Here is a 72,089-nt window from a genome sequence, read left to right as displayed (position 1 = left end):
TGTGGAAAGGAGACAGTGGGGATCACAGGTGGATGAACTTGAATCTGTTCTTGCTGTGGTTGTGGTGGTAATTGATTTGGTTGTGACTCGCTCTGCATAACCACAGCTTGTTTCTTTTCCTTCTTCTTATTATCCACCAACTGTATTTGGTTGAGTTTTCTGAGAGTCTCCTGGTCCTGTTCCTTCTGGTCATGCTCGTTTTTCCGATATAGCTCCACTTGATGTTCTATGTGATCCGTATTAACACCTTTGGTCATGCTTCCAAGACCAACCACTTCTGCCAATTTGCTCCTCACTTGTAGAGGCAGCCCCTTCTGTATTTTGGCTCGGAGAATTGATTTCTCCATTTGATTCAAATCTGGATCATTTGCTGTGACATTTCTCCACACTTGATGAGCCCTTGACACATAAGCTCTTGGATTTTCCTGTGGGCCCAATAACTCAATAAAGATGTTGTCCGAGTGTACGTTTGTTGGAAATACATCTCTCAATGCTCTCCACATCCGACCTCTACTTGCAGCAAACAATTCTGGATCATACACTGCAGTTGCCAAATATCTGTTAAGGTCTGCCGCCTGCAGGATCTCCTCCATTGCTGGGACACCTATGAGGCTAGCCAAAAGTCTCTTAATATCTCCCATGGCAGGCTATGTTCCCACCAAAACCTCTTCCAGCTTTGAGATCCACGGATATGCTCTATCTTGACGAGTGGGTAACTTTTTTGTAGCTTGAATGTTATTCTCCCTTGTAAGTCGCGTTGGATAAAAGCGTCTGCTAAATGACTAAATGTAAATGTAAATGTAAATGTAATGTTTTTACGTTAGACATGTCTGTATTCTGCCAAGGCTTGTACTCTAAATTTTGTCCTCCAATTATCACTGGACACATTTTGTGGGGTCTCTTTCCTTTTCTTGGACATAGTCCATACCTCAAAGTGTCTGGCTTTTGAGGATTTTTCTTCTGTAGTTTCTTCTCCGTTATCAGTAATTCTTGTAATTGTTTTTCCAATACTTGTTGAACGTCAGGACATATGGAGAAACGTAGGTCCTCGAGGCATTTGTCTATTCTCCTCTCAATCTCTCTTAAAACCTGCGTCTGACCTTCTTTCTCCGATTCTTCATCACTTTCTTTCTCCGATTCTTCATACTTTAACCCTGTTCACTCTCATCCGTGTCGTCCGTTCCTGGAACCATTTTCCTCACTGGCCGATCTCCTCTTTTCTCCGCTTTACCCAACATCCGTCTGACTGCTGGGTCGTATGCTCCAATAGCTTCGTCTGAATCACTCACAATCTCTTCTCCTATTTCCAGACTTCTGACTCGTTGTCTGCTTCCCAAACGGTTCCTTCTCTTTATACTGTTGGAGCTCGGGTAAAACTTTATGGTTGTTTTAGCCTTGCCCAGCTCTATTTATTTGCTCATTCTCATCTTTGAAGAGATAGTTCCCCTCCTGTGTAATCACTGGGAGCTGTGGATGAGCATCAGTGAACTTCACCTCCTTCTCATAAAGCAGGGGCTTCTTTACAGATGCTGTATCTGAGAAGGGTGCAGTAATCTTCTCCATCAATTTTTCTTTATTTCTTGTATACCCCGTCCCCTTTTTTCTTTTGCAGCTCCGAACAATTTCTGTCCCTCCTTTTCGAACAGCTGCAGAATGCCAAGTTCGGTTTGTCTTTTCTCCGTACGTCTCTTTCCTTTCTTACCTTTCTTTTGATTTGCTTTATATGTGGACACAAGCACCTGCATTGTTTTAATCACATCCGGGTTAAGAGTTCCTTCAACTGGCCACGGTTGTTCAATGTCAGGCCAACGCTTGCTCCTTTTTCCTGATATTTTTGCAATATCTTGAATAAGGGGATTATTCTTTCACACTACATCAACAGGAGTGATTGCTTTTGTAATTTGAGTATCCATTTTTGACATTATAATGACCCTCTTATTTTCTTTTATTGTAGATCGAATCGAATTATTAAAAAATTATTTATAAAGCACTGTGTAATCACACTCACCCAAAAACAACTGAATTTACCAACCCCAAAGGAGACCAATAGCTACCCACTTATGAAAGCAAATTCACTTGTTCATCATCTGATACATCTGATTACACTAATTTATCTTAAATTATCAAAATTATATCAATGTTCAATCTCAAAACAGCCTCAATCAAGGTAAACCATACTCAGATAATGAAACCAATATTCACAGCACTCAACAGTATTTAAATCAAATCAGCTTTTCCACAAGTGATCAATCAAATCATTGATACTCCATTAATTAGGCAAATGCCTTAATTAGTCAGTCCGTTGCCAAGGTTCCCACTAAAAAATTGCAAATGCAATATATGAAAAAGAACTACTGTAAGCCTATGTGTGAAAACAAGCTAAACATGCATCAATTATGTAGGTTATAACTAAACGTATACACATATAGGTAATTGCACGTGCCTATTGAAAGAGTTTGTGGATAAAACCGCACTGGCCTTGTTCAGATGGATTCAGGATTCCAATTGCCTCCTTTTTTACTAACAAAGTGGCAGCCATCAGCAGCCAATTCACTAAACAACTTACTCACAACCTGTCTTCTCCAGCACTAGGCTCATTGTTCCTTGGTTTCACCCCCCTCGCTGAAAGTGAGGTATCTAAACTACTAACATGTAGCCGTCCTACTACCTGTCCGCTAGATCCGATCCCATCTAACCTCCTTCAAGCCATATCACCGACTATCACCCCGGCAATCACACATATGATTAATTCTTCCCAAACTTCCGACACTTTCCCCTCCAAGTGGCTAGGGTCGCACCACTGCTCAAAAAAACCCTCACTCAATCCCACTCAAATAGAAAACTATTGGCAGGTCTCTCTCCTCCCATTCCTTTCTAAAACATAGAGAGGGCGGTCTCTAGACAGGTAACAGAATACCTGTCAAAAAACAACCTTCTCGATACACTTCAATCTGGCTTCAAAAGTGGTCACTCCACCAAAACAGCCCTGTTGTCTGTGACAGAGGCCTTAAAAACTGTTAAAGCTGCTGCTAAATCCTCGGTTCTCATTCTGCTAGACTTATCAGCTGCTTTTGACACTGTCAATCACAGCATACTCCTGTCCATACTCTCAAGTATGGGCATATCTGGCAGTGCACCCTCCTGGTTCGAATCTTACCTCACCGGGCGCTCGTTCAGTGTGGCATGGCATGGCAAGGCCAGCTGTCTGTGCCTCACAACCTCACCACAGGGGTGCCCCAAGGCTCGGTGCTGGGACCCCTCCTCTTTGCCATATCTATACCTCACTGGGCCTGATCATCCGCTCGCATCTCTTTTCATATCACTGCTATGCGGATGGTGCTCAACTCTATCTGTCCTTCCCGCCCGACGACCCCACTGTCTCGACGTGGATCTCGGATTGTCTCGCTGACATATCCACATGAATGAAGGATTATCATCTTCAACTAAACCTGCCGAAGACGGAACTGCTGTTCTTCTCGGCCAAACAAGGTATTTATAACAACATTGATATTAAAATTGACTCTCTATCTCTTGTTCCTACCAAGGCTGCAGGGATTCTAGGTGTCATTATTGATGACCAACTGACATTCTCGGACCATGTTGCCGCCCTCTCCCGGTCCTGCCGCTTCGCACTATTCAACATCCAAAAAGTCAGGCCGTACCTGACCCAATATGTCACTCAACTGCTGGTACAAACCTTGGTGATGTCCCGTCTCGACTACTGCAACGCTCTCTTAACAGGCTTGCCGGCCTGTGCGGTGAAGCCACTGCAGATGATACAGATGATACAGATGATACAGAAGCCACTGCAGATGATACACCAGTCGCGGCGGCGCGACTGTTATTCAACCAGCCAAAGAGGGCACATGTCACTCCGCTGCTCATCGAGCTCCACTGGTTACCTGTAGCCGCTCGCATCAAGTTCAAGTCTCTTATGCTGGCCTACAGAGTGATTGTTGGGAATGCTCCCATCTACTTAAATGCTCTTGAAAAAGCACATGTTACCCCCCGGACGCTGCGCTCATCAAATGAGCGTTTTTAGTTCCATGTTGCGGAACGAGCTGCCAAAAATGACCAGAGCAGGGGCCTCCCTCTCTGTCTTTAAGAAGCACTTGAAGACCCAGCTCTTCAGAGAGTACCTCCTCTCCTAACTTACAATTACTTAGCACTACCTAGCAGTATTTATTATTACACTAATGTCTCTGTCGCAATGTAGCTTGAATTTTATTCTCCCTTGTGAGTCACTTTCGATAAAAGCGTCAGATAAATGACTAAATGTAAATGTAAATGTAAAGCGCTGTCATCCGCAAGCTTCAGTGTCTGTGATGTACTGCCAGATGTCTTGTCATCTGGCCTTTGGATGATCCAATTCAGACACATTCAATCTTCTCTGTCTTTCCTCAAGCTTTCACTCAGCATAGTAAAAGAGAGGAAGAAAGAAAAAAAGAAATAGAACAACACAAGTGTTCAGTGTCTTCAGACCACTCTAAATTCTTATAAACACTGTAATACAATTCAGTGAGACATGCGTTATCAGCTTTCTCATTTCTCACGCATTTGAAATAAAGCAATGTTTACTTTTATTCATAAAATGCATTTAAATCCAAAGAGTATATAAGTCAATCTGATATCACCTAATTAATTATTTTTTATTCTATTTATCTAATTAATTTTATTTTATTTATATTATTTTTTTCTTTTCTTCTAACATACTGAGAGAAAAGAGTAGAGGGGGGGCTTCTTCACACCCCCTCTTGTCAGGAGGAGTTAACTAATCTCCACTCTGTATGAAGCACCACCCCTTGCTCCACCTCTTAAATTTAGCCAAGACTTCCGGTATGGACTGGTCGTCAGCGAGTGAACATCCTGTAACCAGCTTCTCCTTCTATTTCAATAAGACTATCTATTCTTTTAACCAGACAAAACTCACAGCAAGCACATTCACACACACACACACACAACAAGCATGAAAAAGGCAAAGAAAGAACCCACACACTAATCAAACAATCCACAAATCCTACTTTCAAAATCAGAACAGGAGACTTTTCTTTCTTTTTCTGAATGTGTACATGCATGTGTAAGCAAACGGTTGTTGGTTGCTCTACTCCTTCCCTCAGAAGGCTCATATCTTTATCAAATGTATAACGTCCTGTAAAAGGTTCATATTTTTTTTAGCACTAAAGAGGCAAAAATGTCTTTCCTTATGTATTAATCAAACCACTCACCACCTATGTATACCTGTTTAATGAGACATATATTCTCTATATAATTTACTCATACACACGAACATTACACAAATCTCTCAACTCATCTTAAACCGTGCGGCACACACACACACACACACACACACACACACACACACACACACACACACACACACACACACACAGACACACACACACACACACAGACAGACAGACACACACACACACACACACACACACACACACACACACACACACACACACACACACACACACAGAGACACACACACACACACACACACACACACACACACACACACACACACACACACACACACACACACACACACACACAGAGACACACACAGAGACAGACACACACACACACACACACACACACACACACACACACACACACACAGAGACACACACACACACACACAGACACACAGAGACACACACACACACACACACACACACACACACACAGAGACACACACACAGACTGTCTGTCCTGCAGTACATCTGATCCTCCAAAGACTTCAACAGTGCTTAACCTTATATTTTAACGTTGACTTATTTATTATCTTCTAATTGCATTGAAATTTTCCCTTTGGCCAAACTTTTAACAAATTATCTTTCATCATGCATGGTCAATGTACACTAGTTCTCCTTGGCTGGTACAGCCCTGTTTTTCCCACTTTTCTCAAACTTCATTTTTCATCTTATTTCCTCTTTTAACCCTTTGACTTTTAACTATTTTTCACTTCACTTTCATCTTTTTCATATTATTTCATATTATTTCACATTTAGCCAATTCCCCTCGCCAGGGTTATTTTCTCTGTTTTTCTTACACAGATTTGACTATGCTATATTTTCAAACGGCCAACTTTCACTCAGCAGCTAATGTACACATCTTACCGTTAAGAAGATACGGGCCCTGTCTTCATTAATATTGCATGGTTATTTAGCTCCTTTTTGTTCCTAGTTCTGCCATTCGACTATTACTATTTACTTCAACTTAATTCTCTTTTAAATTATTTCTTATTTCTCTTGTCTGTATTCTCTATTTCTCTTTTTCTTCTTTTTTACGACTTAAAAAACCCCAATTTAGACGGAAACCCACTTCACACATCAACACATCATCTCTCATCTCCACACAATCTGCTCTTGTCAGTGTAGCCTTCCTGCACAAAACACAACTGCTTCACAGACCACACAGCAGCTCGTATTTGTGAGAGAACGCTCACCCTGAGGTGTTTAAAGTGGTAACTTCGCTGAAGCTGACAGCAGTGGCAGGTGAGGCCCAACAGATCTTGGTCGTGACGCCAATTTGTAGTTTCTTTGTTGTCCATGATGTGCAGATGAAGAAAGAATCCCCGCTGACGCTGACTTGATTATAATAAAAGGTTTATTACAAGGAAAAACAGCATCAAACCAGACTTTCCATGGATGTCTGGGAGAGAAGGGAGCCAACGCGTTCTCTCCCGAATGGTACTAGGGAGTGTCCTTTATACTTGTACAGAGATAACGTAGCACATCGGATTCCAATCTGTGGGTCACAGTTCAGCGCCTGGCTGACATACATCTAAGCACATTCCACCTCCCTTATCACCGGGACCCCGGGCAATGGGCCCTCTCTCTTGGGACCCCGGGGCCCTTCTTCACCCCAAACATTCCAGACACCTCATGGAAACATGGCGTATGCAGGTCTGCCCAAGAATTGGACTGGCATTTGCACACCAATTATGTTAGATATGCCAATTTACATGTATAATCTGACCAAGACCCATCGAGATGTGCATGTAAGACGATCAGGAACATATGTCCGTGACATCGGTTCCAGCTGAGTATAGGATTGTAGGTGGAGCAGAACATTTTTATATGTCTATATTAGCGTCCGGATGTACATCTACAGCTTTTAAGTGGCTAAATATCATACATTATAAGTTGTTACTGTTCATTAATACAACTATCCTAGCAAAAGAAGCTAGAAACAAGAATTCACTTTGATCCGTTTAATGGTTCTCCAGAATTGTATGGTACTAGACATATTGAGTGCGGCTCAAGGAGGTGTAATTATTACATTTCATTGCATATATGTATGAAAGTATGTATATGTATTGTATATGATCAAGCTAACACTTGGGACCCTTTTGCTTGGCTAAGAAATGCACTGGGGCCATGGATTTCTACGTTCATAAAGATATTGATTCCTGTAGTGATAATGCGTTTAATGCTATGTTGCTGTCTAGCGTGTATAGTACCTATCCTTTGTAAAATGATCACTAATATGGTGACGGGACAGTTTGCCTCCATACCACTAGATGATTGGAAACCACCTTATGATGATGAAGGAGATCTTGAGACACGGAGATGTTGAAATTTGAAGATGTTTGTCTAATTATGTTTCTCCTTACTTATTGGATGCGTTAGTCATTACGTGCATAATTAATTTGCTGTTGTCATCATTAAGTGATAACCATTGATTAATCGGAATAGAATTATTAATTAGTGAAATCTCTATGTTTATTTTGTTTATTTCATTATGTGATTCATGATTTTTTCTTTTTCTGTTTTCTAGTTAGAATTGTAAGATCGCCACACAGGATTTTTTCTCTGTATGACCAGTGCTTTTTGTCCTGTGCGTTGTCATAGTATAGTAGATAACCCTTACTGGTGTTTTACTTTTCTCCAGCCAAATGTGAGAAGAGAGGTTTGGCCCATTTGAGGTGGAGATATCCTTGAATTATATCTGGAATTTGGTTATGAGTTCATATAGTTAAATTTAGTATTAGATGTAGATTTTCCCAGTAGATTCCAGTAAGATAGAATTGAATGATATCTCTGAAGTATAATTGTATTGTATCCAATTTACATTATATGGAATTTAAGCATTATTGCATTTTTCCTTAAGGTGTTGTTCCAGTAGGAATAAAATGAGGAAATGCGAGAGAAAAATGCTTCTGATCATTGTTTTTTTTTTTTAAAACATTGTCTCTGTTTTTGCAGGAATCCCCCAACTTTATGTAAAGAGAAATGTTCTTTCTCTCTACAATGTCAATTCTATATGGAAGAACCAGATCACATTTGGTCCTGTTTACCTTGTATGGAGATGGAGAATAACCACAGGGTGCACTGTAAGGGATTGTAGTCCCGTCTTCTAGGTCATTTACAAGTTCCTGTGAATTTACTGTTTGAGGTTGGCATCCAGGGAGACAGTTGAGGGACACAGACTTGTAAATGACTTCTGACCCAAGCCACCCCCTCTGTTGTTGTATAAAGCCCTCTTGATCAGAAATAAGATTAGAGTGATCAGAACACTGCTTTGGAGCAGTACTGAGCCTTTCTCTTTATTCTGCAGAATAAATAATCTTGAATATTCACAGTTTTTGTTTTCTTGTAGCGGGCAGATTAACCTCACCCATCATTGCAGAAGAATTTCTTCCGCACCTTCCACAACGAGTCCATTGAGCAATCCGACCGTTTGGTATTTTTTATCGACCCTTTCTCTCACAATTGGCCAGTGCCATTTGTGAGAATTGGCCTCATTCATCATGTGTGCCCCGCCGCCTGAGTTCGGGACAGCGCGGGTGTTTGTTTTGGGAAGCTCTTGCAACCCCCCCCCCCCCCCCCTCCAAAATCCCTATTCGGAATTCTGACTTTGAACTTTTTCCCCGGAAGAGGGTCGGGAGTCTTCAGAATTCCGCTGTTGGCTGAATGTAGCATCCGTCCGCCTGGCTCGACGGCCTCAAACTTCTCCGCTTGAAACTCGTGTTGCCCCGCGTCGAGACGGGCGCCGCTGGACAGCACCGAGCAGATCCACAAGGTGTGACGAGAGCGACCTGAGAACCAGACCAATCAGATCTTTATTATTATTATTTTTTTACCAGTTAAAACGGCTCTGACTTGTATATATATATTTTTTAATTAAAGTGGTAATCCAAACGATAATTTTGTTAAAAAAATATAAAAATAAAAAAAAATCTCATATTTGATATGGTATGATTTGGTATGTTGGCAGCTGATAGGAACAGGCGTTCAATGTACTCACGTTATACACACGGATCAGCCACAACATTAAAAGCAGTGACATGTGAAGTGAATAACAATGATCATCTGGTTCCAGTGGCACCTGTCAAGGGGGGGGGGTATATTAGGCAGCAAGTGAACAGTCAGTTCTTGAAGTTGATGAGTTGGCAGCAGGAAAAATGGGCAACTGGGTCAGAGCATCTCCGAAACCCAGGTCTTGTGGGGTGTTCCTGGTATGCAGTGGTTAGAACTTTCCAAAAGTGGTCCAAGGAAGGACGACCGGTGAACCGGCGACGGGGTCATGGATGCCCAAGGCTCATTGATGCATGTGGGGAGTGAAGTCTGTCCTGTCTGGTTTGATCCCACAGAAGAGCTACTGTTGCACAAATTGGTGACAAATTTATTGCTGCTATGATAGAAAGGTGTCAGAACACACAGTGCATCACAGCTTGCTGCGTATGGGAGCGGTCACAGTGTCCATGCTGACCCCTGTCCACCACTGAAAGCTCCTACAATGGACACGTGAGCATCAGAACTGGACCATGGAGCAATGGAAGAAGGTGGCCTGGTCTGATGAATCAAGTTTTCTTCTACATCATGTGGATGGGCGGAGTTTGGGCCCAATCCGATGGAGCATCTGTGGGATGTGCTGGAACAACAAGCCTGATCCATGGTGTGTAGGCAAAATCCTCCTTTTCCGCTTCCACAATAACATGGTTGCCAAGCACTATCTGAACAGCATGCACCCTAGGCAAGGATGCACTATTCCCATAACAAGCAACTCCTCGTTTTCCGCAGTTTCGATTCCAGCTGCGCTCTCTCGCTCTTCTTGCCCTCGGCTCATTCGCTCCGGGTTATTGTACACTGTCAGCTAATTAAACATACCCGGTGGAGAGTCCAACTCCGGCTTCTGTTGACAAGGAAAATAGCAGGAGTGCTGTTTGGAACTACTTTGCATTTGAGGCCAATGAAGAAGGAAAGGCAAAAGACACAAGCAAGCCCATATGCAAGGGATGCTACAGAGCAGTGCTCACTAAAGCTGCTTCCACAACCAACTGAACAAAGCACCTGAAGGACCGACACGCAGACTGATATAAAGAATTTTCGAGAGGTTGGTGACAGCTTTCAACATCACTGCAGCATTAAACAAGATGGCCCAGTAAAGTGTTGTTGATCAGCGTGTGGAAGAATAGTAAATACTTCTATTTGATTTATTTATTTGTTAACTCATTTGTTTCTAAAAATGCATAAGATTGCTCTGCTTTTCTTGTTACTTGCACTGTCGTGCTCTTTGAATGTATGAGGCTTTTGAACAAGTGCACTGCCTCAAGAATATTGTTTTCATTAAGTTAAAAAACGTGTTATTATTGTTAATGTTTACCACAGGCATTCTGCTGTTCTCTGCTTCTAACCAAGAAAACAAAATCTGATATCTTTCAAGGTATTGTATCAAAGTTAAAAATCCAGTATCGGGATAACACTAGGAGCTACACAATATTAGTGTTTATTAGTGGTGGTTATACTGCTGTATACTTCTATGCTGCCTCCATTGTTGGTGGCGGGGTCCACCGTTCCAAAGGTCGTTGATTATTAACTGGATTTTGTCTTCATTGTAAATAATAAGGTTTAGGCAAACAGTGAGCAAATCCTCCTTTTGGTAGGAATAATATGGTACATAACAGTGTGGAAAACTCAATATGGCTCGCACTTAAAGACCACAAGGTGGGCCAATACCAACAAAAGACAACCATTAAGAAGTCATTTCCCCCCTTGAGACCATAATAACATGTGTGTATCAATTCTGTTATTGGAAAGCATATGTTCGGATGCAATTTTCTGAGTTTTCTGCTTGTTTATTTATTTTTCATGTATTTTTAAATCTTTGTACCCCCTCTCTATCATGGTGCTTTTATTTCATGACATTTGAGGCACTTTCTAACTGTTTGGAAACAATATGAATGAGGTTAATTAGGGGTCCGGTCCCTAACCCCAGCCCTAACCCTTACCCTATTGCTATTGCTCTGCCTTTTTTAAAATGTTTAATCTTGCCATTATTCGGGCTAAAAGTATCTGAAATACAAAGGCAGTATGCAGAGACACGGTTGAGGTCTCGTTAGAACCGGGACGTTTCAGACGTCTTGTCGTTCGGCTTCAATAAATATTGATCTACGTTTTGAGCAGGAATGAATAATACAGCTGTCGTAAATTCATTTGTTTTAGGAGCGGGACACTTTGTGACGTCATCATCCCAAGTTATTTAAGCCCAGCCTCTGTCTCTCGGACGTCATTCCCCGCCAGCCACTTGCGAGTGCGACGCCTCGACAGACAACTCGAGCCGGTGCTGCGTTTAAAGGAAACTCTGAAAACTGTAACTCGTGCTGTGTTTTACAAAACATGCAACACAAACAAGCCAATCCTACAGAGCAGAGAAACAATCATGTCGCACGAACGGCGAATCGTACAGCAGACATTGTTATTACCATAACATCTTAATCATAACAGTTTATTATAAGGTGAAGCGCGATGTTACGCTACAACTTAATATCAATCTTAAACCCAAAGCATTGTAAATAGCTTCACAATAATCTGCTGTGTTAACATATGCTTTGTTTATTGCGCCTACATTAATTGGTTAGTACTTTATCTGGTGTGATGAACCGCGCAAAGAATGATCACAAAATCAGAGTTCAGTTTCCCTGAGTTAATAATTATTTTCAAAGTATAAGAAATTAGTTTGTATATAAGAGTTGAGCCTTCAACATTTGTTTGCCCTTGTATGAAATGTGCCTTATATTTAAAGTGCAACTTCACTTGACTTGTATTTTCTCCTCCCAGTCAAACCGTCGCCATGAAGCCACGGCAGGGCCTGTCTGCATGTCTGCTGCTGGTTCTTTGTGCGACGGGGTACACTGACGGCAGTAACATTTTGGTCTGGTACACCGAGGGCAGTCACTGGATCAACCTGAAGCCCGTCCTGGAAACGCTCGTGGACAGGGGACACCGGGTCACGGTGCTGAAGCCCAGCTCCTCGCTGTTCATGAACACCAGCGAGCCCTCGCGCCTCCATTACGAGCCCTTCAACTCCCCCATCTCTAAGGAGGCCTTAGAGGAGTTCATGGAGGAGTTTATCCATTTCTCCATGTATGAGATGGACCATTTGAATTTCCCTGAGGGACACTTTAGATTCATGGAATTCATTAGAAAACACATGAACTACGCTCTCCAGTACTTGGAGGGTGTGGTGAAATCTGACACGGTCATGGGTAAGCTGAAGGAGGCCAGGTATGATCTGATGCTGGCTGACCCCATCTTTCTCGGCAGTGAGTTGGTGGCTGAGATGCTGGGCATTCCCTTGGTCTACACTCTGCGCTTTTCCATAGCCCACACCTGGGAGAGGCTGTGTGGACAACTACCTGCTCCACCCTCGTTTGTCCCTGGTGCTTTGAGCAAACTGACTGACAAAATGAACTTCCAAGAGAGGCTGTTTAACTTTGTCTTTTACGCCTCTCAGGACATATTGGCGTACTATATGTGGCCAGATGTGGATAAATACTACACAGAAGTAAGAGGTGAGTGACTATGCCGGTTAATGGTGGCAATAACTCAAACTTGGATAGGCCAGTTACTATGCTATTTGTGCATCAAAGAGCTGTGTTAGGTTAAATTCATTTTTATGGACCATGGTTACAATCTGAAAGAACAATGTTCAGGGTCACCATGAGCCCTTAGATTCTTAACTCCAATGGGCGGCCATTGGAGTCGAATACAAGCATTGGACATCTATAAATAACACATATAAAGAAAGTGCTCCTAACCTGAAGAATTTAGACCAGGCAGCAGGGGGCCTGGAAGTCATCGTTGCTACTGCCGTTTGAAATTTGATTACTGTTCAAATCAATACCCATAGTAAATCAATACGGATACAATATGGAATGCCTGGACATACAATAATACACAGCATCTAATGTGAAGTCCCTTGTACAATGATGATGATAAGGGGGCTACACACTGAAGCCCTGTTTAACCAAACACCTTGACACATGTGCCCCTACGCTGAAGTAGAGTACTTGAGGCAGCGCTGTTGTACATCCATCCCCGAAAAGGCTTAGTTGGCTACCAAGCTCAACAACTACTACAAGTGCTCGCTGGCCTCATTCATGACCTCATTCATGACCGTTTGGCACAGGATTCATCAATATTTTCCTCCTTAAATTTGTTCTTAGTGTACAAATAAATTCTGTGGAACTGTAGAAACGGTAGAACTGTAGAAATTTTGAATTGAAGTCCCCCAAGTCATACAATATGCTATGACCCATGATAATATTTACTACAACTAATGACAATAGTCCGATACTTCATGTGTTATGTTGTTTTTAGCTTCCATTCATTGCTTCCATCCATTCCATTCAAGGCAACTCCATTCAATTTATAAATCTAAAAAGAAACTTTCATATCGAACCCCTTTATTATATTTCAGCCAAAATGTGAATCTCGAGGTAACAAGCATTGGTAGCACCCAAGTGGCGTTTTCAGGGCCCTTCCGGCACAGAGACACAGATGACGATTGGTTGTAGACACCAGTTTATTGTAGAGAGGAGGCGAGGTGGAATTAGCCAGGAGCAGATAGAACATGTCATGACAGGGCTCCTCTCCTCAGTGTGTGGATGGGGGTTTTAACCTGCGGCTCGTTAGCCCAACCAATCTGCAACTGCTATGCAGCCACCCTGACCCAATCACCTAGATCCAGGTCAGGTTTGGCTGCTCGAACCATGCCATCACACACCACACCACACAGACAAAGCCAAATATGTGTACCTCAAAAGGAGACGCTACGGGAGGAAAAACACACACGTTCCGGCTTCATCTTCTTTTACAATTTTCATATTAGTGAATGTAAATGAAAATCTCCAGACACATTAGGAGCTACACATGTGAATTTCTTTGCTTTTTTCGTTGTGACAGGTAAGCCCACCGTTTTTTGTGAGTTGGTGGGTAGAGCTGACTTGTGGCTGATACGAACCTACTGGGACTTTGACTTCCCCCGTCCTTTCCTTCCCAACTTCAAATTTGTTGGTGGGATCCACTGCAGGCCTGCCAAACCTTTACCTGAGGTAAAAGAAATACGACGAGTTAACCATCAATACCAGTAGAATCTGCCTGTTGCTGTTTGAACTTCAGTTTCTACTGTTTATTGGTCGGATGCTAACAAATAAAACACGCTACATTTTTGGCCTACACAACAACTGCAGGGCACGTCAAAATGTAGGTATATAGAGCAAAGAGAATATGACAGATTTTAAACATTTTCTCTTCCTCTAGGATATGGAGGGATTCGTGCAGAGCTCTGGAGATGCTGGTATTGTGGTTTTTACCCTTGGGTCTGTGATCAAGAACATCACCACAGAGAAGGGAAACATGGTCGCATCGGCTCTTTCTCAAATCCCGCAAAAGGTAAGAGACCAGCTTTGCATGGAACCACTGAAAGGCATCATTAAACTCATTTAACAGTTTGTGGTAAGCAAAAGCAACCTCTGCAAGTTACTCATTTGTGGTCTAGAGAGGCAAAACTCACTTACAAGGCATAGATTTTTATTGACACAAGCATTTATTTAGTGGTTTCCCCAAAGGTTTCATTTCACACTGCCTGCTGTCCCTCGGCAAAATAAACTCTTGCTTTCAAATGTATAACAGCAATGGGCATGACATGTTCACTTGTTATGGAATGTTTCTATGTGTGGGTCTCAATGTTATCTCCAACAGGTTCTGTGGAAACACAGTGGAGAGAAACCAGAGACTCTGGGTGCCAATACAAGGATCTACGACTGGATCCCACAGAACGACCTTCTGGGTACTTGCAGTAGAAGTTCAAATCACTTATCTGTCAAACATGTTTGGGGATTGTGGAGTCCATGTAGTGCAGCACAGAGTGTCAACGAAAACCATTAAAGAGCTAAAAAAACAAATGCTAACCCTCACTCAAAGGTACTTGGGATGACTTGAAGTGCGTTGCCCTTTGGGGCTGCAAATGTGATAAAAGCTATAGTAATAAAAGTGACTTGACCTGCCATACAGCACTGGAAAACGTTACAGTATAATGACACACTGCTTCTGGAGAAGTAGGTTAGTTCGATCTGTTTTCTATCCAACAGGTCATCCCAAGGCCAGAGCGTTCATCACCCACGGAGGCACAAATGGCATCTACGAAGCCATCTACCACGGTGTCCCCATGGTGGGAATCCCAATGTTTTCTGACCAGTCAGGCAACATGGTGCACATGAAGGCCAAGGGGGCTGCACTCATCATGGACTTCAACTTCATGGAGACCCAGGACCTCGTGGATGCCCTCAAGGCCGTCATCAACGAGCCCTCGTGAGTTGGATCGAGGATATGATATGAAATATGTTTGGGTGGTGCCTTAATATTCAATATTACATTTCCCATGCACAAACATGAGAGGCTGCGGTAAAATGCTGAATAACAAGGCGTTTACACTCATCCCTTCAAACTAAATGTCGAAGAGTGGAACTCATATTGAACACCTTCTGGGAAATCACTGGACGCATTTTAGATGCAGATCACATTGCAGACATTCCCCATAGATAGTTCTGTGGGAGTTTCGCCTGCCACACGCCCGCCGAGTGGTGTTTTCAGGGACCTCTGGCACAGAAGCACAGATGACGGGGTTTCAGACACAGTTTATTGTAGAAAGTGGGCTAAGTGAAATTAGTCCAGGAGCAGATGGACATCTGTCATGACAAGGGCTCCTCTCCTGGGTGTGTGTGGTGATGGAGGTTTTACCTGTTGCTCGTTAGACAAACCAACGAGCAACAGGTGTACAGCCACTCTTATCCTGGGTCCCCAATTTCCTAGACCCAGGACAGGTGTGGCTGCTCAAACCACACCACCCCCACACCACAGATTACTCATTCACATCCCCCTACATAGAAGGTTTATTTAACAAGAGGGTATAATAAGCGGGTTGTACACTTGCTGAGCTGCAGATACCGATGAATGTCCTGGATCAACCTTTTCAAATTAGATTCAGAACACTGTTCAGTATGGCTGACACCAGTTAGTCAACTAACCAGTGACTGATTGGAACGTATCCTGCACATTGTCTAGTTATTAGGAGACATTTTTGTCAGGATGGTTGTCATCCCGCTTAAAAGACGTGTAAAGTAGATCCACACGTATTGTTTCTCCGCTGCCGTTCTTCCAGGTACAAGGAGAGCGTCATGCGGCTTTCCAGAATCCACCACGACAGGCCCATCAGCCCCAGGGACGAGGCCGTGTTCTGGATTGAGTTTGCGATGCGAAACAACGGAGCCAAGCACCTGAGGGTGGGGGCCTACGAGCTCACCTGGTACCAGTACCACAGCTTGGATGTCTTGGCCCTCCTCCTCTCCGTCGTACTCCTCCTCCTCCTCCTCTTTGTTAAGATCTGCAGCTTCTGCCTGCGGAGGTGCTGCGGTCGGACGAACGGCAAGACGAAAAGCAAGGCAGAGTGAGCGCGTCCAAATAGATGTGTGCTCCAGGTTGTGTTCAGAGTGTTCATGCGATAGAACTTCCACTGTGTTTGTTTGTCTTGATATGATTTTTGTTCTTCCATGTTTAATCAACTGACTTTTGAATTGACTCACCAACTGCCTTAAGTTAAACTGATCTGGAGTGAAATAAATGTGGTAGCACACCACAGGTTAAAATGTGTGAATCTGTTCTATTTCCATGTAGTCCGATCCATTGTCCATGCATTTTTATTTTCATGAATTCGTGCTGATGCATGTTTTGGCTGAATTCGTTTTTTTATGATTCTTAAGTTGAGGCCACACTTAATTTGGGAAAGTGATCGAAATGTCGTGATAACGAGAAGCAGTAAAGAGAAGAGGGTCCCAAGGGTCTACTGCAGCCAGTAGAAAGTTTGAGGAAAGAAGGGCTTGGGCAAGGGAACCCTCTAGTGGCCACAGGCCTGCATTTATTATTTGTTTTTGTTTGTTTCTAATCGGAATCAGAATCAGAACTAATGGAGCAAAGTGGTCAAGAGACGATAATATATCATTTACGATTTCAACAGAGCAGGAAGTGGAGGCAGAAACGACCTCAGAAATAAAATATCAATAGAGTTTTTGGAAGTAAAAGAAAAGCAATTTCCCCCCCAGACAGATGTAGTGACTTTATAAGCTGTTCGAGCATTTCCAACACTTTAGTTGGATCGTCAGGACAAACAGCTTTGGAAACATTAGTGCCATGTTGGACCGGCCACCCATTCATTCTTGGTCAAATGTACCTGTCATCACACTGTGTTTTAGAATGGACCTTGGCTCTTCATCATTTGTCTTTGCATTTCATTTTTGTCTTTCAGAGTCTGTACGTAATGTATGTGTGAGATCATTTGGAGTTTGCGTTGTGCTTCTCTTCTGTTTCTAGCCTTATCACCTTGTATAACGATAAGAATAATCACAATAAAATACAATCCAGAAAATCGGAAAATAAAAATTCTGGGGCCCCAAAACAACTAAAGCTTCATGTCTGCTTTTATTTGGACATGTGGTACATTTGGTATTTCCGCCAGCGATCCTGTAATTCAAAAAAACAGTAACATTAAAATGACATTTTATCATGTGAATATAAACTTACAGCAAGGGCAATAACAGTACAGGCAGGCCAACTGTTTTTCATCCGACAGCGACGGCAGAGCTACCGCAGCGTCGCTGTGAAACGGAGCTTGGCTTTTCTGCCCCGCCCATCCTCCTGTGAGGCTTCACGATCAGCCGTTTGCGTTGTCGTTTTATTTACATGTTCTTGAAGGGAGTTTTTGTCCTTCCTCTGCGCTTTTCCAAGAGGAGCCGCCTGATCCCTCTCTTCCCTCTGTCGAAAAAGAAACACGAGAGCCATGTCGATGTATCGACGGAAACAGCGACTCGGGTGGACTGGGCGACGAGAAAAGCTATTATTCGTGACTTGGGTCAGTCCCTCTGAAATTAAGAAAATAAATAAAAAATAAAAAACAAGTGTTAAATCCAGGGCTGAATCTCGAACCAAAAGTTAGTTTCGAGTTCATAAAAAGTCCCTTCCTGATAGGCCGGATCCGGAGTTACCACAAACAAGGAAAAACCTGGAAAAACAATAACGATAACGATGCCTTCGATGCCGCGCCGCCTTACCTTCCGATCAGGATGTAGGTTCCTCGCCCTGCCGCCGTTCTTCACCCACTTGGATGACAGGCAGTGCAGATATCTCTCCTTCAAGCACTGAAGCAGCGACGTCACAAACATGGGCAACGTTAGTCATGTTTGTGAGCCTACCGCAGTCACAAGAGATTGTTTTGATACGAGCGCTTCCCGCTTCCCGCCATTTATTTTCGGGCTTATCTTTCGAGACCCTCGAGACCTTTTTGCCGCAGGAGCCGGCGTGCCGCTTGGGGTCCGACTTTGGAGACGACGCCCCTTTCTCTTTCTCGACGTCCTCCCCGGCCTCCCCCTCCTCCTCCTCCTCGTCCTCATCCTCCACCTCCTCGTCCTCCTCGTCGTCCTCCCCCTCCTCGATCTCCTCCTCGATCTCCTCCTCTGTCTCCTCCTCGCCTGCGTCCTTGTTAAAGAGCGACTGTACATGCACGGGGCTGCCAGATGTTCTGTGCCAACGGGGCGGAGCGGCGGCGGCGGTCCCTGCGCCCCGCCCTTCATCCCCAGGCCTCTTACCTTCCGATCGGGGAACAGGTTGATCCTTCTCCCTCCGTTCCACAGCCTCCTGGACGACAGACAGGAGGATGGGATGTAGCTGCTCTCGCTGTCGTCCTGCACATCTCTCACCTGTCAGCGGTGAAGCAACGCCAGAGAAAGATGGACAGACGGACAGACAGACAGACAGATAAAAATTAACAGATATGGATGCAGTGGATCATTAGATAGATAGATAGATAGATAGATAGATGGATAGATAGATAGATATACAGTAGATAGATAGATAGATAGATAGATAGATAGATAGATAGATAGATAGATAGATAGATAGATAGATAGATAGATAGATAGATAGATAGATAGATATACAGTAGATAGATAGATAGATAGATAGATAGATAGATAGATAGATAGATAGATAGATAGATAGATAGATAGATAGATAGATATACAGTAGATAGATAGATAGATAGATAGATAGATAGATAGATAGATAGATAGATAGATAGATAGATAGATAGATAGATAGATAGATAGATAGATAGATAGATATACAGTAGATAGATAGATAGATAGATAGATAGATAGATAGATAGATAGATAGATAGATAGATAGATGGACAGACACAGGTAGAGTGCGGTAGATAGTCAGACAGACAGATACAGATAGATAGATAGATAGATAGATAGATAGATAGATAGATAGATAGCTAGATAGATAGATAGATAGATAGATAGATAGATAGATAGATAGATAGATAGATAGATAGATATACAGTAGATAGATAGATAGATAGATAGATAGATAGATAGATAGATAGATAGATAGATAGATAGATAGATAGATAGATAGATAGATAGATAGATAGATAGATAGATAGATAGATAGATAGATAGATCGATAGATAGATATACAGTAGATAGATAGATAGATAGATAGATAGATAGATAGACATCGTGAAATAAATAGAAAGAGATAGATACAGTGATAGAGATCAATAGACAGAGATGGAGATATATATACACAGTAGATAGATAGATAGGCAAACAGACAGACAGACAGTGAGGTAGATAATCAGACAGACAGATAGATAGATAGATAGATAGATAGATAGATAGATAGATAGATAGATAGATGATAGACTGATAGACAGACAGACAGACAGACAGACAGACAGATGGATAGATAGATAGATAGATAGATAGATAGATAGATAGATAGATAGATAGATAGATAGATAGATAGATAGATAGATAGATAGACAGACAGACAGACAGACAGACAGACAGATAGATAGATAGATAGACAGACAGACTGACAGACAGAAATATTCCACTTCATCCAGCTGTGTCTCTGCTGTGATGTTTCCAGCCTCTCTGCACCTCAATCTCCTCCTTGATCTCCTCCTCCATCCCTTCTTCTTTGCGGATGTCGTGGAACCCCCCGGTGCCGGACGTCAGCACCTGCATGGTCAGGGGCCCCCGGCCGTCCCCTTCCAAACCCGGGGAATGGGGACAGGTCACGTCAGTCCGGAGGGCGGACGGACGGGCAAAGGGGCCACGACCGGATCGGAAAAAATAAACCCCATCGCTGCTTACCCAAGTGAGCGTGCTGAGGGGCCGGGAGGGCTCTGAGCCCAGGCGCCACGCCCGGTTTCTCCATAGAGGGAAGTTGGTTGTCGCTGTGCAGGCTCATTGATTTGGGACGACTCGTGAACCAGGGGCCCCTGAGGGTAAAGCACACGCTGGAAACATTCGACTCGGACTGAAATATAAGTTAATCGCCCCCCAGAGGATCCTGACCCTCTGAGGTGACCAACGGCCCCCCGCTCTTGTGGGTTTTTCTTTTTCTGCTTTCGACTTTGTCAAAGCTTTGTATGGTGACGTCAGGTGATGATGACGTTTACGCCCAAAGCGTCGCAGGAGGAGTACATTTTCTAACGGTATCAAACCACCCTACATGAGTCACAGCTGAACCTTCTCTAGGAACGAGTAACACGAGTGGAGTCCCATGTTTTGTTATTTTTTTTTTTTTTTAAACAGGAACGTTGAGTCAGGATGTTCTGACCCGTCTGAATATACTTTTATCGTCAGGTTTTTTGTTTTGGATATTTCCCCTCAAGCACCCCGCTCCACTGTCAGAACAGATTTAACCACATATGGAGGAATTTGCACATTTTTGGAACGGAATGATTTACGCGCACAGACGGGTGAGCGAGGCGCAACCTGAGCCGGTGCCGGCGGCGCGACCGCTCCGGCTGCTCTTCGCGAATTCGACGTCTGTGACGTCACAAAGACGCCGCCGGGGGGTAAAAAAATAAAAAATAAATAAAAAATCCAGGACTTTTCCGGGAACCGCAAACCGACGAGGAAAACCGGTCATGAATCCCAAACCCGTGAGATGTTCAAGGGAACGCGGTTCTTTTGTTCCCACCGCTGAGGATCTGCACAACCTCGACCGCTACGCGTGGACTTTTTTAAAATTGTTTTAACCTGTTAAAGGCGTGTGCTAAACGTTTAGTCACTCACTACCGGAGAAAAGGAGGACGCAAGGAATTCAGTGTGTACAGGGCATGGGAAGTGTGGAAAGGTGCGCATTTAAAAGTCGGCGCAAACGCCCCTGCCGCGCCCCTGCCGCGCCTCCGCTCACTAGGCACGGGGGGGGGGGGGGACGCCGTGGCCGCCAGCGGGTCGATAAAGTGCACGGGGGGGGGGGGGAGTCCAGAAATTCTAACCGCTCGTAATTCGATTAACGTGCGCACTGGGAGGTCTCCGGTGGTAATTCAACACCGTGCGCGGGGAACCCCTGGTTTCTCAACCACCTGTGGCTCGAGTACATCTAAGGCGCAGCAGCGCTTTGGCCCCACGGCGCTTACTGTTCTTGCAGGCGCGGGACGTCTTGGAAGGGGAGGAGCGACGGCGAAGAGGCCACGGCTCCTGCGTTCACGCCCCCGTCACCAGAGGTGTGGGGGCCCCGGGGCGCGGCGCTGGCCCCTGCGGCGTCCAGTCGTTCAGTCTCTTTCAAGGTTGTCCTCGCCACGCAAGGGACGCACCAGCCACGCAAGGACCGTCTCGGGAGACTAGAAAGTGTGACGCGCCAACGATCTGGACGCCGAGCCCCCTAACTGCTCCCCGGGCGCCGCTGTACGGCGGCCCACTGCTCCTAGCCACGTCAGCTACCAGGGAGGGGGGACGCAGAGACATGTTGTTGCCTCAGGACTTGTGCTCTGTGCAATGACAATTTGTTGGATCTAATCTTGAATCGATAAGGAACTTACTTGCTGCGGATTTGCTGCACCTCACCTTTCCTCCAGAAGAAGAACAATCTTTATTTGTCACACAGCACACCACACTACAACACACGCTTGCACACACACACAGACACACACACACATGCACATGCTTTTGGATGGTGGCCGGTGAAATGGCTCCTCTGCATCCTGGCTTGTCCTTCCTCCGGGGCCACAGCCAGGAGCAGTGGGCAGCATACGTGGACGCGCCCATCCCATCATACACAAATAAATACCACAATTCGCTAATCCACGTTGAGACAGAACTTTATGAATCCCATGGGGTTGTGTAAACCTCTTTACAAATAGATGATGCATTTGTTTTTATCTGATTAAACACACAGCAAATTTTGGGTTGAACACTGCTATCTGGGCTCTTTGTCAGGGAATTGTATAATATCTACAGTAAACTTTTACACAAACAGGAATATAGATACATATATACACACGCACACATATATATATATATATATATATATATATATGTGTGTGTGTGTGTGTGTGTGTGGCACCGTCACGTGCAGTATCTGTGACGTCCCAACTCCTCCCATAAAGCTTTGCGTGTGTGCGCGGGTCTCCTCCTGGAGCTCGGCCGGGACGACAGGCGGAGGACGCCGACGCCGACGCCGCGGAACGGGAGCAGGATGCAAGCCGCCATAACGGCCCGAACAGAAGACGAAGGGACGAGATGGGAGGGAGGAGCAGGTCAGGACGCGTCTCCTCCGCTGGCACGCACGCAAGGCACGCACGCACGCACGCACGCACGCGCAAATGCGGGGCAATGCAGACAAATAGAAATTATAGGTGTCGGATTATGATTCTATTTTATATGGGGAAGTATAACATTAAATAACTGACAATTTCCTTACCATTATTTACTATTTGTACCATATGGATATATAGGTAGAGATCAGACATTTGAAGTAATGTCAGCAACAGCTCACATCAAAACAGTAGGCTAAATCAAAATAAAGCAATAACATAAAAATATAAAAAATAAAATGGCAATGTATGGAAACATTGGAAAATATGCACTCAACCTAACAGTTCATTTTACATAATACAATTATGACGACATACACTAAGCCGAGCGATTAACAACAAAAATACGGAAAAAAAACAACAGAAAACAGCAACAAAAAATAAATATTAAAAAGACCAGAAAAAATATAATGCCATGTCCAAAAATACCATTTACGGTCCTATACAATAAGTTATGTATTGCGTGTGCGCGTTTATGTTTATGCAATGTTCGGCTATATCACTGATATACAGTCCGTAGTGGTGTGAAGCACATTTGTTCCAACAGGAAGAACAAATTAAATGAATACAAGACGCATCAAAATAATGTTTATCTTGCAACGTGCACGGATGAGGGCTGTCGCGCTCGTTTTACGGGACTTTAACCGCTGGAGGGCGGGGTTGCTCGCTACGAGAAAGCCTGAACCGGGGGGGGGACGTTAACGTCCCTCAGTTGGAAGTTCCCTTTTCGTCATTTGTCACTTGGTAAAGCAGTAGTTTCATTCGTTGTGGAGTCCTGTAAATTTCCTTTGCCATTGTGAGTCTTTTTTTTGCATTTAAATGCAAGGCGATGGATAAAACACAATGTCAATGTGCAATAAACCTAGTAATTCACTAAGAAAATAGAAAGAAGTGGCAATATAAATATAAACAAATAAATAGCCAGTTCTTCATACTGGCAACACAATACAATATTGGCAGTCTTGGCTATGCAGTATGACATTGGTAATAATGGTAAAATAATATAAGAAAGTCATATTTTGCCATCTTGCTCGCTTTTATTTTGCTGTTTAACTCGTACATAGTAGTGTTTTAAATATTATTATTATTATTACAGCGATTATTATGACTATGATTCTTCTTCTTCTTCTTCTTCTTCTTCTAATAATAATTATTATATTATTTAGTTGTATTAGTTGTATTATTATTATTATTATTAATATGTCAGTGTTATTTGTATTTGTATTATTTTGACGCTGCGTACCATCGCCAGTGGCGGAACCCAATCACGCATGCGCAGTGGCTCCCGCCTCCATCCACCGCCTGCTAATTAGATTTCGGAGCAGCGACGCGATGCCGCCCGCAGCCGCCGCACGGAGCCGCAGCCCCTAGAGCGACGAGGCGGATTCACTGCTAGAAAAACAACAAAACAGCAGCAGCCGAGTTTTTTTTATTCATGGCCGGAGCCTGACGTTTTTCCTATCCCCCACCACCCCCCCACCCTCCACCCCGGTTGAAGTCTCCCACGGAGCGGGTTGGTCACACAGGGCCGCAAATCGGGTTCTGTTGCTGGGAGGAGACCGCTCGCACCGCCCGTCCCCCTGCTAGCTTAGCTTAGCTTAGCTCAGCTCAGCTCAGCTCAGCTGGCTATAATGCGTTGCAGTCGGCTAGTCATTGTATAGCGGGGCGAGTCCTTGCCTGGTTTTCTGCCGCCTCCGGGGGCTGATTTGGAAGCGAGCCGCACATTTGAAGGTAAATATCCACACCCAGAGACTGCGGTAGTCTTATAGAAATGGGTACATTGTTTTTGGTCATTGGCGGGGGAGGCGGGTGGTGGGCTTGGTGGTCAACCACAGCAGTTCGATCGAACGAGATGGTTGATAATATTCACGTTTACTTTTTTTTCTTTATTAATATAACGCCAGTGAATATGTTTCTTGTTTTAATTCAATTCGTCTATATAAGCAGGCTGAGTAACGCTTCACAGGTAGGCGGGGGGCTAGCCCAACCAGGCTATCAAATTAGCATTCAGCTGCTATCGTTAGCCAGGTGACAGTGGTATCACAGGGCTTCCACCAAATCTTATTGCGGTGTTGCAGAGGTACTCGGACCTTTTGGGTCCCTATACCCTGCACCAAATGAATCTACTCAACGTAAATGCACTATGTTTACATGTCGACTTAAGTGAAAGTAGACGAGTTCTTGCTGTTCAGTGTATGTAAGCATGAAACAAGTACTTTTCTCCCCTAATTTAACCGCCTGCGTAATACTACATAAAGGAGCTACTGTACCTTTGCTTTCTGTAGATGAGTGTACATGCATATCCCGATTAAGATAATCCTCTGTTAACCCCACAGCGGGGATATTTGCAGTGTTACCGCAGCAATGGGGATAGCGCAATAGCGAGGAGCATCAGTAAATCAGAAATGAAAGATTAAAAAGATAGTAAATAAGCCAGTGTACAATGCACAGTTTAATATACATTTAACACAGCGATATTGCACATGAGGGAATTGTCAGTTTGGGTGGTTGTGTTCTACTGGGAGCTGTGTTGATTGTAAGCAGTACATTACAATTTCTAAACAGTCACAAGAAAATATAAATATCCAGGTATCTTTTTTAATATGAAAGTAATGTGATTATGTGCAATATCAAGATGTAGACCTGGATTTAACACCAACAAAACATGACAGTCAATGCTATTGTTGTGGTGTTGTGTCAGTAGAAATCCTAATGCTGACATAAGTTACAGCAAGGAGAAGTGTCTTAATGGTGTGTAACAGGTTCCCAATTGTAATTCCCACTGTATTGTAATTATGTAGTTGTGCACGGCTGTCTCTCTACATGCCAGTAAATAAGAATACAGTAATTTTTTTTTATTTTAACTTTTTAAAATGTTCCCTTGTATCTATTGAAGGATGGACGGTGATTTGTGTGCTGGTGTGGACAGTGCCCGGAGAAAAATGGATTTGTCTGCAGTTGCAGAGGGCACCGTGGAAGTTACACCTTTGGAAATGTACGATTCGGCTCGAGCAAAAATAGATGCCAATCTACGCTGGCTGTTTGCCAAAGCCTACGGCATTGGTAAGTTGTTTCTTGCAAATGTACGGCACTCGCACGCATGCAGACACTAAGGCTGAGGCTTTGTAATGGACCGGCACTGGATCAGGAATCAGATCAAATATTCATTCAGATTTCACTCAAAGTCTTTTGTTTTTCTCGACAAGAGACCGTGTAAATGGCCAGAATATAAACGTATTATTACGACCACCACTACTAACAATTTGTAAGTGCTATATGTGCAACCTCACAATGGAAGCGTTGAATTATCGGCACAAGAGAAAATAAGTATACTGTGTTTGCTGCATTCTCGAGCCAATATGAATTCCCCATGATGCCTGGCAGCTAAAGTCTTTTCCCACTGACTCACCGGATCCATCTTTTCTGTTCGCTGGCCTTTACCGGCGCACTCACGATGGACCGATAGCAGGCGGAGTGACTGACCTCACTTAATGATTCGCTTACATTCGATGGACTCTTGTCGGGGACATGAACACTGAGCTGCGGCGTGCATAGTTTGCACATTGTCGAGACTGTATTGGCGTTGGTAAGTGGCCCTGTAGGCTACGATCCTATGCCACTTCCTGCCAGGGCCTGCTTGAGCGCGGCATAAGATTAATTCACGGTGAGAAATGGAGTCGTCACAATTATAACATCTGATTGCAGTTATTTGAGCTGATCCAAATAATTTTGTAAAAACGTTCGATTCCACAACCAAATGTTGATGTTTACTTCCAAATGTAATGCCAATCAGTCAGAAATTTTACAACAAATAGAATCCAAAGTGTGAATCCATTTCATCAGTTCACTGTCAACCAGAATTTTTATGTTCCACTGTTTTTGGTTTAGCATTGTTTTTTCTGTCAGCATTACAGCATATGAGCTCAGTCATTATGGGGTTTCAGAGTGGCCCTTAAACATTGTTTTCGATGATTACCAGGAATCTGGATGGATGCCAGTTGTGCCTTAAGGTTCTTTGACTTCCTTGCTCTTGGTCAGTATATTACTTCAGCTCATACAGTAGATGTTTCAATTAGTTCTGACAACGTACGAGCGCGGTTGCCTGTTTTTGTCCATCTCCGGGGAATGCCCTGCCCTCATTGTCATGAGGGGTCTGTGCTGACGAGGCTTCCAGAAATGCAGCACAACAACGTCCCAATAAGAAGATGAGATGGAACTTTATGAGATGGAGCTTTTGTCCGTTACAACAGCAAGAAGTCAACGTGTTGAGTGAGTGAAATGTAGAATTAATTAGACCGCTGCACAGCGTATGAATCAAAATGGAAATACAGGGAGCCCATTGCGCGCAGATAACATTGTAAAAGTGTCCTTGTGCAGCACAGATTGGCAGATGGAGCTGGGCGGAGACACTGTTGTGATTCCACAGACAGCGTCAACCGTCCCCAGAGCTTCCCCGTGAAGGGGGCGGGGGTGTCCCAGGTGCAGGGCTGGGGACACCCTGCCCCCGTGGGAAATGAATGTATCAGGCCAATTGGCGTTTCACCTTATGGTTCATGTACTGTCTCATCCACTTCAACTACTGCCCAGATTTGCCACTGGGCTTATGAGATTTCTGTGTGCGCAAGCAGCTTTGTGTAAAAAACACATATGTGTTTGTTTACATGTACACCTATCATGCATTGGACCCCGGGGCTCTGTTGTGTCTACTGTGTGGTATATCTGTGCCTTGTCTGTGTTTGGTCTTTAGTCAGTGCGGTATTTGTTTGTGTGTATGTGCACGGTACGGCATGCGTGTGCTTATGCAACCTGGACCCACTGATCGAGCCGTCACGCGGTTATAACAAACGCCTGATTTGCGATTATTTCAGAAGATGGCAATCTTTTTGTAAAATCATTGGGTTTCACAATCAGAATCAAATTTAAGGCAAATTTTAACTCAGATAAAATTGTTGATGTCTCAAGCGTATTTATTGTATATGACAGTTAATCATCAACTACAAATTTCACGGCCATGACCCTACACGGAGCAGCTGCTCCCAACCTGAGTGAGAGTGAGTGGAAGGAGAGTGAGAGGGATTACTGGTGCTGCTCCGCTCTGCTGCCGTGTGGATATTGACCAAATTATTAGCCCACCCCACTCCGGCTGGTCCTGGCAAATGAATACAAAGGATGTTGTTGCCAGACCCTGTCCTCCAGTTCGTATGTTTCAGCCTGGCTCACGGTGCCAGCAGTGGGGGTGCAGCTGCCACGCAACATCAGTGTCTCCAGAAGGAAGTCAAACGTGAAGACCCTCCCTGGCTAGACCTCCCCCCCCCCCCCCCCCATCCTTCCAGTCAGCCCTATACTGTCCTGATGTGTTGTTATTCTTACACACACATGCACACGCACTGCCATGTGCTAAGCACTCTACACTAATGCGGTTACACAACACCAGGCTTATTAGCTTGTGTACAGTTACAGTTTGTGTAGCTGTGAGGTTCCTGTTGTGATGAATGAAGAACACTCGTGCTTGATGTTCCTAAATTGGTGCGTCACCTTTCAGAGAACATATAACTAAGTGCTATGACCAAATACATTCTATGCCGTAAGTCAACTCCACCAATAAGGTTTAGGTTTTTACTGTCCACTCTACAGCATCAAGATACAGGCGATTCTGTGATACAGAATATATTGCAAGTAAACACAAAAAAAAAATGTGCAAAGTAGCTTTTCTACAACAGTAATCAAATGATATACTTTTATTTATTCTGTGTATTTCTAAAGGAGAGGTATTATGAGAAATTCACTTTTTCAGTGCTTGAGCACATACATTTGGGTCTCAGACGGGACAACCCAGTTTTTGTGAGCTGTCTGTTTCAGAAAACATGTGGTGAAAGAACACCTTGAGATTTGAGACCCCTCCATAGGTCACTAGGTGCCTTAGAAGAATTAGAAACGCACAATTACATCTAATTACGGCTGCACGATATTGGAAAAAACGAACATTGCAATATTTTTTTTTTGCCATGTACAGCCACAACAGTAACACCACCACTAATATCCACTAATATCATGTAGCTCCTCCTCCTGCTGCCAAAACAGCTCTGACCCTTCGAGGCATTGACTCCACAAGACCTCTGAAGGTGTCCTGTGGTATCTGGCACCAAGACGTTAGCAGCAGATCCTTTAAGTCCTGGAAGTTGTGTGGTGGGGGCCCCCGTGGATCGGGCTTGTTGTTCCAGCACATCCCACTGATGCTTGATCAGATAACTAACCCCACGCTAACCCCACCCATCCTCATGATGTAGAAGAAAACTTGATTATCAGACAATTCTTCCGTTGCTCCATGGTCCAGTTCTGATGCTCACGTGCCCATTGTAGGAGCTTTCAGTGGTGGACAGGGGTCAGCATGGACACTCTGACCTGTCTGCAGCTACGCAGCAAGCTGTGATGCACTGTGTGTTCTGACTCCTTTATATCATAGCACAATTAACCTTTTCATCAATTTGTGTTACGGTAGTTCTTCTGTGTGATCGAACCAGACGGGCTAGCCGTCACTCCCCACGTGCATCTATGAGCCCATGGGCGCCCTTGACCCTTTCGCCGGTTCACCAGTTGTCCTTCCTCGGAACACTTTTGGTAGGTACTCTCCACTTTATACCAGGAACACCCGACCAGACCTGTGTTTTTGGAGATGCTCGGACCCAGTCGTCGAGCAATCACAATGTGCTCCTTGTCAAAGTGGCTCAGATCCTTAAGCTTGACCATTTTTCCTGATTCCAACACATCAACTTCAACAACTGACTGTTCACTTGCTGCCTTATATATCCCGCCCCTTGACAGCTGCCATTGGAACCAGATGATCATTGTTCTTCACTTCACCTGTCACTGGTTTTAATGGTGTGTGTGTGTGGCTGTCAAAGTTTACGGGGGGGCAGGTGCAAAATACCACTGATGATTGGTTATATTGTTTGTTTTGCATGCTGCATTGACACAGACATGTCTTACAAATATATCCATGACAATCCAACAGACTTTCTCCATCTCCACACACCCCTGGCCAATTCACACGGGACGTTCGTCATTGCGGTGTCTGCAGAGAATACTCAAAATAAGCGGGAAAATGCGATCTATCAAAATCAGACTCTTAACATATTTGCAGAATTGAAGATGTAAACTTTCATTCACTGAACCTTGAACTCAAAAATGATCGGCTAACATGTTAAAAAGCCGCCCTCTGAGCAGTCTCAACATTTATATGCCTCGCCTAATGTTTTCACACTGTCGCAGCGCGACACTCATAATTGAATAATGTTTTTCTTGTGTGCAGCGTGATTGGGTCTGAGGCAATGAAGGTGGAACATCCGGTGACATGTGCTCCACGTTCTTACTTGCCATTGGTTAAAAAGTACCAAAGCATTATGTTTGAGGGTTTCTGTAAAATATTTGTCATTGTTTTGGGTTATTAATTGATTTCCAATAAACATGCATTTGTATAAAGCAAGCATATTTGTCCACTCCCATGAGTATTAACACTTGAAAATTATCCTTTTAAGGTATATTTTAACCAGATAAATGTGTGATTAATCGCGATTTACTATGCTCAACTAACTATGGACAATTGTTAGTTGAACCCAATGTTCAGTGCTATTTCTCACAATGAGAAAAAAAAAAGTGGTTTAACTTAACTAGCTACCCGGTCGGAGGAAATTACATGGCGGAAGTTGGTACGGAGTCCAAAGCAAGCATGCCAATCAAAACACATGTGTTCTTTGGAGAGGCGCACGTTAGCTACGGCGGTGGTCTCTGCGTCTTACGCAAGGACCGGAAATACCTCCGGCCTAGCTCCGGCCGTGTTTTGAAGCATGACCATAAATCGACCTCAAGGCTCATGGTGTTATCACATATGAGTCTCGCCATCATGTCCAATAACCACAATAAATATTGTCACATTGAGAGAGAGACCCCGGGCGACCTCCGGGCTATATATATATAATTTTATTATATTATTATTTTTTTTTCTGTGGCTAGGCTCATCAATTTATTCAAAATAGGTCAAAGCAGTTGGCCCTGGTGCAGAGTATTATGGGTCAGTGGTTGAGGAGAGCCCTGCCTGTCGGCCTGACTGCCACTCATCCTGTTTATGCGCATTGGAGAATGCTGACAAGCGGTGCCCTTTATTCCGTCGTAAGACGGACGCCAAGAAGCACGCTGCACATGCTCAGTTGAAGCTGTGAAACTTGAGGTCAAAGTCAGAGCCCAAACCAGATTTGCTAACAAGGTTATTTTCTCCCCACCGCTCTAGCCTCCCCTCATTTTTAAGGAGAAATTGTTTTATTTCTGCTTAATTTCAGGCCCAATTATTTTGTCATGCTTGTAAACTGTTTGCCATTCCCTTCCTTGAGTTTGCATGCATGCATCCAAGCAAACCTTTTTTGGTTATACTTTCTGGTTTTGCGAGTGACTTCATGTGCAAAGCACAGAAACCGTCATTATAGGTCCCTGCTTTTCTTTTCACTTTACAGTTACAGTATTGTAAACTGTGCCTGGCATGTCCACTATACTTTGTCACCTGAGAAGCTTGCTTGCAATAAAGACTTTGTATTTTTCCCTGTGCACTGTACTCCCTAGACGAGCGACGTGGCTTTTAACTGTGTCTGGCAGTATTTACCCTGAGTAAGCTGAAACCCTGGTAGAACAAATATTTTTACATGGCGAGCCGGACGCTTTGTGGAATTCCTTTAGCTTGCTGATACTGGAGAGCTCAGCTCGCCCTGAGCCAAGGCAGGTTCTCTATCAGGAAAGTGCTCAGGTAACAAAGGACTCTCACTTGATGTTTGCCCAAATGATCAGAAAGCCGACTTTTACATGCATCTAGGTCAGTGAGGAAGAGCCTCTTGTTAATTTCATGGTAAATCAAAATTTTCTAAATTTATGTATTTTATAAATTAATCGTAAATGACATATTGTCCTCAGACCTTCACGTGTTTCTGTTCTCAGGAGAGCAGTAGAGGACGAATTTTACTTTATACTTTTACAATTTGCTGAGTTTAGTATGTATTCATTTTGTTTTAATTTATAGATTTTTTTAAATTATTTTTTAAGTTTAAGTTCAGACCAACACATTAGACACTGCAAAATAAAGTAGCAAGGTTCAGTTTTGCTCAGCTATCTTGTATTACTGACATAAATAATATGTATCTATCCTTAAGGAGAAAGTGTGGTCATTATCATCATTAAAGAAAGATATAATTACAAAATCCTTTTTACCCTCATCAGTGTGAAACCTTTGTTTTTATTTAATCAAACTTTAACCCTTCATCTTCATCTTACCCCCCCCCCGCCATAGACCATATCCCCGAGGACCTACGGGACCCCTTCTACACAGACCAGTACGAACAGGAGCACATCAAGCCGCCCGTCATCCGCTTGCTGCTCGCCTGCGAGCTGTACTGCCGCGTCTGCGCCCTCATCCTGAAGACGGAGCAGGCGGCGTCGCTCCAGTCCCATCAGTCGGTCATCCAGGCGCTCTCCAGGAAGGGCATCTACGTGGTGGAGAGCGACGACACGCCCGTCACGGATGGCGACCTCGCCTGCGTCCCCATCAAAATGGTGAGTGGAACGTAGGGTTGGGCAATTACTCAATGTGTTACTGTTTTATTGGCTTCCAACGTTATCCTATCATCGCTTAATTGGGGGTATGTATTTTGGTATTGTTGTGGTTTTTAATTGATGATGGAGAGAAGTTGAGTCCGGCTGTTCTGACTGGGGGCTGTGGCTAAACAGCCTCCTCCATGATGCTGCGAACACTAATATACGTTGATCAGCCACAATATTAGAACCACCAGCCTTGTAGGACCCCCTCGTTCCGCCAAAACAGCTCTGACCCATCAAGGCATGGACTCCACCTCTGAAGGTGTTGTGTGGTATCTGGCACTAAGACGTTAGCAGAAGATCCTTTATGTCCTGTAATACCACTTTACACCAAAATTAGTGGGTTTAAACCCGCTTATTTTAGGTGATTGGCACCTTTCCAATTGCCAGGAGAAATGCCGTTTCTTTTCTGGTGTGTCACGTTCGGCGTCATGAACAGGCCGGAAAAGGGGCGTGTCATGGGTTCCAGTGTGATCAGGAACAGAACAGTAGAGGAGACAGCAACTTAAACAAACGTCTTTAAAACTTGAATAAAACTGTAAAACTTGGGGAGAAAAATAATATTTTTAGCCGTTCAAAAGGATTGGATAGTTTGTGAACAACCCAACACGAGTGTCCATGCAATCGTTTGTGTAGAGCAGCTTGGGGCGGTGCTGGGGTGACTCAGAGCCCGGCGAGGAGCTTTGGGGTTCTCCCCTGTGCTTCCAAGAGCGATCCCCGCATTCAAAACATTTCATGGTCCCACATGCGGGGGAAAAGAGTCGGTAACTCCTGATTTTAGATTCGAAATGGGATATGAAATGATCGAATGATACACGGATATTCCTGTCTATTTATACGCCTGGTCTATAACTCCAATGCGCATCGCATCACGCCGTTAAAGTAGCCAAAATTAGCGGGTCGACCCGGGTGTCCTGTTTACATACGAGCCGATCGGAGGTGGAGCTGATTAAAACCCATGTCTATTGCAGGGTCATTTTACACGGGACTGAAACCTGGGTTTTTCCTTTCTCACTGGAGACAAATGCCGGATGTGAGCCTGTTACTGGGTTTTTGGTGCTGTGGGAAAGGGGTATAGGTAGAGCGTCACACTGCCTCCACTGGCTTGCCTTCTTCCCATCGTGCATTCTGGTGCCATCTCTTCCCCAGGTAAACAACTCATACGCATCCGGCCATCCACATTGTAGGCACTTTTGGAGGTGGACAGGGTCAGCAGTATTGCTATGCAGTGTTTCTCCTTGGATGGAGCTGTAAAAAGAGTTGTCTTTGCGTGTGATGACGTTTCTTTAAGGGAATCCAATCCAATCCAATCCAAATAATATCTACGAGTGGGATGTAAGCTATTTCTTAACTGGTGCACTTGTTCGAAAGCAAAAAAAGATGGGAAAAAGAGAGCGGGCGTGTAAGGGAATTTGTCATTTGTCTTTTGAGATGAATAGCTTTCATGTGTCACGGTGGCCCTCGCGCTGTATGCGGAATACCTTCTATCTTTGTGAATACCTTTACGGAAACTAAACATATCAAGATGGATCTTCCAAATGTTGTTTATTTCACTGATATGCTTCCTTGCTTCTTCCTATCAAATTATTGCGTTTGCTACAATACTAAGGTAAAGTTGCAGGACTGTTTTCCCGTCGGTCAGTGAAAATCATGAATCTGTGATCAGCATTGCTTGCTTCATTGTTGACATCTACCCGATGCTTGTTGTCATAACCCTTGTGCTGACATCATCTTGTAAGTGCAAAGTATTAAGTTTATATGCTTTACTCATAGGTGTGTGAATTGACCTGGTTATGAAGCGTCCATAGTGAAAAATGATATAACGTTGATTTCTAAAGAGACAAGACCGAGCCCTCTCCTCTCGTAAATAAAAGTAATTTCCGCAGGGGAGGTCATATTTCACTGCAAGGTGAATGTAGAGGAAACACTGGTCAGCATGTGCTCTCTGACCGGTCGGCGGCTACGGCGCAAGCTGCGATGCACTGTGTGTTCTGACACCTTTCTATCGTAGCAGCGTTAACTTTGTCACCAATTTCTTTGCTCCCCACGTGCATCAGTGAGCCCCTGTGCGCCCGTGACCCTGTCGCTAGTTCACCAGTCGTCCTTCCTTGGACCACTTTTGGAAGGTACTACCCACTGCATACTGGGAACACCCCACAAGACCTGTCGTTTTGGAGGTGCTCTGACCCAGTCGTCTGGCCAATTTGGACCTTGTCAAAGTTGCTCAGATATTTTTCCTGCTTCCAACACTTCAACTGCAAAAATGGACTGTTCACTTGCTGCCTAATATTTCCCACCCCTTGACAGTAGTGCTGAACGATTTGGGAAAATTATGTAATTGCGTTTTTCTTCGACCATGATTTTGATTTAGTATACATTTATTTTTAAATGCCTTATCTTCCGTATTATTCACTTGATACAAGCAGTAAATCATTCTATAGTATGACCAACACAACATTGGATACAGTCAACATATAAACAGTTCTTTCCTGTCAGCCAGGCCTACGTGTTATGATGCCAGCCGCTCTATATGCAAATCTTGTGATTATAATATAGCAATAAATAATGTAATCTCAATAGAGAAGGTTTTTGATTTAATTTATTTCCTTAGTTCCTTACTTGTATCAAGGATGAAAATCATAAACATAATTCTGAGAATTGGAGCAGAGTTTTTTCTTTTTTTAATATATATATATATATATATATATATATATATATATATATATATATATATATATATATATATATATATATAAACGGTGCACCATGCAGGCGCGCCGGTTCCTGGCTCTTGTGCCTGTCTTTATTGTAAATCTAATTATTTCCGTTTGTTTCCTCCATGTATGAAACAATTTTTCAACACAACTGAGTTAAGCTCCTGTCCTGTTGCATCCCCTTCAAAAAAAACCCAAAACCTCTCCCCACTGCTTTCTGTTGCTATGGGACTTAATTTAGTAAAAACTGGATGTATTTGTGTAAATACTTGTAAATAATAAATCCTGCCATTCTGTAACAAGGAGACCGCATTTGCCACATAGTACGTTTTATGCGCTGCCCCCCGGCGAACGGAATTTTGCACGATCTCCCAAGCCTAGTTCTGTATCCCATTTCTGTAGTCCGTTTGCCAATATTCAGCCCATTTTAAATGTGATACAACAAATGAAGATTTTTTTTTTTTTTTTTCTTTGTTGGCAGAACCTATTTGCTATTTGTTTGCTCAGCATGAGGCATTCCTTGTTCTCGTCACAGGTGTTTGACCATTTTCTATTGAGGCCTGTGTAATGCTGACACAAGAAGGTTGCTACACAACCTGTGGACCACCTCGCTCTTCCCATCTCATTTGCTTTGTCTCCGCTCAGTCAAACCTGTGAATGTTTCCTTTGTTTTTCTAAATCAAACGATCTTCAAACGATAACACTTTGAAACACCAGATGCCTCTCATCAGGGATTCACGGATACCTGCACGCGCTCTGATACAGTACTATATCTGGGTGCATGCAGGTATCCTTGAATCCCTGATGAGAGGCATCTGCAGTTTTAAAATATTATCGTTTGCATGGTATATCTGTATGTGTTTGAGCAGAACAATTTATTTAAATTAACAAAGTGTGACTATTATGGTAAGTGAATGTTGTAGTGTAATAAATATAGTTTGCATGCTCCACGTTGAGAAGATCCCAAAAGTCGGTGCTGGGTCTAGGAAAATAAAATGTATCTGCATCACTCACTCTGTACCTCATCTACTGGACCTGATTTTTGGCTCGGTGGTTTGTGCTTGTTTGAATAAAACGGGCGCTTGACAGGTTTGGCTGTACCCATATTATCTTTATTCAAATTTGGAGTTGGAATTTGAATGCAACTTGTGCTGGTCATGCCGTTTGTGTCATGCCAGGAAAGGCGATGAATAGCTTAGTTTTCTTTCTTTTCTGTCTTATTATTTGTTATATTTCTATGGAAATACTGTTGTTACTGTTGCTGGGTAACATTCAGACCTTTGTATCAAGGAACCCGTTTGATGTTCTTCCAGACACTGTAGCTATTCCTTTACTTTGTCTAAACTTTGACTTTTGTCTCTGAACAGTGTGGCCGTAGAGGCTGCGCAGAAACGGCATTGATTGAATTAGGCCTATTTCAGACGCCAATGCTGACGTTTTAGGTAAAATAAGCTGTACGCACGCCCTTCAGTCTGGGCCTCGTCTCAGCCCAGTGCCCGAACACGTCCCAGCACTGAGCCAGCACATTCTTAGCTCAAAGTAGCACCGGCATTTTCTTAGTACAAACGCCTCAGCAGCCATGGAACTTAATGTACACAAGATCCTGATCCGCAAAAGGGTTTTACTTCTATCCCACCCATTAATATTCTCATGGATCATCTGTATCTAAATGGTCATGAGGCAAATGTAACTGAAGATCTTGAAGAGCTGGATATTGGTGTGAGGTTTATGCTTCTACTAATACTTCGACAAATGGATTCTGGGCGTTCCTACCAGCCCAGATTTTGTTCCCAGCAAATTAAAGTGTTTCCACAATGATCAACGTGACGCTGGAACATCCTCCCTGTGACACATTTGATATCACATTCGACTGTTTCTCCTCCAGCTCTGTTCCCCTGCCTCCCCATTAGCCCTCATCAGCTGTTCAGCAGAGGGAATTAGACTCTTTGGACAGGACGTTTTCGCCAGGAAAGTGGTGACTTGGTACTTGGGGTTCGGTACCCCACCCACTCTGCCTCTGAGCTACACCTTCGTCAACACCACCAGCGTCACGGCACGTTGAGTAAAGTGTGGAGCAGAGTCCCTGTTCAGGGGCAATGCAATCGGTCGTTTAACTGAGTGTGTAAAGGCTCACCTCACTCGCCATTTTAGCAGTCTTCTACCCGTGTTTTCTTTTTTTTTGTGTGTGTTGTCATGGAAACCAGTACCGATGTCAATGTGGTGCTTCTCCACCAGCTGACTGGTTGGGTCTGCTTCCCCTGCACGAAAATAATCCCCATGCAGACTCTAGCATGAGCAACCAGACACAAAGCCTGGAGACGGGTGAAAAATCCCTTTGCCACGTGCTTACCTTTGACTACTGTGAGGAGAGAACTCCGCCCGGCGGGTTTGCTGATTCTGCAAGGCGTTCCCAAAGCAGCCTGTGTACATATGTGCACATCTTTGTGTGTGGAATTCCATACCTAAAGATGTGCCAATATTGGTATCTGATTTAATTCCAATCAAGCTAAACTATACAATTTACATGAGAGAATCTCTAAAAACAAACATCCAATACCAAGATTTTATTAAATATTGTCATATATTCAAGAAAAGCCAATTGATTTCCTTTTTTATTTTTTATTTAATTAATTTATTATTGTTATTATATATATATTTTTTGATCAGTAGCCTGACGTACTAGTGCTGAATGAAGTTTAGGTCTTTCTGTCCGGTCAGCATCGGTGGTATCACCACATCACATCCCAGCAGACAGACATTTTTTTTCATCTTCAAGGCGGCATAAAGCGAATCCTCAAAGCAATTATTTCTACGACAATTAATCATCAACTAAAATGTCATGGTCGTGACAGATTCCTCACTTCCCATCTGACTCCATAAGCTCCAGTGAGGTTTGGAGAAAACATGCAGCCTGTGGATGCAGCCTCCACTCTCCTGAGGTCGACACTGTGTGTGTTAACGCATGGCTTGGGGCAGCAGCAGACTCGTCTCCCAGTGGGTTTTGGTGTTTGGGCTGATGAAGGGCGCAGTGAGAGAGCTGCAGGCTCGAAAGGGAAAGAGCAGAGGAAGATCCACCTTCCCCTCCCCTATTGTTTGTCCTTTTTCCTGCACAATTTCGATGGCTGCTCTCACAGTTTGTTGATTCGGTGACGGCTGTGCTTCATTCCGGGTCCGCTTTATATGTGCCAGAACCCAAATTGCATTTAATAAATGTCTCATTTTTGAAAACAGCAGATAATTGCACACTCCTTGAGTCGGAATGCCTTCTAGTCACATGTTTTGCATCTAAAGCAGAGCTTAAAATGTACAAATAATTAGCTTTTAATGACATACGAGCCAAAACTAGATGACGCCGCTGCTGTGATATACAGAACATGTACTTGTTCATAAACCAGTTGTATTAACTCACCTGCCTCCCCACTCGAGAGGCTTTTCCTCTGTCATTACCTGGGGCCATGTGTTGCTGAGAAAGCCCTGAATAGTTCTAAGTAGCAGCGGTAATCAGACTAATCTCTGCCTTTTCCTCCCATCAGCAATTGGATTAGGCTCATTGGTCACAACAATCGACGACTGGCACCGCACTAATGTCTGAGTACACGTCCATAAAATCTAATCCATGTCAACTGATCCCTAAAGCCTCATGACTGAGTATCTTTTAATGTTTATTGCAAGACCGAATTGAGATTTTTTTTTAATTTGGAATAAAGTAGTCTTCTGCTTTAACGGCTGAGGGGATTGACAAGCACAGTCTTGTAGGTGCAGTACCAGTGTAGATTATTGTGTCCAGGCACGGCAACTTAAGTCTTAATTTTACTGTACTTCTTAGATCGATGTAGATGAATTTGTCTTCAGTCCCCTCCAGGAAATTGTGATTTTTGCGATCGCGATAATGAAAGCAATACAACCGAAAGCAATATTTTGTCCCCAGCGTTGGGGAGAAAATTCTTTGCCTGCTGGGCATCGGCGTCATCGCCATTTGATAGCATTAGAATGCTGAGAGTGGGCCTAAGCCTGTCTGAGACTAGACGGCCATTGTGCTGTGTGAAACAGCTTAAAATGAAGTCACGCAAGGTAATTTACCGTTGTGCGATTTCACCCGCTCTGTTTGCATCTGTTGGAGTTAAATCAATTATCAATCACAGTCCGACACTTCTTCTTTACATAAACACTCTGCAGCAGAAACCCAACTCTCCTGTTCTCTTTCCTCCACCCCCAGAGCGCTCACATGCCCATGATCGATGCCCTTATGATGGCCTACACGGTGGAGATGATCAGCATCGAGAAGGTGGTGGCCTCCGTCAAGCGCTTCTCCACCTTCAGTGCCTCCAAGGAGCTGCCCTTCGACCTGGAGGACGCCATGGTCTTTTGGATCAACAAGGTCTCTGCGCGCACCGGGACACGTGCTACGCTGCGTAGGCTGCCATGCATCTGCTCACTCACTCACCAACAGATATAATGTTGATGATGATAATAATATATAATTATGATGATATAATAATGATGAAATGATTAAATAATGATGATAACTTTAAATGTATCTGCGTCTTTCATGCAACCCAAGGACATTTTACACAAAAAGTGTAGTGGATTTGTGGAAGGCAGCAGTGTCACTTGGGGCTGTATGGCTCAACCGACAATCTGATTTGAGTAGACACACACACACACACACACACACACACACACACACACACACACACACACACACACACACACACACACACACACACACACACACACACGCTGGCGAGTCAGTAACATGTCGGCTCGAATTACATCCGTCTTGTCAATGGTGTGTAAAACCCGAGGCATGGGGCGACCCTGACACAGTTTGTCTATTATTCGCCGCAGCGTCTCACACATTTGTTGTCTGTAAACCGAACTGTTTCTTTGTGCACGGCCTAGCGCCCTCTGCAGAGGGAAATGTTTAAGTCTGGTGTCTCTTCAGAAAAAACCCTAAAAACGCCCTCGTGTATATTCAACGATGCCTTCCTCCCTTCAGGTGAACATGAAGATGAGGGAGCTCACGGAGCGGGAACACAAAGTCAAGCAGCACCCGCTGGAGTCGCCCAGCCACCAGAAGGTAAAGCTTGCGGTGCTCCGAGGCTTTCACAGGACACTGCAAAGCCTGAGCCAAGATGGATGACCTGGCAGTGAAATATTTCCAGTTTGTAGTTTGTTTTATAAGTGAATAGAGTGCTGCAGGAATGAGTCCTTAAACCCAGGAATTAGCTAGCATTTTTGCACTTTTAGTTCCCTTGTCTGAAAGTCAACGGGTTTTCGGTTCAATGCCTGAAATAAGGTCTGTGGTTCACACAAGCTTAAAAGATTTTCACGTACCGTATACAGCGGTATTAACCAAATACTGCAGTTTAGGGTATTTCATGGTATTAATTTCCCCTTTAACTATCTATGTTTTATGTATATTCAATTAATTAGTAGTATAAATAAAAAAAGAAACACATGGTAAAACCTCTGACGTGGCGCAGCACAGGAAGGTGCTTGTCGGGTCTCAAATTCACAGGAGATGTCAATTTTGCAAAAAAGTGTAATTTTGAGATATATATATCTCAAAATTAGACTTTTTTTGAAGATGTAAACTTTATTCACCTCACCTTATGTTGAGCCGCAAGGTAGCAGACGGCCAAATGTTGTAATAATCCATTCAATGAACATTTCCCGAAGCCCCGTTCCTCCATGTTTGTTTACACTCGCTGCCATGCGCGAGCAAGTAAAGTAAAGCACCGTGTCGTAAACTATCGGCGTAAAGCAGTTCTGCCGCTGCCGTTGTAAACAAGTATTGTGGAACACGTCTGCTAAGGTGAGGGTGAGTTAAAGTTTACATCTTCAATTTTGCAACATAAATTTATTCCGTGGGCACGGTATTACAGGGAAAGGCTTACGGTTAGAACCTGACCGTGTTTGCTTGGTACAGGGTATACCTTAAAACAGTATACTGTTACATCCCTAATTAAGATTAACATATTCATCGAAGAAGCGTTTACGCTATTATCAGAAGAGACAACTCTACTCTTCCGCTCCATCGCCGGAGATATACACGAGGGGGCGGGGCCAGCTCACTCTGCCTGGCTCTCACACTCACTCACGAGGAGACGAGGGTGCAGATTGTGTCCCGATCACCCCCTCACCATGCGTTTTTGCACAGAAAATAATCTGAAAGAGTCTACGAGTAGTGCCCCATTCCCCACACTGTTTATATTTGTTTTATTTGGAGGAACGGGGCAGACTCTCCTCGATCGGGGGTACGGAGAACCGTGTTCATGTCCGTCTCCGGAGCGATTGCATTTGTGCTTCAAAAATAATCAAATTTATGTTCATTTGTGACGATTATCTCGTTGAGCCAAATGTGCGCCTATCAAACTTTTGTTTGCCACAGAGATTATTTTCTGCAATAATCCAAAATCCAATGGAAAAATCCCATTTTCTTTTGGTTGAGGGAACCAGGGCAATGCTGACTTCCAGCTTGGCCTCTAAAAACACCCATCTCGCAGCACTCTATTCTGTCGATAACCTTCCCCCTCCTCGTCCCGCGCCTGTTATGTACAGCTCTGTGGGCTCTGTGCCACAGTTATAATCTCCAGCTCACGCCTCGTACACAATTGACGGACGCTAGGTCCGTTTGCTCTGCCGGAAGTCATTCAAGTCAATGCCGGAGCTCCGTAAACAGAGAGTCAACCCAACGGCCCCTGGTGGCCAACACACCGTTGACAACTGAGTGACGGATACATTGAGAAATGTCAGACTTGATGACGGACCACCCAAATCTCTTTATTTTATTTTTCAAATGAAGTTTCCCTTGATTGTTTGGTACCAAATTACCAACACGACAACTCAAACACAATTCTTTCTGCACTGTGAACATAGTCTATGTAGGTTGTGTTTTTGTTGTTTTGGGATGGTGGGCTTTTTGTGTTAATGCAGAGAGAGCCAGAACACACAGGTATTTCATTATATTTAATACACATGACAATAAAGTTGAACTTGAAAAATTCACATATAAGCACAATTAGACAAGACTGCAGTCACTCCCAATGTACACGAAGAAGTGACAGAAGAAACAGGAGTCTCCTCCAGCTCTTTCCCCTTCGTCAAGATCGAGCGCTGTATAGATTTTGAATACGTAAGAATTGTGTACGAGGTGTGAGGGCCGACCGGTCGGCAGATCTGACGGGAGAATAGGACAGTCCTTCCAAACGGCATCGTGGACTTGTGACCCTGCTCGGGTTTCTCTCCGCCTCCACCCGGAAGCTGACCCACGCTTCTGTCTGTGACCTTTGACCTATTGACCTTTCTGCCCTATTCTTTACCTGAACCCCTCCCCCCTCCCCCCTGTCTCTCTTGTCCCTGCAATCTGGATAGTCTCCTTCCAAATGGTATTGGAAACTAGTCCCTGTAAGTTGGATGCTAGACCCCCATACCCCCCCCCCCCCCCCGTCCCATGCCACCCGCACGCATAGTCCTGTGTCAATGTGCACACACGCCATCACGGCTCATCCAAGCTCATTCTGTGCTGCTTGTAGCCAGTGTGTTCGCAAGGGGGAGACACCTGACCGTTTTATTTTTTTGTTGTTGTCGTTGTTTATAGTTTCTTTATCCTTGTTTATCCTTTCTCTACCTCACGCCCCAAAGGTGCACCACTGTGAGGTTGACCTGAGTTTTGTGTTTTGGTGAAAGATTTATTTTTTTATTTTTTGGTACGCAGCGTGTGCAGTTCTTCATTTCAAGCTAAGGCAGGCTATGGTCTTCTGCACTGAGTTTATGCGTGCGTGCACATGTATTAAGCCTGAAATATACTTCTGCGCCAAAGCGCTGCCATCACCACGGCGTTACGAGCATTCATGGTTCTGCGTCATTGATTCTATGTAAACTTTCAGCTTAATGTAGGTCCGGTTTAAATCAACGCTGAAATAAATGCACAGTAAGGAATGATGAAATAGAAGTTTAAGGTTTAAAGTGTGTATAGTAAAAGGAAATAAAATAAACTCAGCCATCCAATATCAAGCTATTGCACATGGCATTATCACAATTAAAGTGTTTGAGTGTTCGCAGACCAATCACCGGAAGCACCACGTTTTTTGGGAGGTGTACATCGGCTACGCAGGTGCCGTAGAAACCTTAGTCAAAGCTTCGACCCAGAACCATGAATCAGGCTTTTGTTTTTGGCGATCACAACAAAAGGAAAATCCATGCCTCCTCTACTTCTTTATTGTTTTTGCAATCCCATTATTGGCCTCTTCTCACTGATCTGCTGCGTCACCCCTCCTCTGGTCTCTCTCTCTCTGTCCTTCTGCTCGATGTGTTCTGTAAATGTCAGCCTGATGCCGTGCACGTACCGGCCCATTGCATGCTGGGGCCAGAGGACCTCTCCGAAGCGGTACGCTGCTTCCTTTCTTAAGCCACTTTACAGAGATGAAGGCTGTCTGACATAGAGTGCGCTTCGCTGGAGAAGCTAGTTAGCCGGCTTCCTTTGTGTAGTGGCTTCTGTGTTTTGTGAGGTAGGCAGTAGCTTAGGCCAGCTTCTCTATGGCTGAGTAGAAAGTGTTGTGGTGTTTTTGGATATTTTTGTCAGGCTGTATAAGGATGGCACACAAGCATCAATCTTGTCAGACCGCAGGGTGCACTTCTGTTGATAGGTGATAACTCCTCATGGTATGGGCATGATTAATCTCTTTCCGGTAGTCAAAAAATGTTGGTAACCTCACGCCAACGCTTCTCAGCTGCAGCTTCTAACTGTGCTTCACTGGAGTCCAATGGGGCAAGTTCCCCAATTTCTTTATACATTCAACTGACAAAGTTGCATTTTAGCAGGGTTTTCAGGATTTTAATTGACCCTTTTGCACTTCCACAAATCAGATCTTCTGCCTATATGCTAACACTAATGTTAGAGACGAGAAACAGGAAGTTGAGTTGCTCCTACCGACAACCTGGTTTAGCCAAGGTCACGTCCTGAATGTACCCCAGCAATTGTAAAAATTCAAAAGGTATTTTTAAATAACATTTGATAATACTGTTATTCAAAACAGGTTAAAAATACAGTTAAGACACGTGGGACTGTAATGTGTGTTTCCCTTTTTTCGAAAGTAATCTTTACGTTTGTTTTTTTTCTCAACCCCCCAAAAAATGATTGGCCAGAAAATGCTCACATCTATAATGTGTAAAAGGTAGAATTTAAAAGGTCAAATTGAAACCATTGAAAAGCACAATAAATAATCATCTGGGATTAAGATTAAAGATGCCCATCCCTTTTGTATATTTTATCAACGTCCAAAGACAAAACTTGTTTTATTATTATTTTTTTCTCCTCTTCTCCCCCTTTGGTTTGGGTGCATATAGAGTATGTATCAAACAGTCATGCATCCTGGATGACAGACAGGCACATTCCCAGAAGTGGGCCAGCGACTCCCTAGTGTTCCTCCCAGTCAGCTCGTCCTAGTGGCCTGGTTTGACTGGGCCGCTCCACTGGAAGTCCAGCGGACACTCCGCTCTCTCTGACTGTTCATTTTCTTTTTTCCTTTTCCATGTCATTGCCCTAACACTCGATGTTTTCAGCAATTGAACGGCCGCTGCAGGCTTCTCCCTGAACTGTGTAACCACGGTGGTGAGCACCATGCGACTGAGAGCTTAAGAAAACAAAGTCACGAATAAACCGGTCCAAAAGGCAATTTCAATCATTTGATACTGAGACTGGCATCGCTGCACCACTTTGGAACTCACAACTTGGGAGAACCCTGAGCGTAAACTGAGGAGAGTGAAACATCCTCGCCGCAAACGACCACACCGGTGTGAAATCAAGTTAATGCCCTTTTACTAGTCAGCACACATATTTTTACTTTAACCCTGACAATTTTCCTGCTTATGGCTCATGTTTTGGATTTTCAATATAGTGACTTTTCTGGTTTTGTAAATTTCTAACATTATGGCGAGAACCTTACCTTGAATTGATCTCCAAACCCGCTTCATTTTGTTGAATTTTGCTTCCACCTTTTCAGATGTAATTAACATAAAGATACGGTAAAATACTTAGTAAGTTACTTTGACTAATACATTAACGTTAACATAGTTGTCAGCGGTTTCCCCGGTAATAAGGAAGGTTTCTAACCATTTTGTTAGAATTTTCTAAAACATGCAAATAGATACTAAATCGAACTATAAACCGCAAAACGGTCAGGGGTAGAAGTAAATTTCGTGTGTTGACTAGTAAACAGGTTAAAACTAAATTTGACACCGATACGGTCCTTTAAAGAAATAAGAAACACTTTCGCTGGGTTAGAAATCAGTCTCTATTGCACTAGAGATTGCATATTTGTGACTCCGGTGTGGTGGTAGTGCGAGGCTTCCCTTTTCACTGCACTCTCCCTCCCTCCCTCCCTTTCTTCCCCCTGTTGGTCAGGTGCGGTACCGCAGGGAGCCCGCCTCCGGCCGCCAGCTTCCCTGCTTCCCCCTCCTGGAGGATCTGATGAGGGACGTGTGCGATGGGGCAGCACTGCTCACCGTGGTCCACTACTACTGTCCCGAGCTCATGAAGCTAGAGGGTACACTCCCCGTCCGTCTGTCTGTCTGTCTGTCTGTCTGTCTGTCTGTCTCTCTCTCTCTTTCTCTCTCTCTCTCTCTCTCAAAATCCCTTTATGATCTAAGTGTACTGTTATTTCTGAAATAACACAATCGGCTTCTAATATTCATGCACAATTAATACCCCATTAATCGTTTCATATTTAGTTTTCCTCATTTGTGAAAGAGCAGAGGAACGTTTTTCGTTCCACGTTGAATTTGATATCCCCGTGTGATTCTATTTTGGTCGGTCCCACGTACGTAAAGGCGGCCTGTGGCCCCAGACCACCGTGACATTTATAGCTCTCAGGGTCACAGGAGTTATGTCCTGAGCTGAACTCGCTGATCTGTGCCTCTCCGATCAGACATCTGCCTGAAAGAGGTGACCTCCATTGCCGATAGCCTGTACAACATCCAGCTGCTCAAAGAGTTCGCCAACGAGTACCTAAATAAGAGCTTCTACCTGACCACAGAGGATGTGCTCTACTCGCCGCTGGTACTCAAGGTAAGGTTTTTTTTTTTACGTGCAAAGCATTTATAATTTACACTCTGATGAAATCCCCATTGTCATACTTGTCGTTAGGAACCAACACACATGATAGTCTTTACTAAACAAGAGAGTTCGTAGGGTAGTTGTGCCTGGTTGAGTGCTGGGTGATGTAAAGCACACTTCATGGTGAATATCTCAATATTGATAATTGGACAATATTGAGGTGGTGACTATTGGTACTTAACAATCATTATTAAATTGGATATTATGACCAAGCAGCTAGAGGCATTGATTAGAACAACTAGCCTTACTACTATACTTACTACTACTATCCATAGTTAGCTTGCTCTAATTCAAGTTATATGATCATAGGTGAAGCCCTCTATCTTCGTCCTTATTGGGTTATTGGTGTTCCCTGCTGAAAAAATTTGCATCTACCCATCAGCCTATCAGCTGTGACCTGCTGCTATAAAAGGGCCGTGCGTCCGCCGCTCTACTCCCCAAGCCCAACCAAGTATTAAGTGCATTGAAATGAACATACTTTTCAGAAGCCTGACATTTCTCTTTAAAATATCCTTTTTTTATTGATCTTATGTAATATTCAAATTTTCTGAGACACTGAATTTGGGGTTTTCATTATCCATAGCCACAATCATCAAAATTTCAAGAAATAAAGGCTTGAAATATTTCACTCTATGTGTAATGAATCTATATAATACATGGGTTTCACTTCCTGAAATGAGTGACAAAAAATATTGAACTTTTTCATGATATTCAAATTTTATGAGATGTACCTGTACATTTGAGCTTTCTACAAGATTGTCTGCTTGTCTCTCTTTGCAGCACAACGTGATGGTGTTCATCGCTGAGCTGTTCTGGTGGTTTGAAACGGTCAAGCCTGAGTTTGTCCAGCCCAGAGACCTCCAGGAGTTCAAAGATGGTAAGCAGCAGTCTGATGCTTCATAGTGTGGAAAGATATTTTATCACACTGATCAGTGATCGCCTTCATTTTAAGGTTGACAACCACACATTTTTACTTTATTTAATAAAAGTGCACAATAAAAGGCAAATACAAACGTGTGGTTCCGGTTCCGGTTGTGTTTGTGACACGCATATCTTGTCGTGGGGCAGGGGCGGGTGTGGGAATGGATGCACGGAGTGGATCCTGTGGTGGAGTGAACTCTTACTATGGTGGACAAAGTTAAATGGACCACGTTGTGTAACCTGCTGGCATCACAGATATAAAATGGCAGAAAACCTAAAAGCATAATCTTCATAATGATATCTGAACTTTCCGATGTTGGGGACTGTAACCGCGCGCAAGCTTGTTACTTTTTGGTGCATCCTCGGTCCGCCCAGTGAGGGCGCACTCCACTCCAGGATCCGCTCTAAACACTTCCTCCTCCCAGCCCCATATCTACGTTACAAAACGCAAAAGAAATGCAGATCGTTCCACACCTCAATTAATTATTTAAAAGTGTCCTTAGGCATTTATTTAATCACATATAAATTATGCTTCATTTATGTTTTGCATTTACAAATCTCAATACAGATTTGTGGGTTCAACATATATTTGTGAGTTCACAGAATTTTCTGACCTGTGTTTTCCACCGGTTTCTCCCCCCACCAGCGCGAACCATGGCTCAGCCCAAGAGCGCCCGCCCCTCCGTGCCCATCTCCAACGCCACCAAGCGCAGCTTCCTGGTCAGCCCCAGCGCGGCGGAGGCCCCGAGCCCCGAAGTCTGCAACAGGTACTTCCTGCATCCTGAAGACTCTGACGCTCTGTAAGTCTGCTCTCACTGTCCTCCTCATTCTGTCACATGCTGCTCTGCTACACTGTTCATTTCGCTTTCAAACTCCTGCTTACAGGTTTGACAAGTGTTGGGTATCTCATGACTAGAGGCAAAGGGTCAAGATTCGATTCAATCCCACATTGATAAGACGGCTGATGATGCAATTCTATATTGATTGATGTTTTATGCATAAGAATGGGTACCAGAACAATCTAATCTAATACAAAAAATAAATATTGAAATTTATTTCAGACTGGTGGTATTTAATTTAGGTTTAGAATGTTTGCATAACTTCCAAACAAAGTATCCATATTACCATTTCAAGTGTTATTTTTTTATTATTATTATTGTTATTTTTTTAATGTTGAGACATTGAAGCACCCCTTAAGCATGGTTTCATCTATCCTCGTGTCTAGTAGGGCTGGGCGATATTGACCAATCAAAAAATCACAATATTTTTTTCTGATACCACAGTATTGATAAATTTGACATTTTCACACAAGGAATATTTGGTTATTAGAAATCTGGTTCTTATGACCAAGCAGTTAGAGACATTTATTAGAACAACTAGGACAGTCTACAAAGTTCAGATAATTGCATTGCTTTGATGTAATGCAGCCTTAAAGACAACATTTAACTATATCAAAATAATATATGAATTTTCCTTTGGGGACAATAAAGTCTAACGTCTAAGTCTGAGGATAACCAAAGAATCCCAGACGATATCTAGTCTAATATCATGAAATTCATATTATATCGACATATCGCCCTGTCCTAATGTCTCATCTTCTTGGCTCTTCACTATTTTTTTAACCTCTTGTCTTTCTGGTCTCTGAATGTAATGGTGCACAGGGTTGTTGCATTTCTTCCTGTATGTGCATGTGTCTGTCCCATGAGTGGCTGTTCGGGGAGGGGGGTGGTGGGAGATATCTGCTTACAATGAGTTGTGGCTCTGAGTTGAATCCAGTTGCGTTGAAATATATTGTTTTAACTTGATTGAAAATTACTTATTTAAGGTCCAACTTTTACCCTAAGCTTGTATGGGCTGGTTTGAAGACGATTGTGAATTTTACAATAATAATAATTGCAAACCTCTTTAAATGACTGTACTAATAATTTGTTGATAACGAGTAAATCCTGACTGTTTACCAGCTGGTAGACCTACAGTATATGTATGATTGTATTTACCCATGAATTCAATCCTATAAAACTGCGGCTCATTACATTAAAATATATGGAAATTTTATTTATGATACCAAGTCTAAAACCCCCTCATTATCCCAGATAAAACTCTGAGATATTTATTGTGAGAAAACACGTCTTACAATCAGCACGTCATTCTACAAAACCATGTGTCTCGATTTGGCGATATCATCGGAAGACCATTCCACAACAAGAGGATGAATGAAAACACTGAGTGACTTGTGGTCTTTGTGGTTTCCAGTAAAGGGGGTCCGTCTTTCAGTCCGTCACATCCGCTCCTGCCGCTGAGACAGAGGCAGCAGAAGCAGCACGGGGAGGAAGCGACCGGTAAGGACCTGTCTTGAAATGTCTTCATACATACTTATCACAGGCACACCTGTTCTAGCTGAACCAACTCACTCTATACTTACCTCAATAATAACCCGTAGAGAGAAATCCAAGAACATCCTTGTACTTAGCTCTCACTTTCAAGGTGTTCAAATCAGAAATCTGAATCTTTCTTCCTGGTGTCTCACCAGGGCGTTGCTATTGCAGGGCATGTGTGTGCTCAATGCTCAGCTAAAGGTTAGATTAGAAAATAACGACCAGTGGGTAGCAGGTATGTTGTGGTTGGCTTCTAAATTCCTTCCATTGTGTTTCTGGTTAGGCCTGAGAAACCGATCCAACTCCCTGACTCAGGTGGAGGGACAGCCTCGAGGATCTGTCATCGCCTGGCCCGACAAGAGGCAGAGGTAACCAGACACCGTGCAATGTTGAAAAACACTGTCCTCTGTACAGGATGTAGCTGCTCACTTTGTTGTAGTGGGTCATCAAGAGGGTGAAACGATTCACTCGGCTCACCGTTTGGTGTTATACACGGTACAGGGTTCACGGTTCGAGACGGTCTTCATATTTTTGCAAGTTTGAAGGGAAACAAATTGATGACTGTAGAAGATTCCCTTTTCCATGTGCATTCAAAAATATACATTCAAAATAATACAAAGATAATATAGTAAAATACATTTGCTTATTCAGAAAGGTTGTGCTTGTCTTTAGATCCCAAAACATACATTGTAAGTCAAGATTCATAAGAAATAAAGGCGAAATAAAATGTTCACCCATCCTTAATAGGGGAATAACATTTCAAATTAAGGAAAAAAAATATATATATATCAAAGTTAGAGTCGTTTGGTCTTTAGCCAATGTAACAGCTTTTCATCCATTTCAATCTCATTGCTGTCCATTATTAATAATAATGGCTTGCACTGAAAATTTCCCTGTTGTGGGACAAATAGAGGGTTATCTTATCTTATTTCTGTAGTGCCTTTCAATAGACCCAAGGATGCTTTACACATATGGAGGTTGACTAAACAAATTACACAAGAGCAGAAAATAATAGTAGCAATGTTGTCGGGTGACAACATTAACCAAGACCATAGGCCTTAGTGAACAGGTAGGTTTTCATAATTTTTTTTTTTTTTTGAAGGTGTCACTGGATACGGTATTTTGGATCTCTGCCGGTAGAGATTTCCAAAAAGTGGGGGCCGCCACAGGAAAGGCTCTGTCCCCAAAACTCTGCATGCTGGTGTTGGGGTTGGTGAGCGATTCTGGCAGGGGGGATAGAGGTCTGATAGGTACATGGGGCATGGAGTGATTTATAGGTGAGGGGGGTTTTATTTGAGACACGGGACTTGACCAGGAGCCAGTGAAGGTGGATGAGGGTGGGGGATATGTGCTGCCAGTGCTTGGTGTGGCTGAGAACCCTGGCAGCCGAGTTCTGCATATACTGGAGCCTGTCCAGGCCTTTGCCCTTTTATCCCGAACAGAACTCCATTGCAACAATCCAGACGGGAGGGGATGAAAGCATGGATAGGGTCTCAACCACAGAGTCTGAGAGTGATGGCTTGAGTCTGGAGATGTTTGTGAGGTCGTAGAAAGCGGAGTTGGTGATGGATTTGTATGGATTATATATTGTATGGATTTTTTAAAATGAGAGGGTGCAGTCCAGAATGACACCCAGGTTGTGGACTTCTGGGGATGGGCAGATGAAGCAGCAACGTCAAGGAGAATCTCCAAACTTACTGAGCAGTGCCTTGGAAGACACAACCATGAGCTCAGTTTTGTTACTATTTAGCTTCAGTAGATTAGATGACATCCAGTTTTTATGTTGTGCAGGCAGTGGATAAAGGGACTATGGGGGAGGCAAGTGGATTAGTATAATGCTGAGATACAGTTTGGGGTCATCTGCATAGCAGTCTAAGCTTAGTCCGTGGTGATGGATAATCTGGCCAAGAGGGAACATGTAGATGGTGAAAAGGAGGGGCCCAAGCACAGAGCCATCGGGCACGCCTTGGTTGACTGGGGCCGGGGTGTAACTGGAGTATCTGATGGTTACGAACTGTTTCCTGTTGGAGAGAGATGACCAGAACCAGGAGAGAGCTGCACTGGTTAAGCAGTTGCGGAGGATGGCACTCTATGGGAAACAGTGTTAAAGGCTGCGGAGAGGTCCAGGAGAATAAGGATACTGATGTGGGCAGAAACTCCTGGGATGAGGAGGTAATTAGTGATTTTGATGAGGGCGGTCTCAGTGCTGTGGTGAGCTCTGAAGCCACATTTAAGTGGTTCATAGAGCTCATGGTTGGACATCTGTTGATTGAATTGGGTGGAAACTGCTATTTTCCAGGATCCTACTGAGAAATGGAAGTTGGAGATCAGCCGGTAGTCGGTGAGGTCATCCAGGTCCAGGCCGGGCTTTTTGAGAATGGAGTGACTGCGGCCAAAGTGGTGCAGTGTCATTCTATGGTTTCGCTTTCTAAAGCTTTGGCGTTGATACCAATCAAGTTGCATTGGTGATTCTACCCTCTGAGGTTTAAAGTATAGAAATGAAAAATGGGAAGAAGGTGTATTGATACTCAAGTTGGATGTTGCACATCAGTTGAACATGTCCCTCCTTTTTCTCGTCTGTGCAGACCAATGTCGACATTGAACCCCTACATGTTCCACTCAGCCACCGACTGCGATGCAGACATGGCCTCTGGCGACAGTGTGAGCTTGGCCCGATCTATCAGCAAGGACAGCCTGGCCTCCAATGTAGTCAACGTCACTCCAAAGCACCAGACCCTAGGCCATCAGCCCCTGCAGGCTATGCCGCGCAGAGTCAATGGCAACGGCCTTCTGGCTAACGCTGGCATGGAGGACGAGGAAGAAAGTCTGCTGGCAGTGAACAGGACCGACTGCTCCACGGTGCCGAAAAGGGTTGATGCTGCGGTTGGACCCACGCTGGCCGCTGAGTCTAAACCCGCCACAGATAGCTTTTACCTAGAACCACTGATGCCTGCCGTGCTGAAACCGGCCAAAGAAAAGTCTGTATGCCTAAACAAGGAGGAGGAGAGCGGTGAGAGACCGCGGTCCTCAGGCAGGGGCTCTCTACGTCGAGGGGATGGTCCCTCAGCTGCTGTTAGGAGAAAAGCCCCCTCCAGCCTGAGCAGGACCTTCGCCCCCTCCCCCAATGAGGAGCGTGAGCTGCCAGTGGAGCCCCCCCAGGGAACACAGAGACCCCTCAGCAGCAGTGTGGAGCCCGCCGGGGGCTTCTTTCTGCACTCGGACTCGGAGGAGCAAAGGCCCGGCCAAGGCCTGGATGCCGACCTCGAGGAGGTGGATGAAGAAGAGGAGGATCTTGATGAGGCCATCACCACCAAGGACTGGCACAGAAAGCCCTTTGAGGTCGATGAGGAGGAAGAATCAGCCAAGCTCCGGGAAGACATGAATGTGAAGGAGCATGGGGACAAAGACAAAGAGGTGAATGGTGGCAGCGGGCGCTCCAGCCCCTGCCTCAGCACCCACTCCCAGGCCAGCAGCATAGCCAGTGGCAGTGTGCGAATGACCTCCTTCGCCGAGCGAAAAGCCCAGCAGCAACGCTTCGGCAGCAACCATGACCTGCGCTCCAGTGCCTCCAGCTCCCAGAGGACTACCCCGGATGGGTCAGAGTGCAGCGGGCCTCTTTCTTCCTCCTGGAGGCTCAAACGGGACCAGAGCCCCTCCTCTCCGCTGGCGGGGGGTACTCGCGACGGCAACGGAGGTGGTGCTAACGTGCTGGCCTCGGAGCTGGTCCAGCTCCACATGCAGCTGGAGGAGAAGCGTCGCGCCATCGAGCACCAGAAGAAGAAGATGGAGGTGCTGTCGGCCCGGCAGAGGCAGAAACTTGGCAAGGCAGCGTTTTTGCACATCGTCAAAAAGGGCAGCGGCAAAAGCGACACGCTGCCCAACCCGCTCAAAGCGGACTACTCCAAAGAGGAAATGAACGGGGAGAAACAGGCAGCATCCAAGGACGACATGTGCGTTGACGCTCTGAGGGCTGAGAAAGTGGAGGCAGCCCCTCCACCAGGTGCCTTAGACCCAGAGAAGAAGAGCGGCAACGGAAGCTTCTACATGGATGAAGAGTTGGACCTCAATGAATGCAACCGCTCCATCGAGCTGCTGAACGATGCTATCGGCAGCATCCAGCAGCAGATGATGCAGCTCTCGCTCCAGCAGGAGCTGCTGATGAAACAGAATGTAACGTCCCCGCCTGGCGCGGCCCCACCGCCTCCATCCTCCACTGACAAGATCAGTGACGCCAAGTTCCGTGCCGCCATTCACTTTGTGGAGCCCTTTTCTGCCGCAGGCGCTGCCCCCATCAGAAAACCCCCCAAACTGTCCTCGGCTCGAGGCTCCAGAACCAAACCCTCGGATCTCAAGATCGCCAAGGAGCAAAGCCGGCAGGGCTCAAAGGCGCTCACCCCCAACCAGAGCGTAGACACTCTCCCCAGCCCGAGGCAGCTCATCGGGGGCCGGTCCCCCAGGGCCGAGCAGCCGGAGGCCCCCCACCCGAGAACCCCCACAACAAGAGAGGCAATCGACAAGCCGGGCTCCGGCCACCACCGCAGCGCCACCTTCAGGCTTCAGGACGAAGCCAACCTGCGCCTACCGACACGAGTAGACCCGGCGACCGTGATGAGTCCGGAAGTGTCTTTCGACGAGTCTGTGTCCAGCACTCCCAGGGAGTCTGAGCTCAACTCGTCAGACGGGTCGGGGAAAGAAAACGTGCCCTGTGAGGACGCACAGCGCGGCAAAGCGCACCTGATCGAGGTGGACCTGTCGGACCTGAAGACCGATGAAGAGGAGGGGGACCAGGACAGCACCACAGACGGTGGAGATGGAGAGCAGAAGTCGGTCTTGGGCTTCTTCTTTAAGGTACCATCATGAAAAAAAGAATAATGTTTTTAAGTTCATGGCATTGGTGATTTCATGTGAAGTGTGTGATAGACTGTTAAAAATGACCTGATGTGTTTTCATGTTTTGTTTTTTAATCATCTAAAATTACAGAAATTCCATAATTGTGTTCTTCTCAATTCTTTTGATTCAATATTAATTAAATAATGTGTAGAAGCTCATATAAATAAATAAAACATTTGGCCGGGTAGTTTTTGACCCGACACGTGGGGTTGTCGAGTTGGCAATGCATTCTTGGGTTCTTAAAACTTGAGAGCAACCGAAGTGAGCAACAAAGAATTCAGTTTTGCAGATTGAATATTTATATAATTCTAAATAAATATATATGCCAGGTGCAGGTTCCCCTCATTAGTATTGGAGTAACTGGGAAGAAAAAATAAAAAATGGTATCACCCGTCCTCCTCCAATATAATGTGTGTAGGATGAGCAGAAGGCGGAGGACGAGCTGGCGAAGAAGAGGGCAGCCTTCCTCCTGAAGCAGCAGAAGAAGGCGGAGGAGGCTCGACTCCGCAAACAGCAGCTAGAGGTGGAGTCGGAGCAAAAACGGGACGAAGCGAGGTGACGGTCCTGCTTTACGACTTTATCCATAATGCATGTTGTTCCGTCTCTTCACTTTGGAAAAATAACTGATATATAAAAGGTAGAAATTGGTGTTCCTATTTTTTTTGTTGTTGCTCTTTAAAGAGGAACAAGGCCTATTTCATTCAATTTAAATTGCTTTGCCCTCCACCGAGAGGATCTTTCCAGATTTTGCTCCCGTCTATTAAGAACTCCCGTCTATTAAGATCTGGGGAGACTCATTTTGTGGAATCGTCTTCCGCCAGACGCAAGGCCGAGGAAGACCGCGTGCGCAAGGAGGAGGAGAAGACCCGGCGGGAGCTGATCAAGCAGGACTACCTGCGGAGGAAGCAGCAGGAGATATTCGAGGAGCAAGGCCTGGCCAAGCCCAAGACGCCCAAGCCCAAGCAGAAGCACCGAGCCAAGCCCGTCTTCAGGGAGGAGTCCTCCAGCGACAACTACTCCAAGTGCCCCTCCTCCATGCGTAAGAACACACACAAAATGTTTGTTTTTAAAGCCATCGGCTTTTCGGCTGCTGACTGTGTGCAGGGTTACCAAGGGTCATGACATTTCTGGATAGTCAGTGAATATTGAGAATTCAGTTCCAGGCAGTGTCATGGAATTGAATGGATCAAGGAGTTTTGAGTGTTGAACATTTCCCCGGTCTTTATACAGCTTATACAGCCAACATGAGACGGCTAGTCGAAGGTATTTATCACATTTTCAGTAACAACAAAATTACACGTTTTTATTTTATTATTTTTATTTTTTTGTTGTACACTGAATTCAGGGATTATTTTACCTTGCATTTAAAGTGTTTCTCATACATACGTCCAAAAAAGAGCCAAATAGAATGTACTGATGTTTTATCCTCTGCTTTTCCGTAGCAGACACCTTGAGCAGCACCCAGTCGGGCTCCAGTCTGTCTCTGGCCTCCGCCGCCACCAACGAGGCTGACAGCGTCAACTCTGGAGGGGCTGGATCCCAGCGGTAAGCTGCTCACAAGGCCCCGCAAGAAACGTTTTACTCTTGAAGAGTATTTTCAACTGTGTAACATACTGTACACTATATTGGCAATTTTCAGTCTATGGGCCGTGGCCCCCTGGTGGCGTGGCCCCTTCGTGGTGTGGCGTCGCCCCCTAGTGGGCTGCTAAATCATTGGGAAAAACTTAACAATTTAATCCAATCTTTTCTCTTTAAAACTTTGAAAAATGCATCCATGCTCCTGTGATAAACCAATAGAACACTGCGTTGGCCCCCGCTGCCTTTATCTCTTTATTTTTCCCCCTCTATTCATTTTATTTTCCCGTGGTGTAAAGCCGGGTTCCCTCCCCTCGTCGTTTGTTTTCCAGCTGCGACTCGGTGGAGTCGTTCCCCGGCAGTCGTAACCCCAGTCGCATCGCTGAGCGAGACTGGGACAACGGCTCCACTGCCTCCTCCATCACGTCCATGGCTGAATACACTGGTGGGTGGAGAGGACAGAAATCAAAATCTTCATTTTTACTTTCCAGTCATGCTGAGAAATACTAATGCCTGCAACTTTTGAAGAATAGTATTTTACATTGCGAGTTGTAATATAATTGAATGAAAAGCACTTATCTTTGGCTATAATTCTACCTCAATTTGGTGAAATGCTGCATTGATTTCAATTCCCTCCTTGATACGTTGCACTTTTAATTGGTTTAATTGGTTGACTTTTTTTTTTTTCAATAGGTCCCAAGCTGTTCAAAGAACCCAGCGCCAAGTCCAACAAGCCCATTATCCACAACGCCATCGCCCACTGCTGCCTGGCTGGCAAGGTCAACGAGCCTCAGAAGAACCAGATCCTGGAGGTGGGTTTGCTGCCGGACTGGGCCGCGGTTTGGAATCAACTCAGAGGAATTTATATCAAATCTATCATTTCTCTATTGGACGTGTTCCCCGGAATATTTTTTGTCATGCACATCAGATGGAATATTGAAAAGTTGGTAGCAATTCTCATTTTGTGCAACACATCGATATATCGTGGCGTTATGAGGCATCTGCTCAATATTTGATTTAATCAATATCGAAATGGAACCGCGAGCTCCTGCCTCCTGCCTGACTCCCCCCTTCCCTCACCAGGAGCTGGAGAGGTGCGAGTGCAACCACCTGATGATCCTGTTCCGCGACGGCGGCTGCCAGTTCCGGGCGATCTACGTCTACCTCCCCGACACGGAGGAGATCCACAAGCTGACGGGCACCGGCCCCAAGAGCATCAGCAAGAAGATGATCGACAAACTGTACAAGTACAGCTCGGACCGCAAGCAGTTCACCGCCATCCCCGCCAAGACGGTGTCGGTCAGCGTGGACGCGCTGACCATCCACAACCACCTGTGGCAGGCCAAGCGGGCCGCGGCGCCAAAGAAGAGCGGGAAGTAGCCGGACGTCCGGCGACGGAGATCGCCCCCCAGGAAAAAAAAAATCATCCGCTCCCATTTCGCTTGTCCCCCCCCACCCCCCCGCGGGGGCCCCCAAAACCGTCGGCTTCAGCTGCCGGGGTCCGGAGGCTCCGCTGCAGGGGGGCTGCACTGGGGGGCGTGCGGCCGTCTTGTAGCGGGAATCAAGTCCGTCGCTGCCTGGGGGGAAAAGCTTGTTTTGTGTGGATGAAAGTGGCTGCTTCCAAAAAGGGAATCGTGTCTGAATGGACCGCCGTGCTGTCTGTGTTGATCTGTCCAGGTTCTCTCCGTCTGACGCGCTTTATTGTTTTGTTTTAGTTTACCATGACTGCGAATCAAGCATGTGGCATTTGTTTCTTCATCGCTCTCGCTTGTGAATCCTTCCTTTTTTTTTTTTTGTACGTATTGGTTTGGCACCGTCGTGGCTGAGAGGTCCGTTGCCGCACCACAATCTGCCTCCTCTGCCCCAAAAACGTCTCTTTTGGACTGACGTGTGCGTGTGTGTGTGTGCGTGCGTGCGTGTGTGTGTGTGTGCGTGGGGCGCGGGGCAAGGGGGGTTTCTATCGTATCTCTGAGGAACCCGAGCTGCGGGACCCCTGTACTTCCCTTTAGACTTATCGGACCTACCGGCGCCGCAGCAAAGAAAAACGACAACGGAAAAGGACGACAAACCCGGCGTAGACGGTGGGACCTGACGACCACGGTGCCTCACCGGGGTGGGGGGGGGGGGGGGGGGTCTCCAACCTGCTGCTCACGACTTTCTTACTCCTGTCACCGGGGGCTCCGCCGGTCCCCCCCCCCTCAACACCCCCCCGACTCCCGTTGGCCTTTCCCGCATCGTGGTTCTATCGTCTCTTTGTCCGACCGTCTTGTATGGCTCAACGTGCAGCCAAGAAACGTCCTTGTAAACCAAGAAGACGGCGACGTGCGGGAGCAAGCCCCCGGCGAGGAAGGGGGGGGGGGGGGGGGGGCAGGTGAACGGCTTTGGTACAAAAATGACTGTTTTTATTTTGTACTCTTCATAACTTTCTTTTTTTTGTTTTTTTTTGTTTTTTAACCGTTAACGCGGTCGAGAGCCGACGGCGGCTCTCTGACGTCTAGAGCTTAGCTGTGTTTTCCGTCTCCACCGGACACTCCTCGAGTTGTCCTGTACAAAGGTGCACTCATGAACACGTGTCCAAGGCTTCGTCCATGTAATGTACCCCCCCCCCCCCACGACTGACCCCCCTCCCTCCGATCACCTCCCCCTCTGTGTTTTTGTCAGCGCCCCCCCCCCCCCCCCCCCCGTCTAGAGAAGTAACCAGGTAACCGGGCGGAACGACGCTATTTGATATATCCAACTCCAGGTTACTGTGTGTTATGGGCGTGCGGGGGACGGGCCGCGGCCCAGTTATTTACCAACATTAAAGAACATTCCTGCAAGGTGTCAACAAACACTGCCACTTTTGTCGCTTCATCTCTCTCTCTCTCTCTCGCTCTCGCTCTCTCGCTCTCTCTCTCGTCCCCTCTCTCTCGGTCGGTCACATCCAAGTGCTTTTAGAAACCATTCGTCGGCCTCGCTAATAAACTGAAGTGTTGCACATGCACTTTACCCGCTGCGGTGAAAACGCCGCTCACGAGCAAGTCGTTTGGTCTGGTTTCGACTCTCGAAAATAATTTGAGACAGTGGGGGGTGGGGGGAGGGAATAAGCTTCTGCAAAAGAGGTGGAAATACTTCACTTTACTATTATACTGAGCGGTTTGACTTGGGATGGAGCGGAATGGGAGTTCCACTTTGAACCGCGAAAACTCGTTCGTCTTTAAATTCGCCAGATCCGGACTGGACGAAAGGACTTTGCGCTGCGTCTTTGTTCGGCGGCGCGTGGGAGAATCCATTGAAAATATAAGTAGAATTCACCTTTAAAAACCGGGAAAACACACATCCAGACGTGAGCTAATGAAACACGGGAGATTTATAGAGCTGCTGTTGTGCACTCCCGATGTGGAAACCTAACCAAACACTAAGGCATAAACACTGACGATTAAAACGAAAGGGCCTCCATCGATACTACTGCTGTCTCCAAAAAAAACAACAAAAAAAAAAACAACAAACCCTGACTTTGAATACTTGATTCATCATTTGCTGCATTTTGATTCTTTTATTTTTGTGGGATAGATATTTTTTATTGTATGTGTGCGTTTTTATGTTTACTAAAAAGATTGTATTGGCATCGGTCACCATATTTGTTACGCTAGTGTGCACTAGTCATGTTGATTTTATCTCTGATCCCATACCATCTTATTTATTTTTTGAAAGGAAGCACTGAAACGTAATAAAATGTTCAAGTAAATAAAAACACATTTTCATTTCTATTCTTTTCTCATGGCTTATTTTTGACTCACCATTTTTTGTTTGGTTTGTTTTGTTTTGTTACTTCTGTGGCACGGCGCTGATTTAACTGTTTCCCAATCTCACCAACATTTTTAGAAGCATGTTCACTTTTTACGAGGGCCTGCAGCTGCATCTACCACTCACTGTTTTTCTGTTTATTTTTTTTGTTTTTTTTCTTGTGCTTTCGTTTATTAAAATGGCGTGAAAGACATATCTACGATTATTGGTAAAATATTGAATTTGATAAAAAGCTTCATGAAAAAAGTTCTCCTCTCCCGGGTTTTTGAGCAGAACCTGGGATGTGGTCCTTTCGTGTCGAGGTGTCGCTGCCTCCCAGTCCATCAACCAACCGTAACAGCGGTGCTAACGGCTTCACGGCCCAGTGAGCAACCACAGCGAACCGGAGTGAAAACATGCGTCTAGCTGCTATGGCAACGCGCCGTTTATTCTCAGCTGGAGGTTCAAGGTGTTTAAAGATACTTAGAGCTGCGGTTTGTCAGGGAGGAAACTCGACATGTACTGAAGACAACTCTGTTTTGGGCGTCTTCAGAATCTACCAACTTTTATCAGCCCTATTTGATTGGCAACAATGAATGGTGAGTTATTTCTTACATGTGTATCTATATTTTAATATTGGTACGAATGAAGGAATCTTAATGAAAGCTGATTAAATTCCTCTGTCTCCGTACAGTTGCAGATCTCTGCCTCGCTGTGCTGCTTTGTGTACCTCTGGGTGACGCCTGTTTCCCAGTAGGAGACGCTTTGATATGCCAGGAAATTCCAACGTGTAAGACTTGTCATCTTCTTGAAGTATCCGATCAATTATGAATACGTGTCCAATTATCTGCCTTTTTTTGCATTTTCCAAACTATGTCTAGTCACCGTAGTAGAAGTTCATCTAATGGAGGAGTCAGCATCGTCAACATATTTCGGCTTTTCTGTGACTATTCTGTGAAACACGACATCCCTGTTGGCTGACGCCATCGCTGCCTCTCTGTGCCCCCCCCCCCCCCCCCCCCCCAGCGTTCAGCCCCGGCTTCTTGTCCCTGGTGGTGTTGGTCAATAATTTCGGAGAGCTGAACGCCACCGCCTTCCACGGTGAGAGCCTGGCCTCCGTCACCGCGCTCACCATCAAGAGCAACGTGACAGGGATCGTGCCCGGAGCCCTGGCCTCCTTCCGGAAGCTCCGGAGCCTCGACCTGAACCAGAACGCCCTCACCGAGATCAGCGCCGCCTGGCTGGGCCGGCCGGACCTCCTGGAGGACCTCAGCCTCGTCGGCAACCGTCTGGAGGCCCTCGACGGGGCCGCGCTCAGCCGGCTGACCGGCCTCGCCAGGCTGAACCTGGCCCACAACCGGATCAGAGCCGTCGACGTGGGGCGCTTCGGCTTCCAGACCAACCTGGTCCATTTGGATCTGTCCGGGAACCGGCTGACCAGGCTGCCGCCCCGGCTCTTCAGGGCCCTGAACTCCACCGCGATGGCACTCGACCGGAACCCGTGGGACTGTTCGTGCGACGTGGAAGACTTTGTCAACTCCCTCAAAGGTCTGTCGCTGCGTAGACACCGGATGCATCATGATGTGCCCCACACACACACACACACACACACACACACACATAATCAAGTGATAGATAGATTTGAATGCAAACTATAATAATTTCTCTGTGCTAACAATTGTTTTTTTACACATTTCTTGAATGCACGTGCTGAATTATTTGCAAATTTTAAGTACAATATAGATCAAAATGGAACAATTAATTGTAGTAGTAATGACATAAATGTCAATGAATGGAATCTACGACGGTTTAATGACCAAGGTTCATCAAACCCCTGCAATCATGTTTTTGGAAATCATAGTTTGAGTCGGGCGGGCGCGACAAATCTGAAAAGTGAATTAAGATTCACAACGTCAACTTTTTATAGTTTTTTATTAAAAAAAAAATATATATATATATATATATCTATCTATATCTATCTATCCCTCTTCTATTCCAGATCTAAAGAACAGATCTCTGCTGGAGAGGGAGGCGGAGGTCACCTGTGAAACACCTCCATCCCTAAATGGTAAACCTGTGTGGGACGTGTCTGTGTGCGTGACCACACCACCACCGCCTCCATCAATGACACCAGCCACATCACTGCCTTCCAAAACGGCACCTTCAGCGGCGCTACCAAAGACGCCTCCACCGGCGTCGCGGCCGTCAATAAAACCGTCCCTGGTGACACCATCAACAGCACAATCACCGACGTCACCAGTGACACCATTAACACCGTCGGCAACACTACCAACCTCGGAACCACTAGCATCATCACCATCAACAAAAGCATCGGAGATGACACCAGGGACACCACCATCAACAACACCATTACCAATGACACCATCAACAAGACAAACAGTGACACCACTACCAACTTCCCAAGTGACACCGTCAACACCATCAGTGACACCACTACTACCTTCAACTCCACTACAAACATCACCATCCACAACACCATCAGCACCACCACTACCAACATCATTGTCAGGAACACCACCACCATCAACATCACCAGTGACACCATCAAAATTACCATCAAAACCACCATCAACAATGCCACCAGTGACGCCTCCACCAATAACACCACTACCAACATCAACATCCAGAAACGCATCGATAACACCATCAGCACCACCACTTCCAACATCACCATCAACATTCCCACCAGTGACACCATCAAAATTACCATCAATGACAACACCACCAATTACACTACTACCAACATCACCATCAACACCACCAATAACACCATCAACACCATCAGTGACACCACTACTACCTTCAACTCCACTACAAACATCACCATACACAACATCATCAGCACCACCACTACCAACATCATCGTCAACACCACCATCACCATCAACATCACCAGTGACACCAACAAAATCACCATCAAAACCACCATCAACAATGCCGCCAGTGACGCCTCCACCAATAACACCACTACCGACATCAACATCCAGAAACGCATCGATAACACCATCAGCACCACCACTTCCAACATCACCATCAACATTCCCACCAGTGACACCATCACAAGTGACACCATCGAAATTACCATCAATGACAACACCACCAATTACACTACTACCGACAACACCATCAACACCACCAATAACACCATCAACAACACCACCAGTGATGCCGTCAACTACATCACCATTAAGCGCACTGCCAACACCACCACCACAACCAACTTTACCATCAACGGCATCTCCAGTGACGCCCTCGACATCACCCTTCCCAACACCGCCACCATCAGTTACGCCACCCTCGGTGCCCCCTGGAGTGCCGACGACCTCCGTCCTCCCCAAACCCACCGAGATGCACATCCCAGCTGCTACGCTGGTGGGAGTGACGGGTACGTGCCGTTTTAAATCCCTTTAAAGGCCTTTAAAGACTTATCAGTTCACCGCATGCGACGCGGGCTTCCCCGCCTGTGCCTCTGCTTTGCCTCCTCAGCGCCGCTGTGCGTCCTGCTCTGCGTCTCCTGCTTCCTGGCGGGGCTCCATCAAGGCAAGCGAAAGAGCAGCGCTGTGGATGCCGGCGGTGAGAGCCTGGACCGGGCCGGAGCGCTGGGGAGCTCCATCACCGGAAGGAGGTGCCGCTCTGCCGCCGCTCTGCTCTCCGCCTCCCCTCCGGGCGGAGCCCCAGGCGGTTCGCCGGCTCGGCGGACGGGGACGGAGGGCCGGTCGGGGGACCCAACGAACACCGTTGAGCCCGGGACAAAACCGCCGGCAGGGGCTGGGGGGGCTGAAGGGGAGGAGACGGAAAGGAATAAGATGGAGGTTCATGAGCGCAGCGAGGCCGGCGGTGGCAGGAGCAGAAACCGGACCTGACCTGAGCATCGGCCCGGGCCCCTCAAACGCCAACTCCGACCGCGATGCCCAGCTAGAGATGGGCGCACCTCGGGGACGAGTCTCCACCTGGCCTCCAGCTTCACCTCAACAGCCGGCCGGTTGGAGTGGGGTCCGGGGAGATGGGCCCGACGCCGTCACCGTAAACATACCGTATCCTCTGCGAGACGCCGAGGGTAGGATGGAAGCGGAGGAGCTCAGAACCCCGCTCCCCGACGCCACGGAGGCGGAAAGGCTTCAGGGTGCCATCCGCTCAGAAGGTGGCGAAGGAGTCCTTGTTATGCCTTCCACCGCTGAGGTCCCGCCATCGGAGGGGGCCGGCGGGGGCCGGCGGGTCCCCTCTCGCTTACCACCAACCGCCCCCGACGGAGTTCCCCCGCGGCCGCGCCCGGTGAACGCCGGTGAGCCCCCTCCTTCTCACCGGGTGGGACGGCTCGGGTCCCGCCCTCCGGCCCCCTCCGGCCGCGTGTCCGCCGGTGACGAGAAGCGGCCGCGGTTGAGCGATGACTCGGCCTTCAGCGACCTGCTCCGCGAGGTGGCCCGGAACCGAGGCCGCAGGACCCGGGAGCGACGGAAAGAGCCGCGCGCCGGGGGAAACGGACGCGCCGCGGCGCCGGCCCCCAGCTTGGAAGCGTAGAGGGCCCCTCAAGGCTGGAAATGAGGAAGGAAGCACAGATAACCACAGCGGATTTGATGACTTATTGTTATTTTTTTAATTTGATTGACGTCTCTGCACTGTAGCGTCCACAATTACGTTTTTTTAGTTTTTTTTTTTTCTAAACCTACTGCATTTGCGGTCTTATGTCTGTTTTACATTAAAAAAAACACATTTCCACGGCATCTCCATCATGTCACTGAGTTTTGTCTTTCCTGTGTAAGGTGCATTTGAACGGCAGGTTTACTCTTATGGCGAGTGATCCACTGTTGATGAGGACATACAGTGGTGTAATGCAAGGAAGTAAAAAATACTTTATTTCTGTGCTTATATTAGTATTTTTTGAGAGTATCTGCGCTTTGCTTGAATTATATTTCTATCGACTTTTATTTTCTTTTTCTCACCTTTAAACCCCAATCGGAGGGAGACTCGTAGCCAATGATGATGTGAGCGAAGCCAGTTCCCACCGGGTGCATGTTCCAATCGAGGGGGATATCAGCAGCGAGCGGAGTGTTCAGGGTTGCCAGTTCTGCAGTTTCCCCACGGAATTTGGCCACCGGTTTTCGTGGCGTCGGTACCGATCAAGCGCAGGCGTCGCCCAGAGAGACGCCTGTTGGGGAGCCACGCCCACAGCGACGGCCTCCCCCAGCGGTGGTGCCGCCCCCGCCCGCAGCTGCACCTCCACCCGCACCTGCTACGACTGATGGAGACCAACACCCCGGGGGCCTTGTTTCCAACAAATGATTTTGTATGTCAGAGTGGAAGATGCGTCTTTTCCAATGAAGTGCCTCTTATGCTTACCCCAAAAATATGGTTTTGGCAACCGGTATAAAATTGGAACATAAAAAGAAAAAGTTTTTTATTTTTTTCTCCACAGCATTTACTTTTACTTTTGATAATTAAGTTCCTTAACCATCAGCTACTTAGGACTTTTACTCAGGTTTTCTAATGAGTGACCTTCAGTTAATGCAGAGAAGTTTTTTAGTAGATATCTTGACTTTCATCCAAGTGTGGCTTTCCACTACTTTTTTCCAACCCCGCATATTTAACACATCAATACCACCGATTAGTCTTCATACCAATCAAGTTATCGGCGATGACACATGAATGACGATAGAGGCAGAAAAAAAAGGAGGCGTTTTCATTGAATGTATATGGCTGCATGCAGCATTTATTTGTTCATATTTTGCTTGTAGAGAAGTGCACCGACTTCGTATAAGAAATAGTACAAAATGGATCAACCCTTTGACAATGACCTAAAAACATGATCGGGATGAAGGTAAACATAGGCTCTTGATACACCCACGGGACATGCACGGTCCATCCATATAAATACACGGTATCAAATGATATGGTTTTTCAAATCACAAGCAGTAGGTACGGCGGACACGTCTTCCCAGCCACAGTCTCTCGTCGGAACGTACAAAAAAAAAAATCTGTCCCTCCTGGCAAGCCGTAAATCAGAACATGCGTCTTGTGTTTGCATGCCCCTTGTGATAGTACAGGATAGATAGACGGGATTCACATCGGGGAGGCGGCGGACGGGTCGCTAGGGGGGGGGGGGGGGGAGGAGGTGATGTCGACGTCCTCCGCGGTGGTCATGCGCTCGCGTCGCCCGGCGTGTAAACCGGCCCTCTGGCGATCCGGGGGGGCGGGGGGGGGGGGGTTAAAGGGTCATGCTATTATGCTCCGGGAGTCCTAGCGGAGCGTAGTGCAAAAGTAGTTCAAGTTCTGTTTTCACGGTTTATCATACAGCGCCGAGCGAACGGAGCGAACAGTCCGACTTGTTGCTGTGTACATTGATACAAAAAACAAAACAAAACAAAACAAAAAAAACACACACACACAAGAGACATTAGGGGGGGGAGTGAAGGAGCCGTGACAAAATTTCGAATAAATACAAGTACTGCACATCGACACTGCCCTTTTTTATATACAAGGTTTTGACTTTTGTACAGATCACAGAGGAGCCTCTTCTGGCCGTGGCGAGCGGACCGGACGCCCGCGCAGAAGCAGGCGCAGCGGAGCCGTCGCGCTCCGTGAGAGTGAAATGTGGGGGGAGGGCATCGCAGAGGTGGAGTCGCTCTTCCCCCAAGCAAACTCCGCGGACAGAATCGGAGTTCACCCTCTTCCGATAGGATCGCGAGTAAAGATGTGCGCGCTCACGTGGAGAGGAGGAGGAGAGGGGACGGCGCGTCCGCCGCGTGTGAAGCCCGACGCGATGAACAAGGTCAGACCACGGCACGAAAAGTACGCAGCGGGGGGAAATACTTGAATACTGGAACACTCGAGATTTCATTCACGGATGTGACGCGGCAGGGAAAGGCGTGGAATGTACCGTTACAGATGAACGAAAACGTGGTTGTGCTCCTAGAGGATCCTAGAGGCGAAGTTTCATCAGGAAAAAAGAACATTTATTTAAAAAAACGAACAAAGGTCTAATGTAAAAAATTTTAAACTAAACAAAAGTGGAATGTCAATTTTTAGTCAGTGCTGGAATATGTCATGAACGCAGTTTTTTATTTATATTTTATTTTTTTTAATCCCAATAAACAAGATGTGGTGCGGGGTGGGGTGGACGCTTCCACGCGCCCCGTTTGATGACGTTTTTAACCGACGTACCCAGTTCCCCTCCACGCCCGCTGCTAACATGGATCCTCTACGTCTACAAATCTTTTTTTTTTTTTTTGTGAAAGTATTTCCCACTGCTTCCTGTGCACGTCAGCTGTTCCACTCGTGTCATCTTTGTGTCCTTCAAATCTGACCGTAAACTATTGACGACACGAACAGGGACGTTGTGCTAAAACTTACTTGTAGAATGACATTTAAAGCCAATGGCTGCTGTGCGAGCTGACAACCCAGGGCCCGTTACTACACATACAATGTACTATACTAATACATATCTTCAAATAGCTCTCATAGGGTTCAGGTTAATTAATCCGGCCACGGTCGCTGAACGTTTCGGTCTAAAAAAAAAATAAAAATGGTGTTTGCATCTTCACTCAGACGTTTGTCTCCCTTACGTATGAAAAGACAACCCTGCAGTTCTCCAACCGGCCAGAAGAGGGCCACGGCAAGTAAGAGACTTCCATTCCTGGAATCTCCATCTGTTCAGCAGATCGGAAAATACTTTTTCTTTTTTGCATTTGTGGGCGAGCGTTTTTTTGGGATCAGCTCACCCGGGACACGTGTTAACATCCAGCGGGGAAGGGGAACCTAAAGTCCTGTTCACACACATGGTGGACTAGCGTGTCACATACTGGAAGTTCTTGCAAAAAAAATAAAACAATAACAAAAAACCCCAAAATAACCCAAACAAAGCTAAACACACCATTTCATCGTTTCGTTGCTTACCCCTTCTAAAAGGGGTTAGTGTTAGTTAGTGGCCGTGAGCTAACGGCTCCATTTTGTTCTCCTTTTCTCGAGGGCTCAGTCTGAGACGTGAGTGATGGGTCTGCATCTTTCTGTAGCAGCTGAGCAGGAAACCGCCCGTCTCACCTCTCGGAACCCGGCTCCCGTCTTCGTGAGACCGGTAGACGCGTAACGCACGTCCCCGGCCTGGGCCCCCTCCCTTCCCCCCCGTCCCCTCGGTATCTCGGTGGCCGCACCGACCCCGGGCCGCTCTCTAGAGGTGGGTCTCGTCCCTGGTCTCCGTGCCGAAGTCCTGCTGCCTCCTGGTCCCTCTGGGCCTGGCGATGGGCGGGTCGTCCGGCACGTGGGCCAGCGGGTCGGACCGGATGATGTACCTGGAGGAGGAGCAGCCGGTCAGACAGCGCCTGGCTCCGCTATAAGAGCACCTTCCCTTTTAGATGGACTTTTGGATGGAGATATCTTTTTAAGCTATTTGTGGTGCTCAAGTGATCAGTGAATCACACAAATTGTCTTTAATTTGAGTATAAAATAGAAATATTATATTATACATACATATAAAATATATATATATATATATATATATATATATTAACCCCCTCTGTGATGTTTTTCCTGTTCATGTGGTGAGACGGCGACCGGGGGGCCCGTCTCGCAGAGCAGGGGTTTGTGTTTTTGCCGGACAATTTCAAACTGAGGTTGATCTAACCCAGGATCATAACGCCGGACCTAGTGTATGTTGCCAGGGTTACATGCTGCACACCTAACCTCTTGCCAGCGCGGCTGAGTTCAGGGTTTTCAGCTTTTTGGATTCAGACCCTGACGCAGCCATACAAACAGTGCACAATACCAGTTAGATCTACTATCCATAAAGCACAAGACCATTCAACGACTCTTCTTAATGTTTCTTTCTTAAGACTGTCAAATATATTGATCTTGACAGCGCCTGTAAAAGACGGCATCGCTTTAAAAAAAACAACAAAACGCTGCACGTTCTTCCCCCGCACGTTGCGAGGCTCCCCGACGAGCTACGGCGCAGGTCGGGCGCCGGACGGAGCCTCATTGCTCCGTTTCCTTACACGATGTCGTTGAGCTCCAGCACGGTGTCCGGGGGAGGGTTGATGAGCACGTAGGACAGAGTGTTCTGGTGGTCGTTCATCTCATCTGCAACACAGAGACACACAGGGTCTTCACCGCCGCTCTGGAGCTTTTTCATATGTGGGCGTCACATATGAAAAAGCTTGAATGTCACTGTGTTAAGTTGAAATACAGCTCAAATTTAACAACTACTTGTTATTTTGTTTGTACACGCTCTTGCTGAGACTGACACTGGGAATCCTGTTGCGCTCCAGGCGAGTCGCGCGTGGGGGTCGTGTGCAAAGGGCTTCTGCGGATCATCACTCTGACAGGGGGCGGCGTCGGCCGCAGAGGGCCCCCCACGTTGGACCTCAGCGGTCTGTGGCCCCCACGCACTAACACACTCCCGGTGACGAGCGTGCACACAGACTGGGGTGAGACCGCCACGTTTGGTCTGGTGCCGAGGTGGTCAAGCCCAGGTTCAGAAAGCGTAAGTCCTGCCGTGTTTTTGCCCTCACCCCCCGGGTACTGATCAGCTGATTTCATGCATTACTTGTACCTCTGTCCAGGTGGTTGACTCTGAATCCCGGGGCGGAGTATTTTTCTTTCGGAACCCAGATTTTCCACCAAGTTCTTTGAAGGTATGATTGGCAACTGTCTACTCAAATTCTTCACATATAACCCCCCGGAGAGTTGTGCGTGAATGTGTGTGTGTGTGTGTGTGTGTGTGTGTGTGTGTGTGTGTGTGTGTGTGTGTGTGTGTGTGTGTGTGTGTGTGTGTGTGTGTGTGTGTGTCTCTCTCCTAAACCCCGGAGAAGCTCAAGCTTGACTGGGTGAGGAAGGAAGGTGTGTCGCCATAACAACCCACCTGATCGTGCCCCTTTACAAAGCCAGGCGGAGGAGGAGGAGGAGGAGAGGAGGAGAGAGAAGGTCTAACCGTTACTGACAGGGCGTGTCCGGTACGAGGGGGCGGGGCGGGGCGAGGGGGGGGGGCGGGGTCCATGCTGCCCCGCCGCCGCCAGGTGCAGCGCATGCGCGGCTTCAAGACCCCCGGGCCCCACATGCACACAGCGCCCGCGACCCTGCGTCACGGGCGCGTCCCGACTGCATTCCGGGGGTTGCCTCCGGGGTTGCCATGCCGACAGACGACACTCCCATCCGCTGCCGAAAGAAACCCACCCCCAGAGACGTGGGACACACGCACAGACACAGGGACATGCTCCGACATCTACCGGACTGGACCGGACGCAGTGCAACGCCAACCAAAACCAGAGTGAAGCAAAAGACGTGGGGTGGAGAAGGAGTCAGTCTACCGAGGCGTTTGGATCGGGGGGGAGGGCGCGGTGCGAGTCCTCCAGCGGGAACAAGATTTGGGATATGACCTCGGGGCTTCATTTCTTGTTATTAACGCTTTTCCCCTCGCTTCCCTCCCTTCGGAATGCCCAGTCCGGACCTAATATTCTCTTCCGTAAAGTGACCTTCTGCACCCGGGCGTGATGCCTCCTGCTCCACTCCCGGCTCCAAGCCAAACCCCACTGCCCCCCTGCGGGGACCGCAGCCCTCCATGGGGGGGACCCCACGCCAGCACAATGCACAGAGACCCAAAGCGAGGAAGAGAGAGAGAGAGAGAGAGAGAGAGAGAGAGAGAGAGAGAGAAAGCTTGATCTGCCACTCGTTGCCCTGGGACACTCACACACACACACACACACAAACACACACACAAAAACACACACACAAAAACACACACACACACACACACACACACACACACACACAAACACGCTCACGCTCATGCAGCACATTGGCAGTACTGTGATGAACCAGCTAACCTGACGGGTGGGTCCCCTCAGAAATGTCCTGCAGCTCTAAGCAACGGCGGCAATGTCAACGTTGGCCCAATCGGTCGATCGGTTAAACAAAGCACAAATCGTCGTTGCATCGTTAGCTTTTCAAGACAAACCCAGTTGCGAAATACAATTCAGTCGAACATTCGCCGATGCCCCGTGACGGAGTTTCGTCGTTGTGCTCTAAAAGTGACGGGGGACACTCGAGTCTTCCATCCGCTGGAGCGGAAGTGAGCGCCTTAAAAAACACCTTTTGTTTGGAGCAGTTTGTATGCATGTATCGCACAAATTACCTTGCAAATATCCTAGATTTACCCGGTTCATGACATCGCTCGCAGTGAGATTAGAAACGTCCTCTACGGGGCCGAAGGAAAGGAGAGGTGAGAGGAGTCAGAGAAAGAGGAGGAGGAGGAGAGAAGAAAAAGATCAGGCAGGCAGCGAAATGCAACCAAATGCAGTTTGTCCTTCAGAGAAATGATGAGGGGGAGGGCGGGGCGGGCGGGGCAGGCGGGGCAGGCGGGGCGGGGAGGGAAGTGGAGGGGCGGGGCGGGGGGCATGCTGCCATGTCAGCGCATTGGCATGTTTTGGCTCGGGAGAAAAGAATGAGAGTCTTCACAGAATCAAATCCCGATTAGTTCCGCTGTCGTTCCGTATTGAAAAATGACAATTTTGGACTTAATTTTGGACTTCACGTACGATGCATGTACGATGCACGTATGATGCACGTATGATGCATGTACGATGCACGTACGATGCATGTACGATGCACGTACGATGCATGTACGATGCATGTACGATGCATGTACGATGCACGTACGATGCATGTACGATGCACGTGCTGTCCAATGTTTTGGTTAAAGAACATCAACCAATCAATAAACCAAGCCCGCGGTCTTTCTAAGGACATGTTACGTCCTAATTTGACACGTGGAGTACTTCCGGGACATAATTCTGTTCTTTTCTCCTTTTTGATTTTTTTCATCCGATTTTTTTTTTTTTTGAGTGTGAAGCAGAGGAGGGAGGGGAGAAAAATAAATGGATGCAGGCAAAATGCAGTCTGAGATCCAAATCAAGCGCTGCAGCATCCCTCATGCGTGGGCTTGGACAGAGAGGCGTGTGAGTGTGTGATGGACCAAAAGGAAGAGTGTGATCAGGGCGTTGTGGAAATGACATGATCAGGGTGTGTTTTGTTTTTATTTTTTTTAGGCTATAGGTGAAGGTGAGATGATGTTTTATGGAAGTCAGGGTTGTCGCTGGAAACGGGCTCTCATGATCCCGTCAAAAC

General features: G+C 45.8%; 3 protein-coding genes across 3 annotated transcripts in view; 2 read left to right on the top strand and 1 right to left on the bottom strand.

Annotated features, from left to right (window-relative positions):
* Window positions 1-12,078: 12,078 nt before the first annotated feature.
* On the top strand, window positions 12,079-16,744 carry LOC307232426 (UDP-glucuronosyltransferase 2A2-like; the record flags this gene model as incomplete). Its single annotated transcript, XM_080003434.1, has 6 exons — window positions 12,079-12,805; window positions 14,199-14,347; window positions 14,556-14,687; window positions 14,997-15,084; window positions 15,386-15,605; window positions 16,456-16,744. The coding sequence occupies exons 1-6, from the start codon at window positions 12,085-12,087 to the stop codon at window positions 16,742-16,744; spliced, it is 1,599 nt and encodes a 532-aa protein (XP_079859560.1). The 5' UTR covers window positions 12,079-12,084.
* Window positions 16,745-24,656: 7,912 nt separating this feature from the next.
* On the top strand, window positions 24,657-58,741 carry camsap1b (calmodulin regulated spectrin-associated protein 1b). Its single transcript, XM_080004117.1, has 19 exons — window positions 24,657-24,696; window positions 25,862-26,028; window positions 32,294-32,556; window positions 39,529-39,690; window positions 40,312-40,392; window positions 42,690-42,722; window positions 45,721-45,862; window positions 46,244-46,383; window positions 47,212-47,308; window positions 47,999-48,152; window positions 49,606-49,691; window positions 50,011-50,095; window positions 52,313-54,575; window positions 55,036-55,172; window positions 55,439-55,656; window positions 56,060-56,162; window positions 56,525-56,637; window positions 56,886-57,004; window positions 57,276-58,741. Exons 2-19 carry the CDS (start codon window positions 25,863-25,865, stop codon window positions 57,570-57,572), a joined length of 4,659 nt encoding a protein of 1,552 aa, XP_079860243.1. The 5' UTR covers window positions 24,657-24,696; window position 25,862; the 3' UTR covers window positions 57,573-58,741.
* A 9,398-nt stretch (window positions 58,742-68,139) lies between these two features.
* Window positions 68,140-72,089, bottom strand: part of kcnt1b (potassium sodium-activated channel subfamily T member 1b) — a gene marked incomplete at its 3' end in the record, with an annotated part of 98,397 nt that continues 94,447 nt past the window's right edge. The window contains exons 29-30 of the mRNA XM_080004569.1: window positions 68,963-69,047; window positions 68,140-68,260 (exon numbers count right to left, since the gene is read on the bottom strand). Of these exons, the coding sequence (XP_079860695.1) occupies window positions 68,140-68,260; window positions 68,963-69,047 (206 nt within the window). The remainder of the gene's footprint in view (window positions 68,261-68,962; window positions 69,048-72,089) is intronic.

This window comes from Zeus faber, assembly GCF_960531495.2.
Source record: "Zeus faber genome assembly, chromosome: 7".
NCBI classification, from domain to species: Eukaryota; Metazoa; Chordata; class Actinopteri; order Zeiformes; family Zeidae; genus Zeus; species Zeus faber.
This window is presented reverse-complemented; position numbering and strand designations above follow the sequence as displayed.

Excerpts from the sequence above, each read along its gene's own strand:
- camsap1b (XM_080004117.1), top strand. The coding sequence starts at position 25,863 with ATGGACGGTGATTTGTGTGCTGGTGTGGACAGTGCCCGGAGAAAAATG. Across the intron at positions 40,393-42,689 it reads AGTCGCCCAGCCACCAGAAG|TCTCCTTCCAAATGGTATTG; the intron begins GTAAAGCTTGCG and ends CAATCTGGATAG. Across the intron at positions 56,638-56,885 it reads GTCCATGGCTGAATACACTG|GTCCCAAGCTGTTCAAAGAA; the intron begins GTGGGTGGAGAG and ends TTTTTTCAATAG.